General features: G+C 45.0%; 1 long non-coding RNA gene across 1 annotated transcript; it reads left to right on the forward strand.

The window, feature by feature from the left end:
• Positions 1-50,946: 50,946 nt before the first annotated feature.
• Positions 50,947-53,791, forward strand: LOC120993209. Its single transcript, XR_005777165.1, has 2 exons — positions 50,947-51,053; positions 53,360-53,791. It is a non-coding gene; the product is annotated as an uncharacterized LOC120993209 (long non-coding RNA).
• Positions 53,792-72,089: the final 18,298 nt, after the last annotated feature.

Raw genomic sequence — 72,089 nt, forward strand, 5'->3', positions numbered from 1 at the left:
TGCACAGCCCTCTTCAGATCACCCCACAGATTTTCAATCGGATTCAGGTCTGGGCTCTGGCTGGGCCATTCCAAAACTTTAATCTTCTTCTGGTGAAGCCATTCCTTTGTTGATTTGGATGTATGCTTTGGGTCGTTGTCATGCTGAAAGATGAAATTCCTCTTCATGTTCAGCTTTCTAGCAGAAGCCTGAAGGTTTTGTGCCAATATTGACTGGTATTTGGAACTGTTCAAAATTCCCTCTAGTTTAACTAAGGCCCCAGTTCCAGCTGAAGAAAAACATGATTGTCACGATGGGGAGTGGGGGAAACCCCCCACCGTACAATGTCAGGTATAATGGGGAAGCAGCTAGGCCAGGATACCAGAATCAGGGAGCAGGTCACCTCCTAAAAAGTCCCTAATCCTCGCCCTAACTCCTCACCGTATGAGCGGACCTGGATGGTAGGACGGCTCATACCCAGGATACCTAGGACCCTGAGTCGCCCTGATAATCCCTCAAATTGGAGCAGGGGAGAGACGACCTGTTCTTCCATGACTCGGATGAACAGGAGTCTCAACCGGCCTAGTTGCAGAGAAATGACAAGTGGAACAGCAGGTAAGTTTCCAGTGGCAGGGATAACCACTGAACCTAGAACCCAGTAAGGCATGGTAACTTACCCCTGGCAGCTGCTAGACGGCACAACAGAAGACCACACCAAGGTAAATTGGAACCCATAAAAACATACTGCAATCCAAACACCAAACAGATGCAGTATGTACTGACACACAGGAACCAGCACTCTAGCAACAGCTCACAGACTTGACATTTGGATCACCCCTCTGGGAGACCATAAGACCCCCATTCCAGAGGCCACGGCAGACAAACAGGGGAACATCTAGCATCCATGCCGGACAGAATATTACATCAAACACTGACCAGACACAGAACAACAACTAGACGAACAACCACCCCAGAACATATACCCACACCAAACATAACCACAGGTAAGGCAGGGAAAATAGAGGAGACATAAGAAAGACATCGCTGGAGACATCGATGTCCCACTAGGTGGCCCTCACACTGGAAGATGGAACATCCAGACAAGGAGCATAACTCCAGCACACACCAAGGCTGGAGTACAACTGACCCCTGGCCAAAGGCCACAGGTATAAGAAGCACCTAGTGACCACACCCAATCAGGGGGTTAACCCTTAGAGCACCAGACAGGGGAAGGCTACAACTTAAAGGGGAAGTGCACACACCAGCCAACATGTTGCCACCGGCAACAGCATGTGTGTCAACCATGTCACGGCGCACACAGCCAAAGCCAAGACACTGCCACCACATGCCATAACAGCAACACGTTGCCACCGGCAACCGCAAGCATGGCACAAGGCCGTGACAGCAAAGGCCGTGACAATGATGCTGCCACCACCATGCTTCACTGTGGGTATGGTATTCTTTTGGTGATGTGCAGTGTTGTTTTTGCGCCAAATATATATTTTGGAATTATGGCCAAAAAGTTCAACCTTGGTTTCATCAGACCATAACACCTTTTCCCACATGCTTTTGGGAGACTTCAGATGTGTTTTTGCAAAATGTAGCCTGGCTTGGATGTTTTTCTTCGTAAGAAAAGGCTTTCGTCTTGCCACTCTACCCCATAGCCCAGACATATGAAGAATATGGGAGATTGTTGTCACATGTACCACACAGCCAGTACTTGCCAGATATTCCTACAGCTCCTTTAATGTTGCTGTAGGCATCTTGGTAGCCTCCCAGACCAGTTTTCTTCTCGTCTTTTCATCAATTTTGGAGGGATGTCCAGTTCTTGGTAATGTCACTGTTGTGCCATATTTTCTCCACTTGATGATGACTGTCTTCACTGTGTTCCATGGTATATCTAATGCTTTGGAAATTCTTTTGTACCCTTCTCCTGACTGATACCTTTTAACAATGAGATCCCTCTGATGCTTTGGAAGCTCTCTGTGGACCACGGCTTTTGCTGTGGGATGCGACTAAGAAAATTTCAGGAAAGACCAACTAGACGAGCTCAACTTTATTTGGGGTTAATCAGAGGCACTTTAAAGAGGACCTTTCATCAGAATCAAGTATGTAAACTGAATATACATACATGGAGAGCGGCGCCCAGGGATCCCCCTGCACTTACTATTATCCCCGGGCGCCGCTCCGTTCTCCGGTTATAGGCTCCGGTAAAGTCATAGTTAGGCTCCACCCATTTGAGCCTGCCGGCGTCTCTTTCTCCTATGTTGTAGCGCTGGCCAATCGCAGCGCTCAGCTCATAGCATGGCTAAGAGCTGAGCGCTGCGATTGGCCAGCGCTACAGCATAGGAGAAGGAGACCGCGGCAGGCTCAAATGGGTGGAGCCTAACTATGACTTTACCGGAGCCTATAACCGGAGAACGGAGCGGCACCCGGGGATAATAGTAAGTGCAGGGGTATCCCTGGGCGCACGCTCTCCATGTATGTATATTCAGTTTACATACTTGATTCTGATGAAAGGTCCTCTTTAAATGATGGCCGGTGTATGCTGACTTCTATTTAACATGATTTTGATTGTGATTGCTTAATTCTGAACACAGTTACATACCCAGTTATAAGAGGGTGTGCACACTTATGCAACAACATTATTTTAGTTTTTGTTTTGTTTTCTTCCCTCCACCTAAAAGATTTCAGTTTGTTTTTCAATTGAGTGGTACAGTTTATAGGTCACATTAAAGGTGGAAAAAGTTCAGAAATGATTTATCTTTGTCTCTTTTTTTTCTATAGCACAGAAACCTGACATTTTAACAGGGGTGTGTAGACTTTTTATATCCACTGTATTTCTGGAGTGTAATAATATTACAGGCTATAGTTACTAGAGAGGGGTCGCTGATCCAGGGAGTTATTCTGATTGCCTGATTGGAGTCGGGAAGGAATTTTTTCCCCTATAGTGAGGAAAATTGGCTTCTACCTCACAGAGTTTTTTTTGCCATCATCTGGATCAACTTGCAGGATAACAGGCCGAACTGGATGGACAAATGTCTTGTTTCGGCCTTATGTACTATGTTACTATGTTATTATGTAAATCACTTCCTAATGACTATGACATAGCTTTCCCGATCACATGGTTGGGTTTAGCTAATAAGGAAATGCACTCCTCTTTCATTCATAAAAGTCCGCTGACACCGTGATTAAGTTAGCCAATCATAGCCACATCTTCCCTTATTCATTCTTTAAATAACCTGGTTCTATCGGATTAATAAACGAGTACTGGTGCTTGCTATCTTGCACACAGGAAAGCATGGGAACAGGTCTGATTAATGATTCAATGTTTAATCCTTGCGGTTGCAAGGTTCCCAATCTATAAATCCACTCTACATCACACCCACATGTCTTAACCAGTGGGTCTCCTCCTCACCACTTCTGATTAACCCTTTCTATGCCAGTAAATATTAACCCACTGGGATCTTTGCCGTGTGCTATTTTAAAATGTAATAGAACATATGTTTTCTAGACCTTTTTTGATGTTCCGGATATGTTCTTGAACTCACGTTTTAAGCTTTCTCATAGTTCATCCAACATACTGGAGGCCACAAGGGCACTCCAGTAGGTAGATAACCCCTGCATAATCACAAGTAACTTTTCCTTTAATTTTGAAACTAGAACCATTTTTAATGGACTGGATTGTTTGTGTACTCATTCTTCTATTTTCCCTTTTGCGGTTTTTGCACACAAGGGATATGACTATGCACTAGATAATTTCGTAAATTTTGTGCTTTTTTAATATATTATATCAGATTTACCTGGAATCAAAGGTCCCAAAATAGGTTCATTCTTAAGTGAAAAAATTAAAACACTCCAAAACATATTAGGCTACTTTCACACTTGCGTTCGGAGCGGATCCGTCTGATGTTTCATCAGACGGATCCGCTCCGATAATGCAGACGTTCGCATCCGTTCAGAACGGATGCGTCTGCAATAAAACTTAGAAAATTTTCTAAGTATGAAAGTTGTCTGAGCGGATCCGTTCAGACTTTACATTGTAAGTCAATGGGGAACGGATCCGCTTGAAGATTGAGCCACATTGTGTCATCTTCAAGCGGATCCGTCCCCATTGACTTACATTGTAAGTCTGGACGGATCCGCTCGCAAGCAGCGTTCAGGTGTCCGCTCACTGAGCGGAGCGGAGGCTGAACGCTGGCAGGCGGATGCATTCTCAGTGGATCCGCCTCCACTGAGAATGCATTGGGGCCAGACGGATGCGTTCGGGGCCGCTCGTGAGCCCCTTCAAACGGTGCGCACGAGCGGACACCCGAACGCTAGTGTGAAAGTAGCCTTAAGAGGGCATAAAGAAAAAAAAGAATATGGAGATTTATTGGAAAAATGGCAGAAAAATTTATTGAAAATAAAGGCTGATGTGAAAAACAAAAAAACATAAAAAATTCCTTAAAGTTTGGGATGATTATCAGAACAATAGAATGTATATATGGAGGAACAAAGCTACAGAGGCTATTGCCGATTTAAATTAATTTACATATTTAAATCTACGGTAAAATAACAGCGATATAGTCTTACCCGTACAGGGAAATTACATTGACAACAGATGTATCCCGCAAAGATATGAATCACAACAAAGGGCCATTGCTAATTCTGCCAATTCCATAAAACCCAATAATAGCCATCACTACCAACAAATGAGAAATTGTACGTATACCCAGAGACCATATTATGGAAACAATTATTTTTCAGGTTCATCAAGGTATGGAGGAAGGCCCTATTCTGGGGGTCATTACCCCTATAAAAACCATTATCGTAAATATCTGTCGAACTATCAACAGTATCATCAGAACAACTATTATAGATAGAGTGAAATTCTCAAATATCTATACAGAACAATGTCGGGTATCCGACTCAAACAAAACTGAATTTCCCCCATCAGGCCATCAGAGGAATACAAAGGGCAAAAATGACAGAAAGGAAGGGAACGGAAAAACTGACAGAAAGGAAGGGAACAGAAAAACAGGAAGCAAGACTGATGATTCCACAAAAAAGAAGTCTAATAGAGGAAAGAGAGGAAAAAGAGCAGGGAGAAATAAGAGGGATATTTAATCTCAGTTCTCACCAATTATCAGATCAAGAAAAAACAGTATTAGGGAAGGGTTTAAAATTTTCTCCCACAAATTAACCTAATAAATTAGAATTTTTTTGGGATGTACATAAATATGTTAGGAACCTTAATTTGGCCAAATATGGTCTCATTAATCAGAAAATATCTACCAAAGATATGTCCGCTAATAATACAGTGATACATACCAATTTACGGGAAAAGTCTAAATGCTTCCCCCAAAATAAAGAGAATGAATGTATTGAAGCGTTTAAAAGAGTAGTATTAAAAGAATTAGAGCAGATGGAATATAAACCAAAATATTACAATCTACCCTTAGAATTAAAAGTAGCCCTTATAGGTCTTGAGTAGAGATGAGCGAATTTCTTAAAAGTTCGATTCAGCTGATTTCACAAAAAAATTTGCTTTGTGAGGAATTACTTCGTCACGAACAGCATTTTTCTGTAAGTAGCGGGTGCAATGACAGGGAGTTGTGATAGCGCCGCCCCCGACATTGTACCCCTCAGATGCCGCATTCATACATGATCGCAGCATCTGAGTGTAAAATTAACAATAAAAAAAATGTAAATCAAACTTACCGCCTCCATTTGCTCTCGACGGGCCGGCCGCCGCCATCTTGCTTGAAGATCTTGTCCGAAATCCTGTGCGGCGCGAGATTACGTCATTACGCCGGCTGGTGTGGTGACATATGACATCATCACGCCGGCCAGTGTGATGATGTAATCTCGTGCCACACGGGATTTCGGCCGAGATCTTAAAGTAAGATGCAGGCTGACGGCCCGTCGTGAGCAAATGGAGGCGGTAAATTTTTTTTAATTTTTTTTTAATACTATTTCAGGTTAAATCGATTCGCTGTCATGAAGCACGAGGAAATTAGGCAAATCTAATTTATCCTGAAATTCGGATCAAATTCCACTTTGTGGGATTCGATTCGCTCATCTCTAGTCTTGAGTCTAACCCCCATATAGTTATTAGGCCAGCCGATAAGGGGGAAGGGGTGGTTGTTATGGATAAAGAAAAATATGAGGGTGAATTGCAGAGATTACTCTCTGATGAAGGAACATATCTTATTCTGAATAAAGACTCTACAGTGAGATTTAAATCGAAAATGAATAAACTTCTCCAAGAGGGATATAATAATGGTATTATAAATAAAAAAATAATTTGATTATTTGAAAGTAAGGTTTCCAGTAATTCCAGTAATATACCAGTTAACCAAAATTCATAAAAGCTTGACTAATCGACCCGGGAGGCCTATTGTGTCTGGAATAAATTCCTTGACCAGTAGGCTCACGGAATATGTGGATTTTTTTCTTCAAAAGTACCGTATATTTCGCTTTATAAGACGCACTTCCCCCCCTCCAAAAGTGGGGGGGAAATGGCCGTGCTTCTTATAAAGCGAATACTAGTGAGCTCTTCCGTATAGAAGCACTCACTAGTATCCATATAATGACCTCCTGTGGCCCCCACACAGTATAATGACCACTAGTGGCCCTTCACACAGTATAATGACCCCCCAATGCACCCCCACACAGTGTAATGATCTCCATTGGCCCCAAACACAGTATAATGACCCCCAAGTGGCCCTCCATTCAGAATAGTGACCCCCAGTGGCCCCCCATTGAGAATAATGACCCTTAGTTGCCCCAGACAGTATAATGACCTCCTGTGGCCCCCTATACAGTATAATGACCCCCAGTGGCCCCCTCACTGGGGGGGTCATACTGTATAAGGGGGGGCGCTGGGGGTCATTATACTGTATGCCTATATAGTGTACCATTCGAGCCAAGAACTATGCTTATTGCTGCATATAATATATAGTTTGTCATACCCCCCCGGCTGCCTGCTGCAGCATATTATATAATTTGCCATACATCACATCCCCCCTTAAAATTGTGCCTGATATGTATAATCTATAGTGTGCCATTAGCTCTGCAATGATATGGGCCTGCTATTGGGCATTATATAGTGCGTCAACACCCCCCCACAAGATCTGTGCCTGTTTCTCCCTATTATATAGTGTGTCGTACCCCCCTTCCCCATGAATGGTGCCCCCCCTCCTTATTCACTGCCTCAGTCCCAGCCTCCATAAACTTTTATTTTGAACCTGTAGTAAACAGGGCTGACTTTACTTACACAGTAAGCTGCTCGGCTGTCACTTGGACTGGGGTCTGCATTGCCTAGCCTCAGTCATTACTTGCTGGCAGAGGGACTCCCCAGCAGCACTGCTCACTGACATTTCTCTGCCAGTGCAGGCTAGGCCAGCCAATCAGCAGCTGGCTCAGTTAGCACTGCAAATGCTGATTGACCAGCCCAGCAGAGAGACAACACAGAGAGAGAGAGAGAGTGCTGGACTGGACTTGAGAGACAGCAGGCAGACACTGATGTGCTGGGTAAGGAGGAGGGGGAGGGTAGAGAGCTGAAAGGTAAGGACTGAGCCCAAGGCAGGACTTGGAAAGTGGCGGGAGCTTGTGTGTGTAATTAGGGGGCCTCCACGACTGGACCTCTTTCCCCCAGGGGCCCCATAGAAACTCTGTGGTCTGCCTCTATTGGAGGTACGCCACTGGCAGTGGGCCCCGGCCCTGTAGATGGAGGTCTCACTATGTGGGCTGATCTGAGGTCTGATGGGGTTCTGACATGAACGGCTGATGTGATGTCCTGATATTTATGGGGGTCTTATCTGTTGTCCTGATATTTGTGGGGGTCTGATCTGAGGATCTGATATGAGGTCTGATGAAAAATATTATTTTCTTATTTTGCTCCTCTTAAACCTGGTCTGCGTCCTATCATCTGGTGCATCTTATAAAGCGAAAAATATGGTATGTGGTAAAAGCCCCCTCCTACCTAAAATATACAGGTAGCGTTATTGATTTTATAAGAAACCTTGACTTATGTAGTGAAAAAACGTGGCTAGCCACGGTCGATATGGCTTCTCTTTACACTGTTATCCCTAAGGATTTAGGGTTAAGAGCAGTAACAGAAGAGCTGAGAAATGATCCACAAATGTCGGTTGAACAAGGACATTTTATTATCGAATGCCTAGATTTATGCCGAAATTCGCCCCCAGTTTTGCAAATCTATTTATGACCCTATTGGAAAAAGAGGTCATTGAACCCATTTCATGTAAAGATCAGCAGGGGGGTAAACTAACTTTATGGAAACGCTACATTGATGATTGTCTGTTAATATGGGTGGGAGAACTTTATGGTCTGGAGAAGTTCATTGCTGAAATTATTAAGAATAACTCAGGGGTCAAGTCCTGGGAAAAAAAGTGTGGGAACCCACCCCCCGTCAGTGCCTCTCATCAGCCCCCCCGTCAGTGCCTCTCATTAGCCCCCCCCGTCAGTGCCTCTCATTAGCCCCCCCCGTCAGTGCCTCTCATTAGCCCCCCCCCCCGTCAGTGCCTCTCATTAGCCCCCCCCCCGTCAGTGCCTCTCATCAGCCCCCCCCCCGTCAGTGCCTCTCATTAGCCCCCCCGTCAGTGCCTCTCATCAGCCCCCCCCCGTCAGTGCCTCTCATCTGCCCCTCCCCCCCATCAGTGCCTCTCATCAGCCCCCCCCGTCAGTGCCTCTCATCAGCCCCCCCCTGTCAGTGCCTCTCATCAGCCCCCCCCGTCAGTGCCTCTCATCAGCCCCCCCGTCAGTGCCTCTCATCAGCCCCCCCGTCAGTGCCTCTCATCAGCCGCCCCCCCCGTCAGTGCCTCTCATCAGCCCCCCCCGTCAGTGCCTCTCATCAGCCCCCCCCGTCAGTGCCTCTCATCAGCCCCCCCCCCCGTCAGTGCCTCTCATCAGCCCCCCCCCCCCCCCCGTCAGTGCCTCTCATCAGCCCCTATAGTATAAATAAAATATGAAAAAAAAAAAACACTTACACTTACCTCTCCTGCTCCTGGACGCAGACGCTCCTCTTCTACTGCTGTAGGCTGCGCACGGAGTGACATCACAGAGGACCAGGAAGGCGGCGGTGAGTACAAAGCCTTCACTGCTTCCTCCTGGTCCTTTTGCCCTGAAAGGGAACGGCGTTCCTGCCATGAAAAAAGTGCAGGAACGCCGTTCCCACGCGTTCCCCCTCGACTCGACCCCTGGAATAACTAGAATTTGTCATTTACCAGTACTATTAGTTCCGATTCAGTTAATATTCTGGATTTGACTATCTTTATTGAAAATAACCTAGTTAAAACAAGAACTTTTTTTAAGGAAACAGACGTAAATGCATATATTGAAAAAACGAGCTGTCACTATAGTCCATGGCAGGGGTCAGCACGAGCCAAAAGCACCATCTCTGCCAAAGCACCATATTGCCTAAGTGCTTGGCAGTTAATCATGGCAGTTATATAACATGCTTCTCTCCTCTCTTCACACAGGTATGTCTGCATTGCATTTGGACAATACTGCTCCACCCAGCTTTACAAAAGCCTAATAGTGCAGCTTCCATCCTCCCTGGTATAGAACTTTGCATATTCATCAATGTATACTATTTTCTACAAGTGTGATATCCTTGTGATTAGTCCTAGAGATGCTCTTTCATTTGACTTGTGATTTACGTGACTGTTGTAATGCTTGTGATCTGTAGTGATTTTATGGGCCATCCAGATCCTTAGCTTTGTTTGTTTACCTGCATACAGATATAGCATCGCTAGCGCTCCCTTCAGAATCGCGGCAGCGCAAAGCGATTTCCAATTCAATTAGCAAACCCGAATCGCGTAAATAGCCATTGAGAAAATTCAGGGTGCAATGTTGGTTTGTGAACACCAGATGGCGCATGGAACTACAGTCAGTTAGTTAGTTCCCGTGCGCTATACAGTAAATATCAAAGTTTCGCTTGAGCAGCGCCCCACTGGCCTCCTGTCGATTAACCTTTTAATCCCCTTTCTACTAGCATTCAATTATTTGCTCAAGGAATGAAGTGGTGAGATCGGTTATTTACAGTTTATTTCAGAGCCCCAGTAAAGTACATTTTTTAGTAGTAAAATTTAATATATATATGTGTATATACATGTGTGCATATATGTGTATATATGTGTGTGTGTCTGTGTATACATGCATGTATGTATATATATGTTTGTGCGTGTATATAAATATATATATATTTTTTTAGGGCTGGAGGGGTCAAAAATTAAAAAAAAAAAAAATTTAACTCACCTTAATCCACTTGTTCGCGTAGCCCGTCTTCTCCTCTGTCTTCTTCTGTGCTGTGCACAGGAAAAGGACCTGTGGTGACGTCACTATGCTCATCACATGGTCCGTCACATGATCCATCACCATGGTGACATGTCATGTGATGGACCATGTGATGAGCGCAGTGACGTCATCAAAGGTCCTTTTCCTGTGCACAGCACAGAAGAAGACAGAAGAGAAGACGGGCTGCGCGAACAAGTGGATTAAGGTGAGTTAAATTATTTTTTTATAAATTTTTGACCCCTCCAGCCCTATTTGTAACCCCTCCAGCCCTATTTTTAACCCTGCTAGCTGTTCACCAGCGTCAGGCGCAGGCAGTGTAGTCAGCGATACTGAGGTATAATACTGCAATGTACACCATTAATCGATCCTTTTGTATGTACTTGCAACCTTAATGAAGGGCGGCATTAGCATATGAATCGTGATTTGCATCTAAATACCTTCAGTGTTTAGGGGATAAGAAAGGTATTAGGGAATGTCCCAATTTCAAGTAATAAGATAGTTTGCTTCAAGTATGTCAGATACACAATCAATATTATTGCATTCATGCGTTTTTTTATCCTTTAAGTGTATATTGTTTTGTATCTTGATGCAGTTTTCCATATTTATTTCTTATTTCTTATTTGTTTTTCTCTGAAGTAGTGGATACAGGGTGTATTTGATAGCTATGTTCCTATAGTGGCTGAATGTTAAGCGATTAAACTGGTACTCCGATCGGAAATGCTGCTCCGCTGCCACCAATGATGGGGGGGGGGGTTGCTAGCCTGTGGCCAATGCCACCAATGCTTTTAATACTGGGGAGGGAGGGAGGGGGGGCGGCACTGGCCACCAATGCTTTTAATACTAGGGAGGGAGGAAGGGAGGGAGGGAGGGGGGTGCCGCACTGGCCACCAATGCTTTTAATACTGGGGAAGGAGGGGGTCTGGCCCCTGCTGCCTGGCAGCACCTGATCAGGGGGCTGAGATCCGCACAATTAACCCCTCAGGTGCGGCACCTGAGGGGTTAATTGTGCGGATCACAGCCCCCTGTAAGAGATCGGGTGCTGCCAGGCAGCAGGGGGCAGTTATGTATACAGTTCTTAGTATATTCTAACTTGAAGCGTCCCCATCACCATGGGAACGCCTCTGTGTTAGAATATACTGTCGGATCTGAGTTTTCATGATCGTGAAAACTGAGATCTGAAAAAGCTGTTATGCAGATGGATCCGCACTGAACGGATACCATCGTTTGCATTTATAGGTGCGGATCCGTCTGTGCAGATACCAGACGGATCCGCACCTAGCGCTGGTGTGAAAGTAGCCTTATATGTACTGAACATATTTTTTACAGGACAGGGGTACAGGACAGTACAGTCGGGTGCAGTGGGGCACAGGACAGTACAGTCGGGTGCAGTGGGGCACAGGACAGTACAGTCGGGTGCAGTGGGGTACAGCATTATTTTTTTTTTTATGATTTAATGTTGAGGTGCCATCGCCCGGCTCCTGTATAGTGTCGGGATAACTACGGGCTGTGTCATGAGCCGGATAGCGATATTAACGTTAACTCAACACCGCCATCTACTGGCATTGGTGTGTATTGATAGACTGGAGGAGATAAAATCGCGTTTAGTTAGTAACGAATTGCGAAATAAGGGAGCGGTAGCGATGACACATCTGTATAGCATCTCTTCTCATGTGCTTTACTTCAGTGATTAATTGATTAATGAGCTAAATTCGCCCTAGTTATGTGATCACACTTACTATAAATATAGACACAGTCTAAGGGGAAGCACTCGCAGGGGTCATCATGAGCCAAAAGCGCCATATTGCCTAAGTGCTTGACAGTTAATCATGGCAGTTATACAGGGCAGGAGACGGAGATGCTATGTGTACTACTCAAACAAAGTTACACACAGCACAGGCTACGATATTGTTCCGCTCTGGCTGCTCTTCTCATCACTATAGCTGTCTGCCTACTTTCAAATTTAACCACACTGTCCACCCTCTGTCCCTTCTCTCCACATCAGTCCCTCCCTCCTTCCCTCACCCTTGTTCAGTTCCCATACACTTTATACCCTCATACATTACACTGACCCATCTTCCTCCACGGTGCAGCATAAAAAACACCAATATAAATCTTTCAACCACTTGCTGTCTCTTTCTGTTCTCCTGCTACTAGCTGCAGGGGATATTTCACCAAATCCTGGCCCTCCCTTTGTTGCTAACCTCTCCACTGCCACACACAGAAACCTCATAAATCTGATTAATGTTCACTGCACATTCTCTACAGTCTCTTTTAACTGCGCACTCTGGAACGCACGTTCGTTTCGTAACAAACTACCCACAATTTCTTACTTTCATACTCTCTGAACTGGCTAGCCCTTACAGAAACCTGGCTTCAACCCTCTGACACTGCCTCCCCTGCTGCCCTATCCTATGGTCGACTTCACTTCTCCCATACCCCTGTAAGACCGTGAACCGGGGAGGGACCCCCAGTATACAGCGAAGTCATAGACGATCAAAGCGACAACACACAGCTTTGTGCAAAAACAGAAACTTTACTAAAACAGTAATATAAACACAACAATGTGAAGGTGCATCAAAGATCTTATACCCCGGGCCCACAGTCATTGTCCCTGTCCGGTTGGACAGACTTATCATGATGGCGTGCACAGCAGAGCCTGAAAGTCGATGTTGTGCCGCAAAAGAGAGCAAACCAAACCTTTCCTCATTCTTATAGACCATTTAGGGAGGCAATTTTATTAGACATACAGTGGGATGCTAAAGTTTGGGCAACCTTGTTAATTGTCATGATTTTCCTGTATAAATCGTTGGTTGTTACGATAAAAAATGTCAGTTAAATATATCATATAGGAGACACACACAGTGATATTTGAGAAGTGAAATGAAGTTTATTGGATTTGCAGAAAGTGTGCTATAATTGTTTAAACAAAATTAGGCAGGTGCATAAATTTGGGCACTGTTGTAATTTTATTGATTCCAAAACCTTTAGAACTAATTATTGGAACTCAAATTGGCTTGGTAAGCTCAGTGACCCCTGACCTACATACACAGGTGAATCCAATTATGAGAAAGAGTATTTAAGGGGGTCAATTGTAAGTTTCCCTCCTCTTTAAATTTTCTCTGAAGAGTAGAAACATGGGGGTCTCAAAACAACTCTCAAATGACCTGAAGACAAAGATTGTTCACCATCATGGTTTAGGGGAAGGATACAGAAAGCTGTCTCAGAGATTTCAGCTTCTGTTTCCACAGTTAGGAACATATTGAGGAAATGGAAGACCACAGGCTCAGTTCAAGTTAAGGCTCGAAGTGGCAGACCAAGAAAAATCTCGGATAGACAGAAGCGACTAATGGTGAGAACAGTCAGAGTCAACCCACAGAGCAGCACCAAAGACCTACAACATCATCTTGCTGCAGATGGCGTCACTGTGCATCGTTCAACCATTCGGCGCACTTTACACAAGCAGATGCTGTATGCGAGAGTGATGCAGAGGAAGCCTTTTCTCCGCCCACAGCACAAAAAGTGCCGCTTGAGGTGGGCTAAAGCACATTTGGACAAGCCAGCTTCATTTTGGAATAAGGTGCTGTGGACTGATGAAACTAAAATTGAGTTATTTGGCCATAACAAGGGGCGTTATGCATGGAGGAAAAAGAACACAGCATTCCAAGAAAAACACCTGCTACCTACAGTAAAATATGGTGGTGGTTCCATCATGCTGTGGGGCTGTGTGGCCACTGCAGGGACTGGGAATCTTGTCAAAGTTGAGGGACGCATGGATTCCACTCAGTATCAGCAGATTCTGGAGACCAATGTCCAGGAATCAGTGACAAAGCTGAAGCTGCGCCGGGGCTGGATCTTTCAACAAGACAACGACCCGAAACACTGCTCAAAATCCACTAAGGCATTTATGCAGAGGAACAAGTACAACGTTCTGGAATGGCCATCTCAGTCCCCAGACCTGAATATAATTGAAAATCTGTGGTGTGACTTAAAGAGAGCTGTCCATGCTCGGAAGCCATAAACCTGAATGAACTAAAGATGTTTTGTAAAGAGGAATGGTCCAAAATACCTTCAACCAGAAACCAGACTCTCATTGGAACCTACAGGAAGCTTTTAGAGGCTGTAATTTCTGCAAAAGGAGGATCTATTAAATATTGATTTCATTTCTTTTTTGTGGTGCCCAAATTTATGCACCTGCCTAATTTTGTTTAAACAATTATAGCACACTTTCTGTAAATCCAATAAACTTCATTTCACTTCTCAAATATCACTGTGTGTGTCTCCTATATGATATATTTAACTGACATTTTTTATCGTAACAACCAACGATTTATACAGGAAAATCATGACGATTAACAAGGTTGACCAAACTTTCGCATCCCACTGTATTTTTATAGTTATTTTCCATCTAAGTGAGCAAAAACTATAGATTATTATTATTATTATTATTATTATTATTATTAATAATTATTAAAGCGCCATTCATTCCGTAGCGCTGTACATATGAGAAGAGGTATACATACATAATACAGACAATTGCACTAATCATAAACAAGATGAGTTACAAACTGGTACAGAAGGAGAGAGGGCCCTGCCTGTGAGGGCTTACAATCTACATGGTATGGGAGAAGGACACAGTAGGTGTGGGTGAAGTTGGTTATGGCGGTTTGGAGGCAGCAGGGTCACTGGTTGTAGGCTTGTCTGAAGAGGTGGGTTTTCAGGTTTCTTTTGAAGGATTCCACTGTAGGTGAGAGTCTGATATGTTGGGGTAGCGAGTTCCAGAGTATGGGGGATGCACGTAAGAGGAGAGGAGAGAAAGAGGTCTTGTGAGGATCGGAGAGTGTGTGTGGGGGTGCAACGGGAAAGTAGCTCAGAGATGTAGGGAGGGGACAGGTTATGGACGGCCTTGTATGTATTTGTTAGTACTTTGAAGTGAATTCAATGGGGAGCCAGTGAAGGGATTGGCAGAGGGGAGAGGCAGAGGAGTAATAGGGTGAGAGGTGGATTAGTTGGGCAGCAGAGTTGAGGATAGCTTGGAGGGGTGCGAGAGTGCTAGATGGAAGGCCACAGAGGAGAGTTTTGCAGTAGTCTAGGCGGGAGATGATGAGGGCATGTACAAGCATTTTCGCAGATTCAAAGTTAAAGAGGACCTTTCACCGATTCTTACCCTATGAACTAAGTATACATACATGTGGAGCGGCGCCCGGAGATCTCTCTGCACTTACTATTATCCCCGGGCGCCGCTCCGTTCTCCTGCTATGAACTCCGGTATCTCCGTTCCCTAAGTTATGGTAGGCGGAGTCTGCCCTAGCGCTGGCCAATCGCATTGCAGAGCTCACAGCCTGGGAGAAAATAACCTCCCAGGCTGTGAGCTCTGCGCTGCGATTGGCCAGCGCTAGGGCAGACTCCGCCTACCATAACTTAGGGACTGGTATCTCCGCCTACTATAACTTAGTGAGCGGAGATACCGGAGGGCATAGCAGGAGAACGGAGCGGCGCCCGGGGATAATAGTAAGTGCAGTGAGATCCCCGGGCGCCGCTCTACATATCTGTATAGTTAGTTCATAGGGTAAGAATCGGTGAAAGGTCCTCTTTAAGGAATCCACGGATGCGGGAGATGTTTTTGAGTTGGAGGCGGCAGGTGGTGGAAAGTGCTTGGATGTGCGGTCTGAAGGAGAGGGCAGAATCCAAGGTCACTCCAAAGCAGCGGACTTGGTTGACCGGGGAGAGTGTGCAGCCATTGATCGTGATAGATAGGTCTGATGGGGGGGTTGAGCAAGATGGGGGAAAGAGGATGAATTCTATTTTATCCATGTTAATTTTTAGAAAGTGAGAGGAGAAGAAGGATGATATAGAAGATAGACATTGTGGGATTCTGGATAGTAAGGTGGTGATGTCTGGACCAGAGAGGTAGATTTGTGTGTCGTCAGCGTAGGAGTGATACTGAAAGCCATGGGACTCTATGAGCTGTCCCAGGCCAAAAGTGTAGATAGAGAAGAGCAGGGGTCCTAGGACAGAGCCTTGCGGGACACCAACAGAGAGGGAATGAGACGAGGAGGTAGTGCGGGAGTGGGAGACGCTAAACATCCGGTCTGTGAGGTATGATGTGATCCAGGAGAGGGCCAGGTCAGTGATGCCAAGAGTTGAGAGAGTTTGCAACAGAAGGGAGTGGTCAACAGTGTCGAAGGCAGAGGACAGTTCAAGGAGAAGGAGGACAGAGTATTGTTTCTTGGTTTTGGCTGTCAGTAGGTCATTGGTGACTTTGGTGAGGGCAGTCTCAGTCGAATGGTAGGGTCGGAAGCCAGATTGTAGGCGGTCAAAGAGGGATCAGGAGGAAAGGTGAGAGGACAGAATGGACATGTTGTTCAAGTAGCTTTGAGGCATATGGAAAAAGTGATATGGGGCGATAACTGGACAAAGAAGATGGGTCAAGTGAAGGCTTTTTGAGGATGGGTGTAATGGTAGCATGTTTAAAAGCAGAGGGGAAGACACCAGAGGTTAGTGATAGGTTGAAGAGATGAGTTAGGGCTGGGATAAACACTGTGGTGAGGTTAGGGATGAGGTGGGATGTGATTGGGTGAAGTGCACAGGTGGTGAGATGTGATCTGGAGAGTAGAGAGGAGAGTTTTTCTTCTGTAATGGTGGAGAAGAGGACCAAGCAGTTGTGTAGAGGGTCTGTGGGGACTGTGTAGTGAAGCGTTCTCTGATGTTGACTATCTTTTGTTTGAAATATTTGGCAAAGTCCTCAGCTGAGAAGAGAAGAGAGGAGAGGGTGGGGGCGCTGGGGGACGGAGAAGGGAGTTAAAAGTGCTAAAAAGTTGTTTAGGGCTGTGGGCCAGGGAAGATATGAGAGATGAGAAGTAGGCCTGTTTTGCATCAGCGAGTGAGGATTTGAATATGAGGAGGGATTGCTTGTATGTGGTGAAATAATCTTTTGAATGGGATTTCTTCCATCGCCGCTCAGCAGCCCTGGAAGCTTGTCTGAGTTTTTTGGTCAGGTTGGTGTGCCATGGTTGTCTGTTAATTTTTCGGGTTTTGTTGTGTGTGAGGAGGGCAACAGTGTCCAGAGCTATACTTATTGTGGTGTTATATAGGGTGGTAGCCGCATCTGGGTCTTGGAGGGAACAGATGGTAGAGAGTGGGAGAAGAGAGTCAGAAAGCAAGCGAAAGTCTAGATGTTTAAGGTTCCTGTGGGGGTGTGCTAGTGTGTGGACCGGGTGAGCAGCAGAAGAGACCAATGAAGAGAAGGTGAGTAGGTTGTGGTCGGATAGGGGGAGAGGCGAATTAGAAAGGTTAGATAGGGAGCAGAGGCGGGTAAAGATAAGATCCAAAGTGTGACCATCTCTGTGGGTGGGAGCTGAAGACCACTGTGATAGGCCGAAGGAGGAAGAGAGCGATAGGAGTTTAGAGGCGGCTGAGTGACAGGTGTCAATAGGGATGTTGAAGTCAACCATGATGATAGTGGGGATGTCGGCAGAAAGAAAGTGTAGTAGCCAGGTGTTAAAGTGGTCAAGAAAGATGGTGGATGGGCCTGGGGGGCGGTAAATGACGGCTACTTGGAGGTTGGAGGGAGAGTAGATGCGAACAGAGTGTACTTCAAATGAGGTGAGCGTAATGGAGGGTGGCAGTGGAGTTGGGCTGTAGGAGCAGGTGTCTGATAGGAGAAGACTAACTCCTCCACCATGTTTGCAGCCGGGGCGAGTGAGTGGATTGAAATCCACTATATGAGAGTGCAGCAGGGGAGGAGGTGTCAGAGGTTGTCAGCCATGTTTCTGTGAGACCCAGAAAGGAAAGGTTTTGAGAGATGAAAAGTTAATGAATGTATGACAGTTTGTTACAGACGGAGCGTGCGTTCCATAATGCTCCTGCAAGAGGAACCAAAGGAGCAGGGGTCAGAAGAATGGTTATTGGGTTTAAGGGGTTGCAAAAATTTGTAGAAGGAGATTTTTATTGGGACGTACAGGTGATAGTGGGGATTTGCTGAGGAGGGCCTGAATTTGTAGAGATATCACCAGCAGTAAGGAGAAGCATAGAAAGTGTTAATAGGTGAGAATAGCAGAGGGCAGGAGGTATCTGTGTGTGTTTGGGAAGGAAGTGTTTTATGTTGCCAAACAGGTTTGTGCAAGCTGTCAGATGAGAAGGTAAGCTGGAGGGAGAGATGAATAGTTCCTTGCTGGGTGAATGGACGTGGGGGTATTTCAGGAGGTTGTGGAGAAGTGGGAAGAGTAAGAGGAAAAATTGAAACATTTTTTGCATTAACTATGTCTGTAATTACCTGTGGTCCCCTTCTGGTATAATTCAGTCTGTGCACTTAAGAGTTGCACTTGAGAGATGTTGCATTTGGAAAGACCAAGGTCTGAAAAGACCTAGAACCTTAGATTTATACCACTCAGTGTTCAATCAGGTGTGACCAAGAGGGGAGGGGGTACATTTGGTCTAATCAAGGAGGACCAGATGCAGGGGTGAAATAGTCAATGTAAACAAATACTTAATAAATCCAGCAGGGAAAGAGACATTAATAGTTCAGACAAGACATACCAGGATTTAGAAGGAGAGATGAGAGGGATGGACAATATCAGACTGTGGAAAAGCTGGGTGTAGCAGTAAGCTTCAGACAAGACATACCAGGATTTAGAAGGAGAAATGAGAGGGATGGACAATATCAGTCTGTGGAAAAGCTGGGTGTAGCAGTAAGCTTCAGACAAGACATACCAGGATTTAGAAGGAGAGATGAGAGGGATGGACAATATCAGACTGTGGAAAAGCTGGGTGTAGCAGTAAGCTTCAGACAAGACATACCTGGAGATGAGAGAATTTGGTAATGGTCAGTAGGCAGTGATGACAAAGTGGATTCAATATCCGTAATATTACATTCTGGTATAATTCAGTCTGTGCACTTAAGAGTTGCACTTGAGAGATGTTGCATTTGGAAAGACTAAGGTGACAGCTAGATGACAGCTAGTGGTTCTTATGGTGAGGTAGCCATATTTATGTACTTTAAACCTTGGCGCTATTGGTATTACTGGCCCTTTGGAGCGATAGTAGTCAATATTTGAGCACATTGATATGCTGCGTATCACACATGTGGTATCTTGGAATGAGAGACATTAATTCCATCTGGAATATGGTGTTTCCCTCAGTGGTGTTTAGAAGGCATATGGTTCTGTTACGTTACTCCAACTATTTTTAAGTGAGGGTGCGGAGTGGTTTGGTGTAGACACGTCACCAGCTATTTCTGTATCTGAGTTGACACATATACATTCTGGTTGGTGTGCAGAATAAATATAACAATCAATTTTGGCAGCAAATTATTTGAGGATGGAATGCACTTTGCTGCTGTACATTAGTTCATGCAGGTCCAACTGTCATTTGTGCACTAAGTTTTGAGCACACCAGCAGAGTGCATAAGTCAGGTGCACTAGATATTCATCGTCCTTCTTCACCTCTAGGCTACTGCGCCGTGTTGCCCATCTATTGTATTGTATTATATCATACTTATCCCTCACCGGAGATAAGGTTCCTGCACACCTGCTGGCTGCGCAGGCCATGCGCATTGTTAATTCCTTGAAGTCACTTCCTTCTAAGTTGGCATGCATGGGCAGCAGCGTGCTTCATTCTCCATCCACCATAGACTGTGCTGATGCACTTGCTGCCTGCGCAGGACATGTGTATTGGCCATTTCTTGAGTTTACTTACTTCTAAGTCAACGCGCATGGGCAATGGCGCACCTTATGTTCCATTTACCAGAGACTAAGTGCTCCCGTACCTACTGCCTGCGCAGGATATGTGTACTGGTGAGTATCTTCCCGAGAATCTTCTAAGTCGTGCCTGTTAGCGCACGATGTTAGAAGAATACCTCCTCTGCCCCGCATTCATTCGCTAACATTGAGGTAGGGAAGATGGTTTCTCTAATAGTCTACTTTGTGTAGCTCTGTCAATGGCTATTGGCTACCATACAGATCATTCAGATAATTGAGGCATATATACCTCTGCTTTGGTTGTTGTCTTCAACTCTGCCCAAACCCCTGAAGAAGCCAGTGTTCTGGTAAAACTTGTTGGGGGAAAGTTGCATGTTTTAAACAATTGTTGTCCACCCTAATGCAGCTTACTAGTCTAGCAGTCCTTACTGTATGTAGGACACTTTATCCCATCATAGCAGCGGAGTTTAGCTAGTTGTTATTTTCAGGTCAGTCAGTCTTTTCAGCTATTAGTCATAGGAGTGTTTGCAGTGTGTGTGCAATGTGTGAATGCGTCTTGACAGCTATTGACATAGTGTCAGACAAGCGTGCTGTGCTGTGAGCATTTGTGTACTCTAGCACAGTAACCAACTTCATTTAATTAGTTTTCATATCTAACCATTGGTAGTTTTCTCACACTAGGCAACTCACACATTGCCCCCCTATGTTAAAGAGGCGTTGGCAAAATTTTGCTTACGCCTGTTTCTAAGCGAGGCACACCTGTTGGCTGCATTGAATCCTGTCCTTTTCACTGGTTTTCAACTAGCGCTGCAGATATAGTTGTGGGGATTAGGAGATAGTGCACATCCCTTTTACCCAGTTAGCAACTAAGTTCAGTGCATTTGGGGTGGAAACAAAGTGCTTTAACTGTTTGTTATGTCTCACAGCCGTTTTATTATTATGAACAATTAAAAGTGACGTTTTAGCAAATACGTTATACCTGGGTCAAGATAGCTTTAGGCCACTATGGGCATTGTCATTTTTGTATATAGATACCTACACCCAGGTTAGGTCCCTTTTGGTAAACAAATCTAGCCGATGGCGCACACAGCAGAGCCTGCAAGTCAATACTGTGCCGCAGAACAATTCTGTAAAGCCTGCCAAACATGCCAGTCCTAACTGACTAAATAACTAATTGCAGGCCTAGACTTAGTCTCTGATGCTTCAGGCGCCACTGATATAATGCGATGAGTAAACAGATTTACTGACCTGCGTCCGTTCTGTGTCAGAGAATGCCTCCTAACCGAGATGGCCACCAGTCCCTTATGGCACACATGACCTTGCTTGGTAGATAGACTTCTGTCCAAACACTTTAGCAGTCCTCCTGAAATGATCCCTCTTCCTAAGGGCCGGATCTATGTGAGGGACAACGACTAGTCCCCCTCCACTGTGTCACCAATCACTCCAAGACACTCGGCAACCAAGATGGAACTGGATTCAGTCTCACACAAAAACTCCTTCCAGCATATCAACTCTCTCTTTTACACTTCCTGGTTATTCTTCTAGCAGCAGCAGCAGCATGAGTCATCTTCTACTTTGCATATTTAAATCCAGCAATTACTTAGCTGTAACAGAGAATCAGTGGCCTCCTGTGGCCTAAATGCAAAATGACAATCCAAATGTTTAATTATGCACCAACATTATACAGGAAAAGCTGTTCCACAATCTCACGCCCCTAGACTTGATGACAGGCACGGTGGAGGAGTAGGCATACTACTTTCTCCACAGTGCACATTTCAGGTTATTCACCTTGTACCCTCTCTCACATTCCCCTCTTTTGTGGTTCACACCATTAGATTCTTTCATCCGTTCCCCCTGAGAGTTGCAGTTGTCTATCATCCCCCAGGCTCCCCCCACCAATTTCTGGATCAGTTTGCAGCTTGGCTTCCTCACTTCCTATCTTCTGAATCACCAACTCTTATTATGGGTGATTTTAACCACCTCAGCCCCCAGTGCTTAAACACCCTGAAAGACCAGGCCACTTTTTACACTTCTGACCTACACTACTTTCACCGTTTATTGCTCGGTCATGCAACTTACCACCCAAATGAATTTTACCTCCTTTTCTTCTCACTAATAGAGCTTTCATTTGGTGGTATTTCATTGCTGCTGACATTTTTACTTTTTTTGTTATTAATCGAAATTTAACGATTTTTTTGCAAAAAAATGACATTTTTCACTTTCAGTTGTAAAATTTTGCAAAAAAAACGACATCCATATAGAAATTTTGCTCTAAATTTATAGTTCTACATGTCTTTGATAAAAAAAAAAATGTTTGGGTAAAAAAAAAAATGGTTTGGGTAAAAGTTATAGCGTTTACAAACTATGGTACAAAAATGTGAATTTCCGCTTTTTGAAGCAGCTCTGACTTTCTGAGCACCTGTCATGTTTCCTGAGGTTCTACAATGCCCAGACAGTACAAACACCCCACAAATGACCCCATTTCTGAAAGTACACACCCTAAGGTATTCGCTGATGGGCATAGTGAGTTCATAGAACTTTTTATTTTTTGTCACAAGTTAGCGGAAAATGATGATTTTTTTTTTTTTTTTTTTTTTCTTACAAAGTCTCATATTCCACTAACTTGTGACAAAAAATAAAAAGTTCTATGAACTCACTATGCCCATCAGCGAATACCTTGGGGTCTCTTCTTTCCAAAATGGGGTCACTTGTGGGGTAGTTATACTGCCCTGGCATTCTAGGGGCCCAAATGTGTGGTAAAGAGTTTGAAATCAAATTCAGTAAAAAATGACCTGTGAAATCCGAAAGGTGCTCTTTGGAATATGGGCCCCTTTGCCCACCTAGGCTGCAAAAAAGTGTCACACATCTGGTATCCCCGTACTCAGGAGAAGTTGAGGAATGTGTTTTGGGGTGTCTTTTTACATATACCCATGCTGGGTGAGATAAATATCTTGGTCAAATGACAACTTTGTATAAAAAAATGGGAAAAGTTGTCTTTTGCCAAGATATTTCTCTCACCCAGCATGGGTATATATAAAATGACACCCCAAAACACATTCCCCACCTTCTCCTGAGTACGGAGATACCAGATGTGTGACACTTTTTTGCAGCCTAGGTGGGCAAAGGGGCCCATATTCCAAAGAGCACCTTTCGGATTTCACTCATCATTTTTTACAGAATTTGATTTCTAACTCCTTACCACACATTTGGGCCCCTAGAATGCCAGGGCAGTATAACTACCCCACAAGTGACCCCATTTTGGAAAGAAGAGACCCCAGGGTATTCCGTGAGGGGCATGGCGAGTTCCTAGAATTTTTTATTTTTTGTCACAAGTTAGTGGAAAATGATGATTTTTTTTATTTTTTATTTTTTTCATACAAAGTCTCATATTCCACTAACTTGTGACAAAAAATAAAAACTTCCATGAACTCACTATGCCCATCAGCGAATACCTTGGGGTCTCTTCTTTCCAAAATGGGGTCACTTGTGGGGTAGTTATACTGCCCTGGCATTCTAGGGGCCCAAATGTGTGGTAAGGAGTTTAAAAATCAAATTCTGTAAAAAATGACGAGTGAAATCCGAAAGGTGCTCTTTGGAATATGGGCCCCTTTGCCCACCTAGGCTGCAAAAAAGTGTCACACATGTGGTATTGCCGTACTCAGGAGAAGTTGAGGAATGTGTTTTTTGGGGTGTCTTTTTACATATACCCATGCTGGGTGAGATAAATATCTTGGTCAAATGACAACTTTGTATAAAAAAATGGGAAAAGTTGTCTTTTGCCAAGATATTTCTCTCACCCAGCATGGGTATATATAAAATGACACCCCAAAACACATTCCCCACCTTCTCCTGAGTACGGAGATACCAGATGTGTGACACTTTTTTGCAGCCTAGGTGGGCAAAGGGGCCCAAATTCCAAAGAGCACCTTTCGGATTTCACAGGTCATTTTTTGCTGAATTTGATTTCAAACTCCTTACCACACATTTGGGCCCCTAGAATGCCAGGGCAGTATAACTACCCCACAAGTGACCCCATTTTGGAAAGAAGAGACCCCAAGGTATTCGCTGATGGGCATAGTGAGTTCATGGAAATTTTTTTTTTTTGTCACAAGTTAGTGGAATAGGAGACTTTGTATGAAAAAAAAAAAAAAAAAATCATCATTTTCCACTAACTTGTGACAAAAAATAAAAAATTCTAGGAACTTGCCATGCCCCTCACGGAATACCTTGGGGTGTCTTCTTTCCAAAATGGGGTCACTTGTGGGGCAGTTATACTGCCCTGGCATTTTCCAGGGGCCCTAATGTCTGGTAAGTAGGTAAATGACCTGTGAAATCCGAAAGGTGCTCTTTGGAATGTGGGCCCCTTTGCCCAGCTAGGCTGCAAAAAAGTGTCACACATCTGGTATCTCCGTACTCAGGAGAAGGTAAGGAATGTGTTTTGGGGTGTCATTTTACATATACCCATGCTGGGTGAGAGAAATATCTTGGCAAAAGACAACTTTTCCCATTTTTTTTATACAAAGTTGGCATTTGACCAAGATATTTATCTCACCCAGCATGGGTATATGTAAAATGACACCCCAAAACATATTCCCCAACTTCTGCTGAATACGGAGATACCACATGTGTGACACTTTTTTGCAGCCTAGGTGGGCAAAGGGGCCCAAATTCCTTTTAGGAGGGCATTTTTAGACATTTGGATACCAGACTTCTTCTCACGCTTTGGGGCCCCTAAAATGCCAGGGCAGTATAAATACCCCACATGTGACCCCATTTTGGAAAGAAGACACCCCAAGGTATTCAATGAGGGGCATGGCGAGTTCATTGAAAAAAAAAAATTTTGGCACAAGTTAGCGGAAATTGATTTTTTGGATTTTGTTCTCACAAAGTCTTCCTTTCCGCTAACTTGGGACAAAAATTTCAATCTTTCATGGACTCAATATGCCCCTCAGCGAATACCTTGGGGTGTCTTCTTTCCAAAATGGTGTTATTTGTGGGGTGTTTGTACTGCCCTGGCATTTGAGGGTCTCCGCAATCATTACATGTATGCCCAGCATTAGGAGTTTCTGCTATTCTCCTTATATTGAGCATACGGGTAATGAGATTTTTTTTTTCCGTTCAGCCTCTGGGCTGAAAGAAAAAAATGAACGGCACAGATTTCTTCATTCGCATCGATCAATGTGGATGAAAAAATCTCTGCCAAAAAAAGAAAAAGGAGTGGAAAGGCGTCTGCCAGGACATAGGAGCTCCGCCCAACATCCATACCCACTTCAGCTCGTATGCCCTGGCAAACCAGATTTCTCCATTCACATCAATCGATGTGGATGAATAAATCATTGCCGGGATTTTTTTTTTTATATATACAAAGTGTTTGCCAAAGTATATGAACACCGCCACCTCCTCAGCTCATATGCCTCGGCAAACATATCTTTTACTGCAGAGGAGAAATCTCGTCTTGCAGCGCCGCATACACCGACTTGCGTGTAATCTGACAGCAGCACAATGCTTCTGTCCGAATGCACATCAGTGCTGCAGCTAGTCGATCGGTTGGTCCACCTGGAAGGTAAAAAAAACAAAACAAAAAAGAAAAAACCAGGCCGCAAAGCAATAACTTTATTAACTTTAGAACAGAACATATTAACTTTTTTAAACTTTTTTAACTTTTTTACTTACCGGTAATTTTTTTTTTGTTTAGTTTTTTTTACCTTTATAGAACAAACCTCTCCTTCCCCATGGGACAATGTGCAAAGCGCAAATCGCCCAAAGATGTGGCGAAGTACGTTATGCACTTTATCCCAGGTGAAAGGAGAGGTTTGCAGCAGCTGAGAGTAAAAGGGCCCTAATAGCCCTGTGTGCCTGTCCTGTGAGATGCAATCCCTATGCTAGGTGTACCTGTGTGTGGTACTTCCGGAAACACTCTCCATAGCATAGGGCTGGATGGTCAGCACAGTCAGGACAGAAATAGCGGGTGTCACGCCTTATTCCACTCCTGCTACAGACACGACATCTTTTTCGGGGTGACGGTTGGGTTGAGGTACCAGGAACGACACTGGGGAAATGTCGCTCGTGTAGACGGCTAACTACACTGGGGGATGGGGCCACGGAACCTCCTGGGTAAAGGAGGTTCTCGATGATCTCTTCCTGGAATTTGAGGAAAGATCGTGTTCTCCCAGCCTTACTGTAGAGAACAAAACTATTGTACAGCGCCAATTGAATTAAATATACAGACACCTTCTTATACCAGCGTCTGGTTCTGCGGGAAACTAAATACGGAGACAACATCTGGTCATTGAAGTCCACCCCTCCCATGAGCGCATTATAGTCGTGGACACAGAGGGGCTTTTCAATGACACGGGTTGCTCGCTCAATTTGGATTGTCGTGTCTGCGTGAATGGAGGAGAGCATGTAAACGTCACGCTTGTCTCTCCATTTCACCGCGAGCAGTTCTTCGTTACACAAGGCAGCCCTCTCCCCCCTTGCAAGACGGGTGGTTACAAGCCGTTGGGGGAAGCCCACGCGACTAGTTCGCGCGGTGCCACAGGCGCAAATCCGTTCTAGAAACAAATGCCTAAAGAGGGCCACACTTGTGTAAAAATTGTCCACATAAAGATGGTACCCCTTGCCGAATAAGGGTGACACCAAGTCCCAGACTGTCTTCCCACTGCTCCCCAGGTAGTCAGGGCAACCGACCGGCTCCAGGGTCTGATCTTTTCCCTCATAGACACGAAATTTGTGGGTATAGCCTGTGGCCCTTTCACAGAGCTTATACAATTTGACCCCATACCGGGCACGCTTGCTTGGGATGTACTGTTTGAAGCCAAGGCGCCCGGTAAAATGTATTAGGGACTCGTCTACGCAGATGTTTTGCTCGGGGGTATACAAATCTGCAAATTTCTGGTTGAAATGGTCTATGAGGGGCCGAATTTTGTGGAGCCGGTCAAAAGCTGGGTGGCCTCTGGGACGGGAGGTGGTGTTGTCGCTAAAATGCAGGAAACGGAGGATGGCCTCAAATCGTGCCCTGGACATAGCAGCAGAGAACATGGGCATGTGATGAATCGGGTGCGTTGACCAATATGACCGCAATTCATGCTTTTTTGTCAGGCCCATGTTGAGGAGAAGGCCCAAAAAAATTTTAATTTCGGAAACTTGGACTGGTTTCCACCGGAAAGGCTGGGCATAAAAGCTTCCCGGGTTGGCGGATATAAATTGTGTGGCATACTGGTTGGTCTCTGCCACGACTAAGTCCAAGAGCTCCGCAGTCAAGAACAGCTCAAAAAATCCCAGGGCCGAACCGATTTGAGCCGTCTCAACCCGAACTCCAGACTGGGCGGTGAAAGGGGGAACTACAGGTGCGGCTGAAGTTGGTGACTGCCAATCAGGGTTTGCCAGCACCTCAGGGATTCTAGGGGCTCTACGGGCCTGTCTTTGCGGTGGCTGCGACGGGGTAACTAGTGCACGTGCCACCGTACCAGCTTCAACTGCCCTTCTGGTGCTCGCCACGTCACCATGTTGTACGGCAGTGCTGGTACTAGGTCCAGGGAGGGCTGCGCTGCTGGTGTATGCCTCACCACGTGATCCGGCAGCGACAGCCCCACTCTGCTGCTCTTGAAGCGGATCCTGCATAACCTGTGGTCTAGCGACATGGGGCCGGGTACGCCTGGTGCTGCCAGGGACCTCCACCTCCTCGTCCGAACTTTGGGTCAGAGAGCCACTGCTTTCCACAGGTTCATATTCTGACCCGCTAGATTCATCAGATGAGGGTTCCCACTCCTCATCCGACTGGGTCAGAATCCTGTAGGCCTCTTCAGAAGAATACCCCCTGTTTGACATTTTGGACTACTAAATTTAGGGGTATTCCCTGAGACTACCCAAGAAAAAAAGCAAACCTGTCTTACAAAGGGGAGGCTAGCGAAGTACCGGAGGCCGCTGCGGTTGATAAAAAATATCAAAACTGATTTTTTTATCGCCGCAGTGCGTGTAAAATGAATGTGCAGTGATCAAAAAATATATTTTTTTTGTCACTGCGGTGGGGCGGGCGTGGGTGAACGCACGTGTGGGCGACCGATCAGGCCTGATCGGGCAAACACTGCGTTTTGGGTGGAGGGCGAACTAAAGTGACACTAATACTATTATAGATCTGACCGTGATCAGTTTTGATCACTTACAGATACTATAAAAGTACAAATGCTGATTAGCGATACGCTATTCAGCGAATAAAAGTGACTGCGGTGCGGTGGGGTGGGCGCTAACTGACGCTAACTACCTAACCAAGGGGCCTAAACTATCCCTAAAACCTAACAGCCAATACTAGTGAAAAAAAAAAAGTGACAGTTTACACTGATCACTTTTTTTCCTTTCACTGGTGATTGACAGGGGCGATCAAAGGGGTGATCAAAGGGTTAATTGGGGTGCAGGGGGGTGATCTGGGGCTAAGGTGTAGTGTTGGTGCTACTCACAGTTCAGTCTGCTCCTGTGCTGGATCCAACCGACGAAAAGGACCAGCACAGGAGCAGAGAAGCCATATAACAGATCATATTTACTAATATGATCTGTTATATGGCTTGTGATTGGATTTTTTAAAAATCGCCAGCCTGCCAGCCAATGATCGTTGCTGGCAGGCTGGTGACGAACTTGTTCTTTAACTTTTGCCGGCCCGCGATGCGCATGCGCGGGCCGGCTTGGAGCGAAATCTCGCGTCTCGCGAGATGACGCGTATATGCGTGACTGTGCGCAGCGCTGCCACCTCCGGAACGCGAATCTGCGTTAGGCGGTCCGGAGGTGGTTAATATCCCCATTGATAATCCTACCTCCCCATCAGCCGCTCACTTTCTTTCTTTAACCTCCTCTCTTGGCCTATCACAACTTACTTCCATTGCCACGCATGAACAGGGCAATATACTTGATTTAGTCTTCTTCCGTCACTGCTCAGTCTCAAACTTTAGTAACTTATCCTTCCCACTTTCTGACCACAATCTTCTTTCATTTACCATAAAGACCTCTCACTTTTCTCATGGCAATCCTACTTTTCACACTTACAGAAACCTACACACCATTAACTGCCAGCAATTTATTAACACCCTACAACTAGCTCTTACCCCAATCACTTTCCTCCCCTCTCCAGACTTGGCTGCCAATCATTAAACCAGACCTTAAAAATCACCCTAGATGAAGTTGTTCCAATATCAATTCAACCCTCTTGACACAGAACACGGCAACCTTGGCACACACCTGAAACATGTTTTCTCCAGCGCTGCTCCAGATGTGCAGAACGCTTATGGAAAAAATCACAAATATCAGCAGACTTCTTCCATTATAAATGTATGCTCAAAACATACAATTCAGCTCTCAAAACTGCAAAACAAAAGTACTTCACCTCTTTCATCTCCTCAGTCTCAAATAACCCAAAACGACTTTTTGACACCTTTCACTTCCTTCTAAGCCCTGAAGGTCCAGAACCTGTCACTGACCTCTGCGCTGATGGCATGGCCACTTACAGATGTAGTAGGGTTAAGACTCATGCTTTATGAGATGTGTTAACTAAACTAAAGTTAACTAAACGCGTTAAGCAATTGCTTTTGAATGGCTTTTGTTTCAAGATAACGCGATGAGATAATGAAATTTGAGTTAAGGGTTTGAGTGTTACCCCTGCTACAGCTGTACTTCAGAGACAAGATTGGCAGTATCCAGCAGGAAATAATCTCCCAGTCCCCAAATAATTTAAATCCTCCTCCCTCCAATTCCTCCATATGCTCTCTCTCCTCTTTTGACCCTATAACAGAGGAAGAGGTTTCCAGGCTTCTCTCTTCTTCTCGACCCACAACCTGTAGTAGTGATCCTATTCCATCACACCTCCTCCAGTCCCTCTCCCCGGCTGTCATCACTCACCTAACTACAATTTTTAACCTCTCTCTCTTCTGGTATCTTTCCCTCCTCTTTCAAACACTCTATTATAACCCCACTACTAAAGAAACCATCTCTTGACCCGACCTGTGCTGCTAACTACCGACCTGTTTCTAACCTCCCCTTCATCTATAAACTCCTTGAACGTCTTGTCTACTCTCGCTTAATAAGCTATCTCTCTGCAAACTTTCTGCTTGACCCCTTACAATCTGCCTTTCGCCCTTTTCACTCTACAGAAACTGCCCTTACTAAAGTGTCTAACGATCTCCTAACAGCAAAAAGAAATGGTGACTATTCTCTACTGGTTCTGCTGGATCTCTCTGCAGCATTCGATACCGTAGACCATAAACTCCTCATCACCATGTTTTACTCAATTGGCCTAAAGGACACTGCTCTCTCTTGGTTCTCTTCCTATCTCTCTGGCCGCTCCTTTAGTATATCATTCGCTGGCTCTTCTTCTTCTCCTTTTCCTCTTGATGTTGGCTGTCCTCAGGGCTCAGTACTAGGTCCTCTACTCTTCTCCCTCTATACAGCCCCCATCAGACAGACTATTAGTAGATTTGGCTTTCGATACCATCTCTATGCTGACAACACCCAACTATACACTCCCTCCCCTGACATCACCCCTGCTTTACTCCAAAACACCAGTAATTGTCCGGCAGCTGTCTCTAACATCATGTCCTCTCTGTATCTAAAACTGAACCTCTCAAAAACTGAACTTCTTGTCTTTCCCCCATCTACTAACTCACCTAAACTTGATATTTCAATTGCGGTCTGCAGCACTATCATAACTCCTGTGCAACATGCCCGCTGTCTTGGGACCACATTTGACTCTGATCTTTCCTTTGTCCCCCAAATTCAATCACTTACACGCTCTTGTCGTCTGCACCTCAAGAATATTACTAGAATCCGCCCTTTTTTTTACGGTGGAAGAGGCAAAAACTCTTGTTGTTGCTTGATTCATTCTCGTCTTGACTACTGCAACGCATTACTAATCGGTCTCCCTCTCACTAAACTCTCCCTCCTTCAGACTGTTCTAAATGCTGCAGCCAGGCTCATCTATCCATCCAACCGCTACACTGATGCTACTAGTCTGTGCCAGTCACTTCACTGGTTGCCCATCCACCGAATTATGGAGATTATTAATCTTAGGTCGGTAACAGAACAGAGAGCACGAGTAGGGTGGTAGATGGAGATGAGGGAGGAGATATATGGAGGTGCAGCACTGTGAAGAGCTTTGTGGGTGAGGCTGAGAAGCTTGAACTGTATTCTGTATACAGTTCAAACTTCTCAGCCTCACCCACAAAGCTCTCCACAGTGCTGCACATCCATATATCTCCTCCCTCATCTCCATCTACCACCCTACTCGTGCTCTCAGTTCTGTTAGTGACCTAAGATTAATAACCTCCATAATTCGTACCTCTCACTCCCGTCTTCAAGGATTTTCTCGAGCTGCACCTACTCTCTGGAATATTCTGCCCCGGAATACTAGGTCAATTCACAACTTCTCCACCTTCAAACGTGCCTTAAAAACACATATTTTCAGGCAGGCTTATCAAGCTACCTAAAATGACTTTTCCCAGACTAAACATTTCCCCTACCAACTCCTCTGGCCTAAACTCGATCCTCTAGTAGTCCCAAACCCGAAGCAGATCGGCTGGCACCACTCCTGTCAGTTCAATAATGGCTCAAATCCTACTTATCACAATCAACTATCTTATGCGTCACCCCCAATTCCTCATAGATTGTTCTTGTGAGCAGAACCCTGACTCTTAGTGTTTCAGTTCCATATTGGCCAGTTATTTTTGTTTTGTACATTAACCCTATGTATTTGTAAAGCGCTGCTGAATATGGTGGCGCTATATAAATACATTTTATTATTATATTATTATTATTATGGCTGGAGAATATTCCCAAAGGACAGTTGAAAAGAATCTATCAAAACTGTACAGATGTAGAAGACTATAGAAAATAGAGTCAGATAATTTAAGTGCGTTTTACAAAAAAGGGCTACTCAAAAGAAAAATTAGCTATTTGTAGTAAAAATGTAGAAGAAAGTGCAAAAACACAAGTTAAAAAAATCCAAGGAGAAGTGAAAAGAGGAAAATATTTTAGGCTTACTTTTCTTACCTAGTTTAATGTCAATGCAGGTCCTATAAAAATGCTATTAAGAAAAATTAGGCTGTACTTAAGAATGATCCTATTTTGGGATCTGTGATTCCAGTTAAACTTGATGTAATACTGTATATAAAAAAGCACTAAATTTACAAAATCAGTAGTGCATAGTCATATCCCTATGAAGGTTGGAGGTAGCAATAGGAGTAAGTTTACATGTTGCGGCTTTTGCCTTCAGTGCAAAAAACACAAAAGGAAAAATAAAAGAATGAGTACACAAACAATCCAGTCCACTAAAAATGGTTTTAGTTTCAAAATAAAAGGGGAAGTTACTTGTGATTATGCAGGAGTTATCTACCTACTGGAGTGCCCTTGTGGCCTCCAGTATGTTGTATGAACTATGAGAAAGCTTAAAACGAGAGTTCAAGAATATATCAGGAACATCAAAAAAGGTCTAGAAACTAAAATAGCACACAGCTATGATTGGCTGACTTAATCACGGGGTCAGGAGACTTTTATGAATGAAAGAGGAGTGCACTTCCTTATTAGCTAAACCCAACCATGTGATCGGGAAAACTATCGGAAAGTGAATGGAATAGTAATAATAAGGGCAGATAAGTGGAAGAAACATGTTGGTTTTAAAGTGAAATAATTATATTAATGTTTTATTTGGGGATAGGAATGATTTTTGTGTTGTTTATGGCCTGATGCAATTGGGAGCAGTTTTCCCCACCCTAGATCTGTATAAATTAGACACCCAGATGAGGGTGGAGTATGTGCCCCTGTCGAAGCAAAAAGCAAAACCTAGGTCGGGCAAAGACACGAGGGCTGATGCAGCTTTATAATATGCCTATCACTTTGTTACTTCTGTGAGTATAATAAATTATTTATTTTACTTTTGTTGGTGGTTCTTCACTGTTTGAGCAACCTTTGGTTCCTACAGAAGGATCGAATTGGAAGCGAAAGTATGGAATTTCAAAAGTCAGCTATATACAATCACACACCTGTGTAGAGCAACCTCTATGCGCATGGAAGTGACTTGTTGAATTTGACTTTCTCCACTTACAGCTTACACATCAGACACCCAGGTGTTAATCAAGTAGCCTTTTAATCCGGAGATTGTATTACAAGATGTTACAGGGTAATCCAGATGGTAAAATAATTATGCCAACAAAACTCCTAGCTCAGAAAATGGATGCTGCTACTCAGAAGCTGAGCACACTATGAGCAAAGCATCACTGGGGGGGGGGGAGGAGCATACCAATACACAATGCAAGATACTGGAACAGAAAACACCCCGTCTGGTATCGGCAGATACCACCATTTATATATGCATACAATGGAATTGTATAAAACAACAATAGCTTGCAGATGCAAATAATGTCCATCTACCTGAAAGGAATTATGCAATGAATATTATTCAAATCAAAAAGGATAAGTCTTCAGTTCGAGCCATAGAGCTGGTACTGGAAACAGTCTTAGAAGATGTTGAGCATCTTTGGTAGAAGGGATCTCAACATGGAAGATCTGCAGGCATGAGTAACACAACTTCTGTAGCAGGGCAGAAAAAGGGTCTTGATTAGGGATGAGCGAACCCGAACTGTATAGTTCGGGTTCGTACCGAATTTTGGGGTGTCCGTGATACGGACCCGAACCCGAACATTTTCGTAAAAGTCCGGGTTCGGGTTCGGTGTTCGGCGCTTTCTTGGCGCTTTTTGAAAGGCTGCAAAGCAGCCAATCAACAAGCGTCATACTACTTGCCCCAAGAGGCCATCACAGCCTTGCCTACTATTGGCATGGCTGTGATTGGCCAGTGCAGCATGTGACCCAGCCTCTATATAAGCTTGGGTCACATAGCGCTGCACGTCACTCTGCTGATTCAAGCACAGGGAGAGGTTGCTGCTGCAACGTTAGGGCGAGATTAGGCAGATTAACTCCTCCAAAAGACTTAATTCAGTTATCGATCTCCAGCTGTGGATCATTGAAGTGCTGATATTGAATTGCTCACTTTTTTTAGGCTGCCCAGAGCGTTTTTATATCACTTTTTTCTTGGGTGATCTGCGGCCATTTTGTGGCTTGTGGTGCGCCAGCACAAGCTACCACCAAGTGCATTTAACCATCAATAGTGTGGTTATTTTTTGCTATATACTACATCAGCTGCAGGCTGAGCCTGTGTCACCCATGTGCATTTAACCATCAACAGTGTGGTTATTTTTTGGCCATATACTACATCAGGTGCAGGCTGAGCCTGTGTCACCCAAGTGCATTTAACCATCAATAGTGTGGTTATTTTTTGGCCAAATACTACATCAGGGGCAAGTTGAGCCTGTCACCCAGCGCCTAAAAAATAGACCTGACATTTATATTCCTCCAAATCAGTACTGTTTTAGCTGGTCAAGTTATTTGTAGTGACCGTAAAAGCACAGTTTTTGTTCTGGGTTGAAAAACTATTCCCAAATTTGCCATTCTCAAAATTAGTAGTTTCTGCTATATCAGGCCTACTTTAAATCTATCCCAAAAAGGGTATATTAGATTCAAGGTGCTGATAGTGTCATTCTAAAAAACTTAACACACACGCTACAGTGCAGATACAAGTCTAATTCTGTGATTAAAGGTATACCTGTCACCCAGCGCCTAAAAAATAGCCCTGACATTTATATTCCTCCAAATCAGTACTGTTTTAGCTGGTCAAGTTTTTTGTAGTGACCGTAAAAGCACAGTTTTTGTTCTGGGTTGAAAAAGTATTCCCAAATTTGCCATTTTCAAAATTTGTAGTTTCTGCTATATCAGGCCTACTTTAAATCTATCCCAAAAAGGGTATATTAGATTCAAGGTGCTGATAGTGTCATTCTGAAAAACTTAACACACACGCTACAGTGCAGATACAAGTCTAATTCTGTGATTAAAGGTATATCTGTCACACAGCGCATAAAAAATAGGCCTGACATTTCTATTCAACCAAATCTGTACTGTTTTAGCTGGTCAAATTATTTGTAGTGACCGTAAAAGCACAGTTTTTGTTCTGGGTTGAAAAACTATTCCCAAATTTGCCATTCTCAAAATTAGTAGTTTCTGCTATTTCAGGCCTACTTTAAATCTATCCCAAAAAGGATATCTTAGATTCAAGGTGCTGATAGTGTCATTCTGAAAAACTTAACACACACGCTACAGTGCAGATACAAGTCTAATTCTGTGATTAAAGGTATATCTGTCACACAGCGCATAAAAAATAGGCCTGACATTTCTATTCAACCAAATCTGTACTGTTTTAGCTGGTCAAATTATTTGTAGTGACCGTAAAAGCACAGTTTTTGTTCTGGGTTGAAAAAATATTCCCAAATTTGCCATTCTCAAAATTAGTAGTTTCTGCTATTTCAGGCCTACTTTAAATCTATCCCAAAAAGGATATCTTAGATTCAAGGTGCTGATAGTGTCATTCTGAAAAACTTAACACACACGCTACAGTGCAGATACAAGTCTAATTCTGTGATTAAAGGTATATCTGTCACACAGCGCGTAAAAAATAGGCCTCACATTTATATTCAACCAAATCTGTACTGTTTTAGCTGTTTAAATTATTTGTAGTGACCGTAAAAGCACAGTTTTTGTTCTGGGTTGAAAAACTATTCCCAAATTTGCCATTCTCAAAATTAGTAGTTTCTGCTATATCAGGCCTACTTTAAATCTATCCCAAAAAGGATATCTTAGATTGAAGGTGCTGATAGTGTCATTCTGAAAAACTTAACACACACTCTACAGTGCAGATACAAGTCTAATTCTGTGATTAAAGGTATATCTGTCACACAGCGCGTAAAAAATAGGCCTCACATTTATATTCAACCAAATCTGTACTGTTTTAGCTGGTCAAATTATTTGTAGTGACCGTAAAAGCACAGTTTTTGTTCTGGGTTGAAAAACTATTTCCAAATTTGCCATTCTCAAAATTAGTAGTTTCTGCTATATCAGGCCTACTTTAAATCTATCCCAAAAAGGATATCTTAGATTGAAGGTGCTGATAGTGTCATTCTGAAAAACTTAACACACACGCTACAGTGCAGATACAAGTCTAATTCTGTGATTAAAGGTATATCTGTCACACAGCGCGTAAAAAATAGGCCTCACATTTATATTCAACCAAATCTGTCATTACTTGTGTGCCTGTATTAGTGTAATAAGGTACCTAAATAGATAGCCAGACAGTGTTAGGTGTCTGTAAAAAAAGGCCTGAATTTTAATTCAATACATTGGCCCGAATAATATTTTTCTTATTGTGGTGAACGGTAACAATGAGGAAAACAACTAGTAAGGGACGCGGACGTGGACATGGTCGTGGTGGTGTTAGTGGACCCTCTGGTGCTGGGAGAGGACGTGGCCGTTCTGCCACAGCCACACGTCCTAGTGTACCAACTACCTCAGGTCCCAGTAGCCGCCAGAATTTACAGGGATATTTGGTGGGGCCCAATGCCGTTCTAAGGATGGTAAGGCCTGAGCAGGTACAGGCATTAGTCAATTGGGTGGCCGACAGTGCATCCAGCACGTTCACATTATCTCCCACCCAGTCTTCTGCAGAAAGCGCACAGATGGCGCATGAAAACCAAGCCCATCAGTCTGTCACAACACCCCCATGCATATCAGGGAAACTGTCTGAGCCTCAAGTTATGCAGCAGTCTCTTATGCTGTTTGAAGACTCTGCTGCCAGGGTTTCCCAAGGGCATCCACCTAGCCCTTCCCCAGGGGTGGAAGAGATAGAATGCACTAACGCACAACCACTTATGTTTCCTGATGATGAGGACATGGGAATACCACCTCAGCACGTCTCTGATGATGACGAAACACAGGTGCCAACTGCTGCGTCTTTTTGCAGTGTGCAGACTGAACAGGAGGTCAGGGATCAAGACTGGGTGGAAGACGATGCAGGGGACGATGAGGTCCTAGACCCCACATGGAATGAAGGTCGTGCCACTGACTTTCACAGTTCGGAGGAAGAGGCAGTGGTGAGACCGAGCCAACAGCGTAGCAAAAGACAAAGAGGGAGCAGTGGGCAAAATCAGAACACCCGCCGCCAAGAGACTCTGCCTGCTACTGACCGCCGCCATCTGGGACCGAGCACCCCAAAGGCAGCTTCAAGGAGTTCTCTGGCATGGCACTTCTTTAAACAATGTGCTGACGACAAGACCCGAGTGGTTTGCACGCTGTGCCATCAGAGCCTGAAGCGAGGCATTAACGTTCTGAACCTTAGCACAACCTGCATGACCAGGCACCTGCATGCAAAGCATGAACTGCAGTGGAGTAAACACCTTAAAAACAAAGAAGTCACTCAGGCTCCCCCTGCTACCTCTTCTGCTGCTGCCGCCTCGGCCTCTTCTGCTGCTGCCGCCGCCTCGGCCTCTTCCTCCGCCTCTGGAGGAACGTTGGCACCTGCCGCCCAGCAAACATGGGATGTACCACCAACACCACCACCTGCGTCACCAAGCATCTCAACCATGTCACACGGCAGCGTTCAGCTCTCCATCTCACAAACATTTGAGAGAAAGCGTAAATTCCCACCTAGCCACCCTCGATCCCTGGCCCTGAATGCCAGCATTTCTAAACTACTGGCCTATGAAATGCTGTCATTTAGGCTGGTGGACACACACAGCTTCAAACAGCTCATGTCACTTGCTGTCCCACAGTATGTTGTTTCCAGCCGGCACTACTTCTCCAAGAGAGCCGTGCCTTCCCTGCACAACCAAGTGTCCGATAAAATCAAGTGTGCACTGCGCAACGCCATCTGTGGCAAGGTCCACCTAACCACAGATACGTGGACCAGTAAGCACGGCCAGGGACGCTATATCTCCCTAACTGCACACTGGGTAAATGTAGTGGCGGCTGGGCCCCAGGCGGAGAGCTGTTTGGGTCACGTCCTTCCGCCGCCAAGGATCGCAGGGCAACATTCTTTGCCTCCTGTCTCCTCCTCCTCCTACTCAGCTTCCTCCTCCTCTTCTTCCACCTGCTCATCCAGTCAGCCACACACCTTCACTACCAACTTCAGCACAGCCCGGGGTAAACGTCAGCAGGCCGTTCTGAAACTCATATGTTTGGGGGACAGGCCCCACACCGCACAGGAGTTGTGGCGGGGTATAGAACAACAGACCGACGAGTGGTTGCTGCCGGTGAGCCTCAAGCCCGGCCTGGTGGTGTGCGATAATGGGCGAAATCTCGTTGCAGCTCTGGGACTAGCCGGTTTGACGCACATCCCTTGCCTGGCGCATGTGCTGAATTTGGTGGTGCAGATGTTCATTCGCAACTACCCCAACATGTCAGAGCTGCTGCATAAAGTGCGGGCCGTCTGTTCGCGCTTCCGGCGTTCACACCCTGCTGCTGCACGCCTGTCTGCGCTACAGCGTAACTTCAGCCTTCCCGCTCACCGCCTCATATGCGATGTGCCCACCAGGTGGAACTCCACCTTGCACATGCTGGACAGACTGTGCGAGCAGCAGCAGGCCATAGTGGAGTTTCTGCTGCAGCACGCACGGGTCAGTCGCACTGCGGAACAGCACCACTTCACCACCAATGACTGGGCCTCCATGCGAGACCTGTGTGCCCTGTTGCGCTGTTTCCAGTACTCCACCAAGATGGCCAGTGGCGATGACGCCGTTATCAGCGTTACAATACCACTTCTATGTCTCCTTGAGAAAACACAAGGCCAGATTCTCTGTTACAGGACCTCTCTCCTCTGCCTGGGTGCCTGGGCCTAAATATGTGACAGTGGCCTGTTCCAGTGGTGAGTGACGTGAAGCCTGATTCTCTGCTATGACATGAAGACAGATTCTGTGCTGACATAAGGCCAGATTCTCTGTTACGGGACCTCTCTCCTCTGTCTGGGTGCCGGGGCCTAAATATGTGACAGTGGCCTGTTCCAGTCGTGGGTGACGTGAAGCCTGATTCTCTGCTATGACATGAAGACAGATTATGTGCTGACATAAGGCCAGATTCTCTATTACGGGACCTCTCTCCTCTGTCTGGGTGCCGGGGCAAAAATATGTGACAGTGGCCTGTTCCAGTGGTGGGTGACGTGAATCCTGATTCTCTGCTATGACATGAAGACAGATTCTGTGCTGACATAAGGCCAGATTCTCTGTTACGGGACCTCTCTCCTCTGCCTGGGCCTAAATATGTGACAGTGGCCTGTTCCAGTGGTGGGTGACGTGAAGCCTGATTCTCTGCTATGACATGAAGACAGATTCTGTGCTGACATAAGGCCAGATTCTCTGTTACGGGACCTCTCTCCACTGCCTGGGTGCCTGGGCCTAAATATGTGACAGTGGCCTGTTCCAGTGGTGGGTGACGTGAAGCCTGATTCTCTGCTATGACATGAAGACTGATTCTGCGCTGACATAAAGCCAGATTCTCTGTTACGGGACCTCTCTCCTCTGCCTGGGTGCCTGGGCCTAAATATGTGACAGTGGCCTGTTCCAGTGGTGGGTGACGTGATGCCTGATTCTCTGCTATGACATGAAGACTGATTCTGCGCTGACATAAGGCCAGATTCTCTGTTACGGGACCTCTCTCCTCTGCCTGGGTGCCTGGGCCTAAATATGTGACAGTGGCCTGTTCCAGTGGTGGGTGACGTGAAGCCTGATTCTCTGCTATGACATGAAGACAGATTCTGTGCTGACATAAGGCCAGATTCTCTGTTACGGGACCTCTCTCCTCTGCCTGGGTGCCTGGGCCTAAATGTGTGACAGTGGCCTGTTCCAGTGGTGGGTGACGTGAAGCCTGATTCTCTGCTATGACATGAAGACAGATTCTGTGCTGACATAAGGCCAGATTCTCTGTTACGGGACCTCTCTCCTCTGCCTGGGTGCCTGGGCCTAAATGTGTGACAGTGGCCTGTTCCAGTGGTGGGTGACGTGAAGCCTGATCCTCTGCTATGACATGAAGACAGATTCTGTGCTGACATAAGGCCAGATTCTCTGTTACGGGACCTCTCTCCTCTGCCTGGGTGCCTGGGCCTAAATATCTGACAATGGACTGTTCCAGTGTTGGGTGACGTAAAGCATGATTCTCTGCTATGACATGCAGACTGATTCTCTGCTGACATGAAGCCAGATTCTCTGTTACGGGACCTCTCTCCTCTGCCTGGGTGCCGGGGCCTAAATATATGACAATAGACTGTTACAGTGGTGGGTGACGTGAAGCCAGATTCTCTGCTATGGCATGAAGAGACTGATTCTCTGCTGACGTGGAGCCATATTCTCTGCTATGGGACCTCTCTCCAATTGATATTGGTTAATTTTTATTTATTTTATTTTTATTTTAATTCATTTCCCTATCCACATTTGTTTGCAGGGGATTTACCTACATGTTGCTGCCTTTTGCAGCCCTCTAGCTCTTTCCTGGGCTGTTTTACAGCCTTTTTAGTGCCGAAAAGTTCGGGTCCCCATTGACTTCAATGGGGTTCGGTTTCGGGACGAAGTTCGGGTCGGGTTCGGATCCCGAACCCGAACATTTCCGGGAAGTTCGGCCGAACTTCTCGAACCCGAACATCCAGGTGTTCGCTCAACTCTACTCCTGATCCTCCGCCACAAAACATCGCAGATATGTCTCCAGATTCTGATTGACGCGTTCGGTCTGACCATTCGACTGCAGATGAAAAGCAGAAGAAAATGACAACTGAATACCCAAGCGAGAACAGAAGGCCTTCCAGAATCTGGAAACAAATTGCGTGCCCCTATCAGAAACAATGTCTGAATTAATGCCATGCAATTTAAAGGGTTTCTATCGCTTTGTTTCACATAATTAGCTGTCAGACACTAGCGATCCGCTAGTGTCTGCTCTACCAAACCATCCTAATATAATAGGTTTTGGGGCAGCCGTTTTGCTAAAAAAAAGAACTTATATCGATATGCTAATGAGCCTTTAGGTGCTATGGGGGCGTCATTAGCACCTAGAGGCTCGGTCTACCTTCACAAACTGCCGCCGCCCAGAGCGTCCCTCCAGCCCGCCCATCTCCTCCAGAATGCGATCCTCCCTGTGAACGTATGTATTCGGCGCATGCGCAGTGAATGTCTGACCGCTTCCCTGCTCAGACATCTCCACTGCGCCTGCGCCGATGACGTCATAGTGCTCCGAGGAACAGGCGCAGTGGAGATGTCTGAGCAGGGAAGCGATCAGACATTCACTGCGCATGCGCCGAATACATACGTTCACAGGGAGGATCGCATTCTGGAGGAGATGGGCGGGCTGGAGGGACGCGCTGGGCGGCGGCAGTTTGTGAAGGTAGACCGAGCCTCTAGGTGCTAATGACGCCCCCATAGCACCTAGAGGCTCATTAGCATATCGATATAAGTTCTTTTTTAGCAAAACGGCTGCCCCAAAACCTATTATATTAGGATGGTTTGGTAGAGCAGACACTAGCGGATCGCTAGTGTCTGACAGCTAATTATGTGAAACGAAGTGATAGAAACCCTTTAACAATGTGATCAACAAACGCTTGCGCCAACTTCTTAGCATTGGGTAACCCATGAAAGGGAATGAAATGCACCATTTTGCTAAAACGATCCACTACCACCAGAATCACAGTCTTCCCCGAGGTAGGTCCGTAATGAAGTCCATGGACAGATGTGTTCAAGGATGGGAATGAATGGGTAACGGGAGGAGAGAACCCGATGGCCGTGAATGAGGGACCTTGGCACGAGCGCAGGTCTCGCAGGCTGCCACAAAACCCTCAACCATCTTACGAAGAGCCGGCCACCAAAAACTCTGAGCAGTGAGATCTACTGTGGCTCTACTGCCCGGGTGCCCAGCAAGGACAGTATCATGGTGCTTCTTAAAAACCTTGTGTCGTAAAGCGAGAGGAACAAACAACCTCCCAGGAGGACAAAGATCAGGAGCCTCTGCCTGGGCTGCCTGAACCTCTGCCTCCAAATCAGGAAAAAGAGCAGAGACGATCACCCCTTCAGCCTGGGTCTTCAAAGTTCCCCCCTCCCGGAAAACAACGTGACAGGGCATCCGCCTTCACATTTTTAACCCCAGGGCGGAACGTGACAACAAAATTAAACCTAGAAAAGAATCAAGACCATCTGGCCTGTCTCGGGTTCAGACGCTTGGCTGATTCCAAGTAGGCCAGATTCTTATGGTCAGTAAACACGGTAATAGGGTGTCTGGCTCCCTCTAACTAATGGCGCCATTACTCAAAAGCTAATTTGATGGCCAACAACTCCCTATCTCCCATATCGTAATTTCTCTCTGCAGAGGAGAGTTTCCTTGAGAAAAAGGCACACGGTCGCCATTTAGCAGGAGAGGGACCCTGAGATAAGACCGCACCCAAACACACCTCAGAAGCGTCCACCTCAACAATAAAAGGTAGAGAGACATCAGGTTGTACCAAAATGGGAGCGGAAGCAAAACTCTCTTTGATACTAGAAAAAGCCTTAAGCGCATCTACCGACCAGGAGGAAAAATCTACCCCCTTTTTAGTCATATCAGTGAGTGGCTTAACAACAGAGGAATAATTCAAAATGAACTTTCTGTAATAATTGGCAAAACCCAAAAACCGCATCAGCGCCTTCTGATTCTCAGGAAGCTCCCAATCAAGCACAGCGCGGACCTTCTTAGGGTCCATGCGAAAACCAGAAGCGGAGAGAAGAAAACCAAGAAATTGAATCTCCGGAACCGCAAACACACATTTTTCCAGTTAAGCGTACAATTTATTCTCCCGCAGAATGAGAAAAACCTGACATAGGTGATCCCTATGAGTTTTGAAATCAGGAGAAAAAATTTAAATGTCATCTAGATACACCAGTACAAATTTTCCCATTAAATGATAAAAAATGCTGTTCACAAAATGTTGGAAGACGGCCGGAGCATTCATCAAACCAAAGGTCATAACCAAATTCTCGAAATGACCCTCAGGGGTATTGAAGGCCATCTTCCATTCGTCCCCTTCCCTGACCCTGACTAGGTTGTATGCCCCTCTTAAATCCAACTTAGAAAAAACTTTAGCCCCAACAATCTGGTTAAGCTCCAGACTATAGGCGATTGCAATTGCCTGTGATTTTGTTTCTCATGGCTCCTGTGCTTGTTCTACTCAGTACTACTGCATTGGAACTCATGGTAATTTGACTGTGGCTTGCTTTCTGTATTAACCATTCACTTACTGTTGCTTGTTTCTGGATTAACCCCGCATCACATGTGTTTTCACTATCTGTCTCTCCAGGTTTTGACCCTGCTTGCTGAACAGTCTCTTTGCACCACAGTTATTTTGGTAGTTGTGCATCTACGCGCTTCACTGAATCTTAAAAAAAAATTTGGTTTGTGATGAATTACTTTGTCATAAAGCGCATTTCTGTGTAAGTAGTGGGTGCAATGACAGGAAGCAGCGATTGCACCGTCCACTGTCATTGAACCCCTCAGATGCCAAATTCATAGCTGATTGCTGCATCTGACATTAATATTAAAGAGTAAAATAAGAAAATATATAAATAAAATAACTCATCCATTTGATCGTGAAGATATCGCCACCACCATCTTGATTGCAGTTCCAGTGCAAAATCTCGAGCGGCCCATGATGATGTCACCAAGTCGGCCGGCGTGGTGCCGTCATACGTCACCAGGCATGGGATTTGGAGCGGGATCCTTAATCAAGATGGCAGGCTCTTCACGCTCAAATAGTTTAGGTAAGTATGATTTTTTGTTATTTTTTTTACCGCCATTCAAGGAAAATCAATTCGCTACCACAAAGCACGAGGAAATTCGGCTTTGCAACAAAACAAATTTTCCCTGAACTTTGGATCAAATTCCCTTTCGTGGAGTTTGATTCGCTCAACACTAATGTATATCCAATGCAGTTCAAGATTTCACTTCCACCAAGTCCAAAGGTAAAAGACCAGCACCAGCATGTCAAGAGAATACACTTCTTACTCACCCTTGGCACTGCCCTAATGAAAAGCAGTAACCCATATTTTCTATGTGTTATAATATGAGTCATTTGTCGATCTTCTCGAGCTATGTATTCAGTATTAATTTACGACAAGATCTTCTACAAGCTAATCTTGTAAGGTAACACATAATTACAATATATTACTCTATGACTAATATTGATATTGTACTTTCCGACTTAATGACTACTGCGGAAAATTTGACTTTTAAATCTTTTAATATTAATTACAATCAAATAAATATATGTATACAGTTGAAGTGTGTGAATGTCTATAACTGCTACTAAACAGATGCACATAAAAAAAAAACCTGCATGTCTGCAAATTATGTCATTGGTGAAATATAAAACTGAGACTATCCTTCTTTATTTGAATTGAATGATGAGTGTTAAAGGGGAAGGCTATCATTTTGCCTACTACTCTTCACTAGTGTTGGTGGTTCAAACCATCCAATGCCTCACTGTATAAGTATCTGCTCCAGTGAAGTACTTGGTCCCATCTCTTCCTTCTTGTGGCTGTCTTCAGGATGATAGATAAGTACACTGCTCAAAAAAATAAAGGGAACACTTAAACAACACAATGTAACTCCAAGTCAATCACACTTCTGTGAAATCAAACTGTCCACTTAGGAAGCAACACTGAGTGACAATCAATTTCACATGCTGTTGTGCAAATGGGATAGACAACAGGTGGAAATTATAGGCAATTAGCAAGACACCCCCAATAAAGGAGTGGTTCTGCAGGTGGTAACCACAGACCACTTCTCAGTTCCTATGCTTCCTGGCTGATGTTTTGGTCACTTTTGAATGCTGGCGGTGCTTTCACTCTAGTGGTAGCATGAGACGGAGTCTACAACCCACACAAGTGGCTCAGGTAGTGCAGCTTATCCAGGATGGCCCATCAATGCGAGCTGTGGCAGGAAGGTTTGCTGTGTCTGTCAGCGTAGTGTCCAGAGCATGGAGGTGCTACCAGGAGACAGGCCAGTACATCAGGAGACGTAGAGGAGGCCGTAGGAGTGCAACAACCCAGCAGCAGAACCGCTTCCTCCACCTTTGTGCAAGGAGGAACAGGAGGAGCACTGCCAGAGCCCTGCAAAATGACCTCCAGCAGGCCACAAATGTGCATGTGTCTGCTCAAACGGTCAGAAACAGACTCCATGAGGGTGATATGAGGGCCCGACGTCCACAGGTGGGGGTTGTGCTTACAGCCCAACACCGTGCAGGACGTTTGGCCTTTGCCAGAGAACACCAAGATTGGCAAATTCGCCACTGGCGCCCTGTGCTCTTCACAGATGAAAGCATGTTCACACTGAGCACATGTGACAGACGTGACAGAGTCTGGAGACGCCGTGGAGAACGTTCTGCTGCCTGCAACATCCTCCAGCATGACCGGTTTGGCATTGGGTCAGTAATGGTGTGGGGTGGCATTTCTTTGGAGGGCCGCACAGCCCTCCATGTGCTCGCCAGAGGTAGCCTGACTGCCATTAGGTACCGAGATGAGATCCTCAGACCCCTTGTGAGACCATATGCTGGTGTGGTTGGCCCTGGGTTCCTCCTAATGCAAGACAATGCTAGACCTCATGTGGCTGGAGTGTGTCAGCAGTTCCTGCAATACGAAGGCATTGATGCTATGGACTGACCCGCCTATTCCCCAGACCTGAATCCAATTGAGCACATCTGGGACATCATGTCTCACTCTATCCACCACAGACACCACAGACTGTCCAGGAGTTGGCAGATGCTTTAGTCCAGGTCTGGGAGGAGATCCCTCAGGAGACCGTCTGCCACCTCATCAGGAGCATGCACAGGCGTTGTAGGGAGGTCATACAGGCACGTGGAGGCCACACACACTACTGAACCTCATTTTGACTTGTTTTAAGGACATTACATCAAAGTTGGATCAGCCTGTAGTGTGTTTTTCCACTTTAATTTTGAGTGTGACTCCAAATCCAGACCTCCATGGGTTAAAAAATTTGATTTCTATTTTTTAATTTTTGTGTGATTTTGTTGTCAGCACATTCAACTATGTAAAGAACAAAGTATTTCAGAAGAATATTTAATTAACTCAGATCTAGGATGTGTTATTTTTGTGTTCCCTTTATTTTTGTGAGCAGTGTATATATATATATATATATATATATATATATATATATATACTTAAGAGCTGCAGTCATTATTCTGCTGGAGTCACTATGCTCATACATTACTTATCCTGTACTGATCCTGAGTTACATCCTGTATTATACTCCAGAGCTGCACTCACTATTCTGCTGGTGTAGTCACTATGTACATACATTACATTACTTATCCTATACTGATCCTCTGTTACATCCTGTATTATACTCCAGAGCTGTACTCACTATTCTGCTGGTGGAATCACTTTGTACATACATTACATTACTTTCCCTGTACGGATCCTGAGTTACTTCCTATATCATACTCCAGAGCTGTGCTCAATGTTCTCCTAGTGGAGTAACTGTGTATGTACATCACATTATTTATCCTGAACTAAACCTTAGTTACATGCTGTATTATACTTAAGAGCTGCACTTACTACTCTGCTGGTGGAGTCACTGTGTATATACATTTCTGATCTTGTACTGTTCCTTGTGACAGGGGCGGCTTGGGAGTGAGGTGCTGTGAAACTCACTGTTAAAGGGGTGGGCTGCTGTGATTCTCAAAGTTAAGGGGACGGGCTGCTGTAGACATCCCATTGTAAGGAGGCAGGGCACTGTGGGGGGTCAGTGTTAAGGAGTGAGGGGCAGTGGAGTTCACTGTTAAGGGTGCGTGGTGCTGTAGAGGTCACAGTTATGGGGGATACTGTCGTTTTCTTTTAACGACACACACAAACATTGAATGAAATAGATGAAATACACCCGTGTGAAGCCGGATCCTTCTGCTAGTACACCTATAATTTTAGCTTAGAGTAAAGGTACAGTGTTTGCATAAAGTCGTATTACACATTATACACAAAAATAGATCTGAGGTCACATTCTGAACACACCTTAACCCTTGATGTATATATAATAGAGCACCGGTAGTATCTCTGCATCACCAGAAGACCATACTCATTATCACACGTGCATCATCCAGGTAGGTACCAAAGCTTCTTCTCTTATCCATAAAAGATATACAGTAATTAGCCCAATATGAAGGGAATGTTCTATCACAGGGGTGCCCAACCTGCGGCCCTCCAGCGGTTGCAAAACTACAACTCCCAGCAATGCCTGGATAGCCTACAGTTATTAGGGCATGCTGGGAGTTGAAGTTTTGCAAAAACTGGAGGGCCGCAGGTTGAGCATCCCTGTTCTATAATCTCAGTGGGGCATCACTTTGGGGCTGCACATGGAGCTCATGATTATGAAGGATCTAGTGCTTGTTTTTACCACCCCCTTCTAGGAGAAATGAGGGAAAGGAGGATACTTTTGCTGAGAAAGCATTGTCTAGGACTCTAGGTGAACCTAAATGTGGTCAACCTGCAACAGAGTCCCCCTCATAGCTGACTTGTCTTTTATGTTCTTGCTTTCTTAAAAGATTCATCCGTTAATTTTGGGGCATATGGATCTCATGGAACATGTGCCAGAGCAAAACTGTTCTTCCCACCATAAACTCTTTCTGACCATGTGTTACATGGTTGCCTATACATTTGAAAGTCTGGCATGTAGAACCACATTTCCCCTGAGGTGGCCACTGCAGAGAAACACATGGAGCTTCCCCTAGAGATAAATGTTGATCACCAGCGATTAAAGTAGCTGCACCCACATCGATCAGTTGATTGTGGAGGTGACTTCATTCTGAGAAGGGATTGTCACATTTTGAACATGTCAATAGATTTACTCAATGTGCCATCATGGTGTGTATGTTGGGGCTGAGGACGCAACTGGGTTCAAGAACAGACAGTGTATGAATCCTGTGAATATATCTGCAGACCTCTGATAATGTTTATCACTCTAATCAATTTAAGTCATCATTTACAGGAAAAAGTTTCAGCTAAACATGACTCGAGCCATCACATTGCTGTTGATATGCCTGGGTGAGTTGCACATATGATATACAGTACAGACCAAAAGTTTGGACACACCTTCTCATTCAAAGAGTTTTCTTTATTTTCATGACTATGAAGGCATCAAAACTATGAATTAACACATGTGGAATTATATACATAACAAACAAGTGTGAAACAACTGAAAATATGTCATATTCTAGGTTCTTCAAAGTAGCCACCTTTTGCTTTGATTACTGCTTTGCACACTCTTGCATTCTCTTGATGAGCTTCAAGAGGTAGTCCCCTGAAATGGTCTTCCAACAGACTTGAAGGAGTTCCCAGAGATGCTTAGCACTTGTTGGCCATTTTGCCTTCACTCTGCGGTCCAGCTCACCCCAAACCATCTTGATTGGGTTCAGGTCCGGTGACTGTGGAGGCCAGGTCATCTGGTGAAGCACCCCATCACTCTCCTTCATGGTCAAATAGCCCTTACTTTCAAAGTTTTCCCAATTTTTCGACTGACTGACTGACCTTCATTTCTTAAAGTAATGATGGCCACTCGTTTTTCTTTACTTAGCTGCTTTTTTCTTGCCATAATACAAATTCTAACAGGCTATTCAGTAGGACTATCAGCTGTGTATCCACCTGACTTCTCCTCAACGCAACTGATGGTCCCAACCCCATTTATAAGGCAAGAAATCCCACTTATTAAACCTGACAGGGCACACCTGTGAAGTGAAAACCATTTCAGGGGACTACCTCTTGAAGCTCATCAAGAGAATGCCAAGAGTGTGCAAAGCAGTAATCAAAGCAAAAGGTGGCTACTTTGAAGAACCTAGAATATGACATATTTTCAGATGTTTCACATGTGTTTGTTATGTATATAATTCCACATGTGTTAATTCATAGTTTTGATGCCTTCAGTGTGAATCTACAATTTTCATAGTCATGAAAATAAAGAAAACTCTTTGAATGAGAAGGTGTGTCCAAACTTTTGGTCTGTACTGTATATCTGAAAACGATGGTGTCTTACTGCAATACCCATCCATGTGAAAGCGCATCCATTATTACTTTTTATATCACTAGTATTTCATTGTCAGTGAGGTCTCTGTAGATAACCAATGAACAGTTTAGATTTCAGACTGTAGCAGCTCTTTCTCTCCCTTTCAGAGCAGGAAGTCTCAGCACAATCTCAAGCACAATTTATCTGATAAACTAAATAACACCAATCAGCTACATACAAAGCTACCCTTGCCTCTGTATGTTTCTGAAGCTGATGTATGTTCCTCAGTGCTGGCTAGGACCAGCAAGTAATACAGCAGTGGCACCAAGTAGATTGTCCTCAAAAGGTGCAACCCACAGAATCATCTCTGTTTGGTGAACCTCACTACATTGTAGCGACATATAATGATGTCCCTTAGGTCAATACCATCTGCTAAAGTGTAAACATAGACCTTTCCATTACAGACTATGGTCGATGTCTGCATCATGATGGGCAATGGTATTGTGGATACCTAGCTATCGTTCAATGTGGGATCCTACGGTTTCCAGACACCATTGTAGTCGCTACCTCACTAGTCCCACTAATTTCTTTCATCTTGTTGCAATGCAGACATCACAATATGCAGTACTAGTTTCTTTATAAACCCTGCAATTGTATATTCTTTGGATTCTTCTGTAGAATGTACAGACCAAGAATTTTTCATTTTTATTTTGTAGGTGTTCTTCTCCCACTAATTGCTGCACAATCAGTCAAACGTAAGGGTTTAACCCGATAAAGACTTGTTCATTGTATTCCGTTTTGTTCCATGTGATATTATACATTATATTATAACTGTTACTATATAAGTCTTAGATTTCACCATACATATTCTCCATATATAGTCCTCGGGTCCTCCTACAGAAACCCAAGGGGAGTGCAGGAGACACTACATTCTCATCTCTGACTTAGCATAAGGGGAAGGTAGAATGGCTGGGTACTCCAAGTATAGGATGTGCCACCAGACACTAATCCGCGGATGGGGTTTCACAATGGAGAGGCCCCAGCTAGTAGCATTACTAAGTTACAAAATCCAAGTGGTCCCCTCACCATGTGAGTGATGTCTAGTGTTGAGTGAATCGGAGTTAACAAACTGGAATTTGATTAAAATTTCAGGAAAAATTTGATTCCCCACAAATCCGAATTTCCTTGCGCTTCGTGGTAACATCTGATTTTGTTTCTAAAATCACTTCTGCACATATTCTAAAGTGAAAATAAGAAGCCAGAGAACAAGGGATCACCCATAATGCCATTCAGCCAGCCAATCAGCAAATAGCCAGCCCATGTGATGTCACAGCCCTATAAAAAGCCTCATCCTGCCTGGTCTCCGCTATTTTACAGTGAACTGAGCATAGGGAGAGACATGACAAGTGCTAGAGAAAGTGTTTTACAAAGCTTTTAATAGTATAATCTAGGATATGGACAGTGTAGGGAGATTGTAGGGAGAGTTTCCAGACACTGTAGATAGAGCATCGGGAGACTACTGGGACAGTGAAGGGACAGTGTAGGGAGATTGCAGCGAGAGTTTTCAGACACTGTAGGGAGAGCATAGGGAGACTACAGCACACTACATGCTCTGTAATCTAAAGGGATCCATAGGATGCAGTTTGCATCAATCCCCTGTGTAGGGCACAGAGATATCTAATTGAACGGTGCCATTTGTTTAATAGATAAGCAATTCTATTACGCATTAAGTCTCCAATTGAGGTGAATAACCTGTGTAATATAGCTGGGGTGTCCACATTGATAGTTGTGTTTTGACAACCGATCCTACTGTTTTGGAATGGTTGACTCAGTCTTCAAAATCATCTAAACTGACATCAGACAACCACCGCCAGGCGTCTGTGGGTTCCTCTGACACCACACTTAGTAGGCATGGCCCAGGAACAAGCTCTGTGCCCTCACCTGTCCTGAACCCGCCTTAGTCTGTTTCTGCTCCTTCTGCTTGGGAAGTGTTGTATGCTGCCGGCTCTGCTCCACTTTTCAGCAAGGAAGAGCTGAATGAGGACAGTCAGCATCTACTGCCCAGCCCAGATTTGGAGGAGAGCTCCGCTGCTTCCTCCTGTAGGCATCCAAGAAGCGACGATGAGAGTTGCGTGGGAGTAGGTGTTGAGAGTGGTAAGGGACGTGGCCATGAGACTGGTGAGGGTGACATAAGTGACGAGCAGACAGTAATGGATGATGATGTAGCCAATCACACGTGGGAGCCAGGTGAAGAGGGGGCTTCATCACCATCAGGGAGTGAGGGTGGCAGCTTGCCCGTGAGACAGTCCCTGACATCTGCCTCCTCTAACAGTGCCTCGTGGCAATAATGGGACAAAAAATTGTTAGTAGCTGCCCTGTCCCACGGTGTCCAGTATATGTACAGGATATGGTGGCTTTATCTGTGTACATTGTATAAACAGGATTATTTATCTGTATAGCATATTATGATATTATTTGTGCATAGTGTATGGGAGAAGCACTATATGGTGGAGTTACTGGTGTGTGCAAGGTTTAACAACATTTTTGGTGTGTAACGTGTAATAGATCATAGTTTTTGGGCATAACATATGATGCTCACGCCTTTATTTCTTGCACGTTATGACAGCAATATCAACTTATACTCTAAAGTCATTATTCCTGAGAAATGGCAATTTTTTCTCATGGAAAACTAAGCATCAGCAGCAAGGAGTTAAAGGTGTTATCCAATCCCTATAATGCCCCCAAAATGTCAGGGCACCACATACAGATAATACTTAGCCCATTCCCGACACCCGCGTCACTGATGCCCACTCGGCCGCCACTGCATCCCCCCCATAGTATAAATGAAAACATCCGGAGACGTGGGGGGCAGTCAATAGCAGGCCACAATGGGAACGAGCCTCCTTAGCATCACGGGTGACGCTAGGGAGGCTCATTTCCTTTGCGGCTGCTATTGGTTGCACCCCCCGAGCATAAGTATTACCTGTATGCGGTGGCCAGGCATTTTTGGGGGCATAATATGGTTTGGATACCCCTTTAACCGTTATGATACCAGAGGTTTTTTCATTTTTTCATTTTCATTTTTCTTCCCTATCTTCCTTGAGCCATAATTTGTTTTATTTTTGAGGTCACATGTCTATATGATGGCTTATTTTTTGCGGGACAAGTTGTACTTTCTAATGCCACCATTTAATATGGCATATAATGTAGTGGGAAGCGGGCAAAAAATTCCAAATGAGGTGAAATTGAAAAAAAAAAAACGCAATTTCTCCACCATTTTACGGGTTTTGTTACTGCAAAGTTCCCTTTGCGGCGAAACTGACCTGTGTCTTTCATTCTCTGGGTTAGTAAGAATACAATGGGGGTGTGGCAGGGGAGGAACCAGGGTAGGTGTTGGAATGGGCCATGAGTGGGCGGAATAAGGGGGCCCAATGATTGCTATGGGGCCCAATGATTTCTATGTATGCACTTTCTGCACCTGGCGACATCACACACCTGGTATCTCAGAGTAGCGCTACCGACGTAGTCCTCTCAATTGTGAAGACCTGGCCGTTGATTACTGTCTGGCGGCACCTGGAGTATCCTCGGATTATACTGTACTTCCAGATTATCAAACCATCCTTGCTCTTTGGTCACTTTCAACTCATTCTATATTCATACTGTACATTGGATGCCTTTAATATATACAGTACAGACCAAAAGTTTGGACACACCATCTCAATCAAAGAGTTTTCTTTATTTTCATGACTATGAAAATTGTAGATTCACACTGAAGGCATCAAAACTATGAATTAACACATCAAGAGAATGCCAAGAGTGTGCAAAGCAGTAATAAAAGCAAAAGGTGGCTACTTTGAAGAACCTAGAATATGACATATTTTCAGTTGTTTCACACTTGTTTGTTACGTATATAATTCCACATGTGTTAATTCATAGTTTTGATGCCTTCATAGTCATGAAAATAAAGAAAACTCTTTGAATGAGAAGGTGTGTCCAAACTTTTGGTCTGTACTGTACATTATTTTGTAAGTTCATAGTTTTTTTTAGGTAAAAAATGTAAACCAGGGCTGAGAAAGTGTCTAAATGAAAGTAAAGAAAAACCCATTAAGTTAGTCAATGCTGTTCTATTCCAGAAATGGGGCTCCGGTATATGCTCCTTCTGTTCCTCTGTGAACCATCCATGGTGATATGCACTGGTGTAGCCATTGACTGACCTCAGCAGTAATATGTGCCCAACCATTATGTGACCGCTAAGCCTCTGTGGTGGCTAAGGGTCTGGACTAGATGACATAACCATGGCTGCTTTCTTTCAAAACCATCCCCTCTCCTGCCATGAGTTGCATCTGGTATTTATCTTCATTGAGCTGAATGGGACTGATACTACAAATATCCCCCGGGAAGGTATAACACTGTTTTTACTTGTTCTTAATTCTTCTTCTTCTTTTTCTTTTCTTTTGTAGTCTTATGTAGAGGAGGCGAAGTATTTGAGTCCTGTACACCAACCTGTGATAACTTGAAGCCTGACTGCCCTAAAGAGAGTTCTCCAGGATGTGTCTGTAGAAGCGGCACTGTAGATAGTGGCTTAGGTGAATGTGTGGAAATAGTAAAGTGTGATTTCTGCAGCGGGAACACAACATATATCCCATGCGGCAGACCCTGCGCCCCTCAACAAATTTGCGCAGCAGTCTGTGTTGAGAAGTGCGTCTGTAAACGCGGCTATGTGTCCCTACCTAACAGCGACAGATGTGTCCTTCGTCGGGATCTCCCTTAAAGTAGATACAACATTTAAACCGTCTCATGTGTGTCTTATTAACAATTGTCAAAATGTTATGTGACCTCATCCAATTATAAGGAGAGGTGTCTGATATAAATAAAGTGATTGCAGACATTGATTTTATCTCTTCACACTGATTCACAAAACGCTCAGCATCTCTGACCAGATCACGGCCACCCAGATTGAAAAGGGCATCTGGTGGACCCCAATGGCGAGTGCATGAGGAGGTAAAGAGAGGTCAAGTGGCCTATAGTGCTGAGGAGAGACAGTGAATGTGCACAGTGGTTCCAGTCCAATCCAGTTCCTTTCAGCAACATCCAAAGTACATATAGTGACTATTACTTTTGAAAGGAGCTATCCAACAAATACAAATGTGGCCCGTTATGTTAAGTATATCAATACAAAAAAAAATAAAAAAAATGCTGCTCTCCAGTGTCATTTTCACTCTTTTTAACTTCTATACTCACATCTCTGCAGCTCTGGTCTGATCCCCTTGTATTTGTGGGCAGCAACTCATCACATGTGATCATCATGCATCTCCCAGGAGTGTATCACAGTTAGCTTCTGTTTACTAGAGATAAGCTAATTCTGTTTACTAGAGATAAGCAAATTATGAACTCGTTGAGATTGAAAACGAGTTCATAAAATTCTACACTTCTCTATATCAAATACATAATCCTGACCGAATACCAGACTCACCAAAACATCTATCGACAATCTCAGAGTTTTTAACTCGAGCAAATCTCCCAAAACTACATCCTGAATCATACCCTTCCTTATTGAAGCCATTTTCACTAGAAGAGGTCCGATCTGCCCTGCGAAGAAGCCCTAAGAGTAAAACCCCAGGCCCAGACGGCTTCCCAACCTCATATTATAATACTTTCTCATGGGTTCTCCTTCCCCATCTGACAGACACATATAATGCTTACCTGTCAGGTACTGAATTACCACAACAATCTTTAGAAGCGTATATCACCCTCATTCACAAAGAGGGAAAAGACCCTACTCAATGTGGCAGCTATAGACCTATTTCGTTATTAAACGTAGACCTGAAGATATATGCTAGCCTCCTCGCTAACAGACTTAAACCTCTAATTCCAAAATTAATCTCTCCGGAACAGGTGGGATTTGTGTCTGGCAGAGAGGGAAAAGATAACACTATGAGAGTCCTGTCTCTGACACAAATAGCATCACGTAGCAAACTTCCATTCATGGACGTCCGCAGGGGGGGGGCAAGGTGGGGCAAGTGCCCCCCCCTGGCGCCGCAACTAACCCAGTACTATTAAGAAAGTTACTACTAATTAGTTGCGGGGCGCGGGCGGCCGCTGGCCGGCTAACAACAGCTGACAGCACACTGACTGAGCGCACGCCCGGCCTGAAAGAGTGAGCCGCTCTGAGCTCCGCTGCCTGGCCTGCCTGTCTAGACTCTAGACTCAGACAGTGGCTGCTGGAGCAGCTGCCGCACAGCACAGGCACTGAACATGATGTTGCCAGTGAGCTCCGCCCCCAGAAGAGCGCTGCCTGCCTGTCACTGACCCTGAGCCAAGTTTGGTATCGGCTCCAACAAGTTCCAAGTGAAGAGAAGAAGTTTCCTATTCCAACTGTCCAACAGTCACAGAAGTAGTAAGTGAACATTATTACAGCCTTTATATTGTACAAAGAAAAAGAAAGATAAATCAGATTCACAACATAAGTACATCATATCAACAAGTGGATGGATGATGGATCATGATGACATGGTGGATGATGGCAGTGTCAGCAGCACATATCCCCCCCCCCCCCAGGCACATTTCTCCCACTCCATCTCATGGGCCAGACCAGTGGCAGACATGGGATCCATGATGGATCCCATGTCTGCCACTGGTCTGGCCCATGTGATGGAGTGTGGGAGAAATGTGCCTGGGGGGGGGGGGAGAGATGTGCTGCTGACACTGGCCCATGGAGGGGCCCGAGCCTGAGGGGGAGAAATGTGCCATGGAGGGGGTGGGGGGGTGGGAGGGGTTTGTGGAGGGTCACGGGTGGGAAGTGTGCTGTCATGATGGAGAGGGGGAGAAATAATGTGACGTGACATGGAGGGGGAGAAATGTGACATTAAGGCCAGGGCCCGGGGGGGCATCATTGGGGGCACTTTTTACTGGCACATTATTAGGTTGCACTATGGGGTCACTTCTTACTGGCACATTATTGGGGGGAACTATGGGGGCACTTCTTGCCAACACATTATTGGTGGGCACTATAGGGGCATCTACTGAGGGCGAAGCTACAAAGAAGTGGTATGTTATATGGAGGGCTCTGTACAGTAGTATTTTATACTGGGACACATTATAGTGGGTACTATGGGGAAGGGGGAGAGAAATACTATGGGGTAATCTACGGGGGGGCACTAAGAAGGGGTATTTTATGCTTGCAAATTATGGGGGACACTGAGGGGCATCTACTGGGGCACTATATATGGGGCATTTTATACTGGTACATTATGGGGGCACTAGGAGGAAGGGGGAGAGGAGCACTATGCAGCATTTACTGGGGGCACTATATAGGGGTATTTTATACTGGTACATTATGGGGGCACTATGGGGACATTAGCTCAACTGGGGGTATTTTTGCACTGTCTAATATAAGGAGAATTATTACTACTGGGGGGGGCATTATGGTGGGCTTTATTACTCCCCCATGGTATGACCCCCTAGTAGCAGCACCAGCCTCTCCCTGCTCTGCTATCCCTCTGCCCCTTCTCCAAATCCTTATTATGAAATCTTTCTCATTAGGATAAAACCCATCAGCTCCGCCGAGCCCCCGGCCAAAGTGTGGAAGTGGTGTCCGAGATCCCCAAGGGCCGAGCCAAGTAACTGTAAGTTTTCACGTAAAATATATTTATGTTATACACATACAGCATCCACTGTGCCCCACAATATACAGTTTCTTCTGTATAAACGTCCACAAATTAAATCTCCAGACTGATTGATGAACCAGATGTGTGGGCCAGCCACGATTAAACCTATTATTGTTTTTATTGATGACAGTACTCCCTGAGTGTTAGGTGTGGGGTGACCAGGCGGTATATGAAGGGGCAATACTGGTATTATATGGACAGCAGATATGGCATCCTCTGGGCAGTACTGTCTATGGTCAATTCATCCTTCAGAAGCTCCCTGACTGCCACCTGCTTGGCTATCAGTGAGTGACAACCCTGAGTGTTAGGTGTGGGGTGAGTCACGGATAGCCAAGCAGCAGGCAGTGAAGTGCCATGAGAGCCAGGCCAAGCAGGTGGCAGTCAGGGTGCTGGTGAAGGATGACCATAGACAGTACTGCCCAGAGGATGCCATCTCTGCTGTCCATATACCAGGCAGTATTGCCCCTTCAATCATATACCGCCTGCCCGCCTGCCCGCCTGGTCAGGGTGACCTGGCAGGCGGTAATACTGGTGGTAGGCCTGGTATTCTGCAGACCATCTGCTTGTAAGTTACATATGACAAAAGCCTGGAAGCGTTCAGGTACAGAACACAACATTTCATTTGTTGGCGACAAAATGCAAATTAACATATTGCTGAGACTATAGCAAAGGGTGCAAAAATAATATAGAATTAATAGACATTCAAGTGAAATAAGAAGAATTGGTCTTTCCTTTTGTGGTGGCTTCCTATTTTAAAGTTTAGTCCCTGTACACAAACGGGGTTCCGTTCCACCCTCTTATATCTGCAGTTAGGCTTCATACACGTGCCCGTTTCAATGTCAATAAAATTATGCCCCCCCCTGGAAAAATTTCTGCGGACGCCCATGCTTCCATTAGTGTTGCTAGGAACAGATGCAGAAAAGGCCTTCGACAGGGTAGATTGGAGCTATATGAAACAGGTGTTACTAAACTTTGGCTTCCCACAACCTTTTATAGATGCCATTTTTATCATGTACTCACGACCCACGGCCATACTACGTATAAACCAATCTCTAACTGCCCCTTTTCAGATAAAGAATGGTACCCGTCAGGGATGCCCCCTTTCACCGATCTTATTTGTGCTCTCATTAGAACCCCTCTTAGCCTCGATGACACGGCTGAGGATGGGGAAAACCCTCAGCCGTGCGATGCCAGAAGATGGATGGTCGATGCAAGGCCAGGACAGGAATCAGGGAGCAGGTCACCTCCTATCAATCCCTAATTCTGACCCTGTCTCCTAGCCGTATGAGCCGACCCTGATGGTGGGAGGGCTCATACTCCGGAACCTAATATTCTTACTCGCCCTCAGGGTGGCCCTGGACTAGGAGAAGGGTAAGACTACCTGTTCCTCCAGGATACGGACGAACAGGAGTCTCACTGGCCAAGCTATAAAGAAAGGGGAAACATAAACAGACATATGGCAATGACAGGTAAGTGAAACAAGAACCACACCTACCTGCCACAGACACACAGCCTGGAACCCATGTGCAAGTGCTACTGTCCACAACAACACAAGGGACACAGCACACACCACACATCACACGGGAACCCAGGAAACCATAAGCTGCAATAAATAAAGAGACCAAACACACACCTTCATAACACCATGTAACATAGGCTATGACCACAAGGGTGGCCCCCACTGGCAGATGGTATATCACAGGAGGATGACTCCAGCTAGCCATGGCTGAAGTACCCCCCAGACTACTGATCTAAACTGAGGCTTTATAGCCCCTGTAGCCACACCCACACACAGACACACCCAGTGCACACATACTAGGAAGGAAGTTAACCCTTCCAACACAAAGCAAGGGAAGACGGCCACTTAAAGGGGAAGTACACACATAAACACAGACTTCACCTGTTGCTGCGGGCAACGGCATGCGTGGCAACCATGTCCTGGGGATCAGCCAGAAGGCCGAGACACTGCCACCACATGCATACAACACCAAACGTAGTCACGGGCAACCAAGTGAAGGAAAACGTCACTAAGCACACCATAGGCCGTGACACTCGATCAGAGTTCACCCAGACATCAACGGGTTTGATGACGGAAAATATATACACAGCTCAGCTGCCTTCGCAGATGACATTCTACTAATAATATCTGATCCAGCCTCAGCATTTCCTGCGTTACAATCTTTCCTTCAAGAATACGGTGCTATCTCTAATTTCAAAATAAACGCCTCTAAATCAGAAGCCCTAGACTTCTATATAGACACAAAAGAACTAAACCTCTTACCACAATACCATTGGCCAAAATCGCACATTACGTATTTAGGACTTAAACTTAGCTCTACATGGAGTGAACTATTCTCTCTTAACTATGCTCCTATCCCACAGAAGTTCAAACGAACACTAGAATCCTGGTCTCTCTCTTTTTTATCATGGATGGGACGGAAAAATCTCATTAAAGCAATACTACTCCCCAAACTATTATATCTATTTCAAACTCTCCCAATCCCACTCCCAGCTCAATTCTTTACAAATATTAGGAGAATAATAAGCAACTATCTCTGGCGAGACGGCAGACCTAGACAAAGTCACAACCTCCTGGTTCAGCACAAACGGAGGGGTGGTATATCTTTACCAGACTGGAAACAATATTATGAGGCAGTACACTTGTCCAGAGTAATATACTGGCTACGTAAAGACACCAACAAACTATGGATTCCACTTGAGGAACACTTAGCGAAATACCCATTGAATTCCCTCATATGGGAAAAAGACCAAATACATCGTAAATCTCCTGCCTACCTTACACAAAACGCTATCACTCAAACCTCACTGAAGATTTGGCGCACATATGCAGAAAATATTAGCCCAAACCTCTCTCCTCTAATGTCGATAGCTGATATCCCAGAACTATACCAGAAGAAAACACCAGAAACCACCATCAATATACAAGATACGAAATCCATTTTACTATACTCATTTCTAAACACTGACACATTGGATGACCCCATGACAGATTCCACCTTCCATTTTTTACAAAAGGCACACATACGTTCGTTAATAATGCCTTACTTATCTCAAAGTATTACACCTAGAGATCTCACAGATTTCGAAAAATTGATAGCTTCAAAGAACATCCCTAAACATATACTCTCAAATCTCTACGGAATTTTACAAATGATTAAATCACCAGTAGTCAGGGGATATATTTCAGAATGGGGTAAGGATTTTGGGACCACTTGGACCCCACTAGAGGTTAAACAAATATACAGTAAATCTCACGGTATATCCCGATGCACCTGTCTCCAAGAAAATTCATTTAAACTAATTTCCAGATGGTACCACACTCCAATGAGGCTTAAACAGATGAACTGTCTCAGCTCTGATTTATGTTGGAAGTGTCATCAGTCGCAAGGCTCCTATTTTCACATGTAGTGGTCCTGTCCCGTGCTAACACCCTATTGGTCGGAAGTGATAAAATTAACCAAGAGAATTTGCTCTTTAGACAAAGATCCCTCCCCTATCGCTATTTTACTAAATATTAGATTAGGAGACATACCGCACACAAAACGGATATTATTCCAACATCTCACGGCAGCTGCGAAATCTGTAATCCCGTTGCATTGGAATCAGCAATGTCCTCCCAGTATATCTCAATGGCTACAAAAGGTCAACTACATATTCCTCATGGAGGAATTCTCGTCTTGGGAGTTACAATCACACACAAAGTTCCAATCTATATGGAAAGATTGGGTTACTTTCCGCTCTACTTCATATGCCCTACAACAATTAACTGAGGAACCTCAAGAAACAACAGACTAACTAGCTTTAGATATCTGTTCACTTTGAGCCCCCTACCCTCCTTTCCTTCCCCCTTCCCTCTCCCCCCCTCCATAACTATCCTTACCCCACCTTTCCATCCATAATATCTTATAACATTTTGGTACAACATGACGAATATATATATATGTGCATTGTCAATACATCTGGAAATATGGTTTCTTTATTATTCATGCCAAATGTATTTTCTAATCAAAAATGTACCACTTGTCCAATTTTCTGCATTCTTTAAAAGAAAAAAATCAATAAAAAGAGAATTGAAAAGAAAAAGAAAAGCAAGCCTTATAAAAAGGAGATCAGGTCTCTGCCCCATTAGCAATTTTGCTCCCAGGATGTCAGGCTCGGCACCAGGTTCCCCCTACCAGCGGCGGCCATACAGGCGATCTATCACCTCCTCACCCAGAGATAAGTAAGAGGTCCTTTGGACCGTTGTGCTACCTATGCTTTAACTATCTAACACATTGAGATATATTTCCTTGGGTTGCTAATAGGAGCAGTGTTCATCTGAGGCATATTCTGTAACAGAATTAATGGTGATAATCAGATCTGCTTTTTTAGTCCTATGGATGGGGAGTGGTGATATCTGCATATAAGAACGGTTCACGGTATATGACATCGTTATCTGCATATAAGTATGGTTCACGTTATATTACATCGTTATCCTTATATATATGTGTTTTCTAGACACGGTTCACATTATATGACATCGTTAATCTTATACACTGCGTGCAGAATTATTAGGCAAATGAGTATTTTGACCACATCATCCTCTTTATGCATGTTGTCTTACTCCAAGCTGTATAGGCTCGAAAGCCTACTACCAATTAAGCATATTAGGTGATGTGCATCTCTGTAATGAGAAGGGGTGTGGTCTAATGACATCAACACCCTATATTAGGTGTGCATAATTATTAGGCAACTTCCTTTCCTTTGGCAAAATGGGTCAAAAGAAGGACTTGACAGGCTCAGAAAAGTCAAAAATAGTAGGATATCTTGCAGAGGGATGCAGCACTCTTAAAATTGCAAAGCTTCTGAAGCGTGATCATCGAACAATCAAGCGTTTCATTCAAAATAGTCAACAGGGTCGCAAGAAGCGTGTGGAAAAACCAAGGCGCAAAATAACTGCCCATGAACTGAGAAAAGTCAAGCGTGCAGCTGCCAAGATGCCACTTGCCACCAGTTTGGCCATATTTTAGAGCTGCAACATCACTGGAGTGCCCAAAAGCACAAGGTGTGCAATACTCAGAGACATGGCCAAGGTAAGAAAGGCTGAAAGACGACCACCACTGAACAAGACACACAAGCTGAAACGTCAAGACTGGGCCAAGAAATATCTCAAGACTGATTTTTCTAAGGTTTTATGGACTGATGAAATGAGAGTGAGTCTTGATGGGCCAGATGGATGGGCCCGTGGCTGGATTGGTAAAGGGTAGTGTTGAGCGAACAGTTCGAGCATAGTTCGGGTCCGTACCGAATTTTGGGGTGTTCGTGACACGGACCCGAACCCGAACTTTTTCGTAAAAGTTCGGGTTCGGGTTCGTCGTTCGGCATGTATTTTGGCGCATTTTGAAAGGCTGCAAAGCAGCCAATCAACATGCATCATACTACTTGCCCTAAGATGCCATCGCAGCCATGCCTACTATTGGCAAGGCTGTGATTGGCCAAGTGCAGCATGTGACTCAGCCTCTTTATAAGCTTGTGCGCACGTCGGGACGTGCTCACTCCCGATGTGAATAGAACAGGGATAGACGCAGCTGATGCTAGGGCGAGAATAGGCAGGGATAATTGAATAACTGGAAGCAAATTTCTCTCCTCCACCTGTGATTCATCTGAACAACTGCAGCTGAGCTGCTTTTTTGATAGGGATTGGCTATTTTTAGAGTGGCCAGAGTGATTTTTCCATCCACATGTACCTGGGCTGACCGCCGGCCGCCATTTTGCGACTTGTAGTGCTGCAGCAGAAGCTGCCACAGTGTGCATTCCAAAGCTCCAAACAAGTCAGACATCTACACCTGGGATTCAGACCAATAGCGATTTAGCAGCACAGTCCAAGGCTATTTTTTTTAAAGGTTGTGCAGACCATTTTGTGGCACATGTTACTGGGCTGATAGGCGGCGGCCATCTTGGGACTAGTGCTGCAGCACAATCTCTCCCAACGTCCATTAATTACTTGTAATAGTGGTCTGTGCCATAGAAATCCTACTTCAGGGACTTGGGTGTGCTTGTGTCACCCCTACTAATACCAGTCCACCTGTAATCCATACAGTGAAAAGCCATAAAGTATTCCAGTGAGGGAATTTTTTTTTTATTTAAAAAAGGCCAAGTTAGTTTATCTGGCGTTCAATATACTAGATACAGTTAGGCCTGCGTTTCATACATCTGGAATTAGCAAACTAATGTGCTGGGGTTGGGAAAACATATATGTACCCATACTAGAATCTGTCAAAGAAAGCGGTACTCACATATAACAGTCATTCCATCTGTAATCCATACAGTCAAAAGACTGAAAGTATTCCAGTGAGGGAATTTTTATTTTATTTAAAAAAGGCCAAGTTAGTTTATCTGGCGTTCAATATACTAGATACAGTTAGGCCTGCGTTTCATACATCTGGAATTAGCAAACTAATGTGCTGGGGTTGGGAAAACATATATGTACCCATACTAGAATCTGTCAAAGAAAGCGGTACTCACATATAACAGTCATTCCATCTGTAATCCATACAGTCAAAAGACTGAAAGTATTCCAGTGAGGGAATTTTTTTTTTATTTAAAAAAGGCCAAGTTAGTTTATCTGGCGTTCAATATACTAGATACAGTTAGGCCTGCGTTTCATACATCTGGAATTAGCAAACTAATGTGCTGGGGTTGGGAAAACATATATGTACCCATACTAGAATCTGTCAAAGAAAGCGGTACTCACATATAACAGTCATTCCATCTGTAATCCATACAGTCAAAAGACTGAAAGTATTCCAGTGAGGGAATTTTTTTTATTTAAAAAAGGCCAAGTTAGTTTATCTGGCGTTCAATATACTAGATACAGTTAGGCCTGCGTTTCATACATCTGGAATTAGCAAACTAATGTGCTGGGGTTGGGAAAACATATATGTACCCATACTAGAATCTGTCAAAGAAAGCGGTACTCACATATAACAGTCATTCCATCTGTAATCCATACAGTCAAAAGACTGAAAGTATTCCAGTGAGGGAATTTTTTTTATTTAAAAAAGACCAAGTTAGTTTATCTGGCGTTCAATATACTAGATACAGTTAGGCCTGCGTTTCATACATCTGGAATTAGCAAACTAATGTGCTGGGGTTGGGAAAACATATATGTACCCATACTAGAATCTGTCAAAGAAAGCGGTACTCACATATAACAGTCATTCCATCTGTAATCCATACAGTCAAAAGACTGAAAGTATTCCAGTGAGGGAATTTTTATTTTATTTAAAAAAGGCCAAGTTAGTTTATCTGGCGTTCAATATACTAGATACAGTTAGGCCTGCGTTTCATACATCTGGAATTAGCAAACTAATGTGCTGGGGTTGGGAAAACATATATGTACCCATACTAGAATCTGTCAAAGAAAGCGGTACTCACATATAACAGTCATTCCATCTGTAATCCATACAGTCAAAAGACTGAAAGTATTCCAGTGAGGGAATTTTTTTTATTTAAAAAAGGCCAAGTTAGTTTATCTGGCGTTCAATATACTAGATACAGTTAGGCCTGCGTTTCATACATCTGGAATTAGCAAACTAATGTGCTGGGGTTGGGAAAACATATATGTACCCATACTAGAATCTGTCAAAGAAAGATGTACTCACATATAACAGTCATTCCATCTGTAATCCATACAGTCAAAAGACTGAAAGTATTCCAGTGAGGGAATTTTTTTTTTATTTAAAAAAGGCCAAGTTAGTTTATCTGGCGTTCAATATACTAGATACAGTTAGGCCTGCGTTTCATACATCTGGAATTAGCAAACTAATGTGCTGGGGTTGGGAAAACATATATGTACCCATACTAGAATCTGTCAAAGAAAGCGGTACTCACATATAACAGTCATTCCATCTGTAATCCATACAGTCAAAAGACTGAAAGTATTCCAGTGAGGGAATTTTTTTTATTTAAAAAAGGCCAAGTTAGTTTATCTGGCGTTCAATATACTAGATACAGTTAGGCCTGCGTTTCATACATCTGGAATTAGCAAACTAATGTGCTGGGGTTGGGAAAACATATATGTACCCATACTAGAATCTGTCAAAGAAAGCGGTACTCACATATAACAGTCATTCCATCTGTAATCCATACAGTCAAAAGACTGAAAGTATTCCAGTGAGGGGATTTTGCTTATAAAAAATAATATATTTCATTGTGGTGCGAGTTGAATCGCAACAATGAAGAAAAATACTATTAAGGGACGAGGACGCGGTCGTGGTGGTGTCCGTGGAGCCTCTGTTGCTGGTAGAGGACGTGGCCGTTCGGCCCCAGGCGCACACAGTAGGGAACGAACTCCCTCAACTAGCCGGCAGAATGTACCGCAATATCTCGTGGGGCCCAATGACGCTCTTAGGATGGTAAGGCCTGAGCAGGTACAGGCATTAATCGATTGGGTGGCCGACAGTGCTTCCAGCACGTTCACCACATGGTCTTCCACCCAGTCTTCTGCGGAAAGCGCACAGGTGGCACCTGAAAACCAAGCCCATCAGTCTGTCACATCACCCCCAAGCATATCAGGGAAACGGTCTGAGCCACAAGTTATGCAGCAGTCTCTTCTTCTGTTTGAAGACTCTGCTTCCAGGGTTTCCCAGGGGCGTCCACCTAGCCCTTCCCCAGTGGAGGAAGACATACCATGCACTGACGCACAACCACTTATGTCTCCAGATGAAGAGGACATGGGAATACCACCACAGCAGAGTCACCGACTCTCTGATGATGACGAAACACAGGTGCCCACTGCCGCGTCTTTTTGCAGTGTGCAGACTGAACAGGAGGAGGTCAGGGAGGGAGACTGGGTGGAAGACGATGCAGAGGACGATGAGGTCTTAGACCCCACATGGACTGAAGGTCGTGGCGATGACTTTCACAGTTCAGAGGAAGAGGTAGTGGTTAGACCGAGACAACAGCGAAGCCAAAGAGGGAGCAGGGGGCCAAAGCAGACGAGCCGCCGCCCCCAGAGTTCGCCTGCTACTGGACATCGCCAACAGGGACCCAGCCCCACAAAGGCAGCTTCAAAGAGTTCCCTGGCATGGCACTTCTTTAAACAATGTCCTACCGACAAGACCCGAGTGACTTGCACGCTCTGCCATCAGAGCCTGAGGCGAGGCATTAACGTTCTGAACCTCAGCACAACCTGCATGACCAGGCATCTACATGCAAAGCATGAACTGCAGTGGGGTACACACCTTAAAAACCAGGCACTCGCTGAGGCTCCCCCTGCTCCCTCTACCGCTGCTGCCTCGGCTTCCGCCTCGAGAGGAATGTTGCCACCTGCCGAGCAGCAAACAGAGGATGTGCCACCGACACCACCACCACCGCCACCGTCAACTAGCGTCTCCACTATATCACACAGCAGCGTTCAGCTCTCAATATCTCAAACCTTAGAGAGGAAGCGCAAATTCCCCCCGAGTCACCCTCGAGCCCTTGGCCTGAACGCCAGCATTTCTAAACTGCTGGCCTTTGAAATGCTGTCATTCCGGCTGGTGGACACAGACAGCTTCAAACAGCTGATGGCCATGGCTGTCCCGCAGTATGTGGTTCCCAGCTGCCACTACTTCTCCAAGACAGCCGTGCCTTCCCTGCACATGCAAGTGTCCGATAAAATCAAGTGTGCACTGCGCAACGCCATTTGTGGCAAGGTCCACCTAACCACAGATACGTGGACCAGTAAGCACGGCCAGGGACGCTATATCTCACTAACTGCACACTGGATGAATGTAGTGGCGGCTGGGCCCCCGGCGGACAGTTCCTTGGCGCACGTCCTTCCGCCCCCTAGGATCGCAGGGCATCATTCTCTGCCTCCTGTAGCCTCCTCCTCCTACTCGGCTTCCTCCTCCACTGCTTCCACCAGCTCATCCGGTCAGCCACACACCTTCACCACCAACTTCAGCACAGCCCGGGGTAAACGTCAGCAGGCCATTCTGAAACTCATATGTTTGGGGGACAGGCCCCACACCGCACAGGAGTTGTGGCGGGGTATTGAACAACAGACCGACGAGTGGTTTCTGCCGGTGGGCCTCAAGCCAGGCCTGGTGGTATGCGATAATGGGCGAAATCTCGTGGCAGCTCTGGGACTAGCCGGTTTGACGCACATCCCTTGCCTGGCGCATGTGCTGAACTTGGTGGTGCAGAGGTTCATTCACCACTACCCCAACATTTCAGAGCTGCTGCATAAAGTGCGGGCCGTCTGTGCGCGCTTCCGCCGTTCACATCCTGCCGCTGCTCGCCTGTCTGCGCTACAGCGGAACTTCGGCCTTCCCGCTCACCGCCTCATATGCGACGTGCCCACCCGGTGGAACTCCACCTTGCACATGCTGGAGAGACTGTGCGAGCAGCAGCAGGCCATAGTGGAGTTTCAGCTGCAGCACGCTCGCGTCAGTCGTACTGCCGAACAGCACCACTTCACCACCAATGATTGGGCCTCCATGCGAGACCTGTGTGCCCTGCTGCGCTGTTTCGAGTACTCCACCAACATGGCCAGTGGCGATGACACTGTTATCAGCGTTACAATACCACTTCTATGTCTCCTTGAGAAAACACTTAGGGCAATGATGTTAGAGGAGGTGGCCCAGGTGGAGGAGGAGGAGGAGGATGAGGGCTCGTTTCTAACACTTTCAGGCCAGTCTGTTCGAAGTGGCTCAGAGGGAGGTTTGTTTAAGCAGCAGAGGACAGGTTCACAAGTCGCCAGCCAAGGCACTGTACTGGAGGACGAGGAGGAGGAGGAGGTGGAGGGGGACGAGGATGACGCAAGTTCACAGCGGGGTGGCAGCCCAGGCCCATCACTGGTGCGTGGCTGGGGGGATACGGTGGACGATGACGATACGCCTCCCACAGAGGACAGCTTGTCCTTACCCATGGGTAGCCTGGCCCACATGAGCGAATATATGCTCCAATGCCTGCGCAACGACAGCAGAGTTGCCCACGTTTTAACGTGTGCAGACTACTGGGTGGCCACCCTGCTGGATCCCCGGTATAAAGACAATGTGCCCACTTTAATTCCTGAACTGGAGCGCGACCGTAAGATGCGCGAGTACAAGCGCACGCTGATAGAGGCGCTCTTGAGAGCATTCCCACATGTCACAGGGGAACAGGTGGAAGGTGAAGGCAGAGGAGTGGCAAGAGGTCGCCAACGCAGCTGTGTCACGGCCAGCTCATCTGAGGGCAGGGTTAGCATGGCAGAAATTTGGAAAAGTTTTGTCTCCACGCCACAGCTATCTGCACCGACACCTGATACGGAACGTGTTAGCAGGAGGCAGCATTTCACTAACATGGTTGAACAGTATGTCTGCACACCCCTCCACATCCTGACGGATGGTTCGGCCCCATTCAACTACTGGGTTTCGAAATTGTCCACGTGGCCAGAGTTAGCATGTTATGCCTTGGAGGTGCTTTCCTGCCCGGCGGCCAGCGTTTTATCTGAACGCGTATTCAGCACGGCAGGGGGCGTCATTACTGACAAGCGCAGCCGCCTGTCCACAGCCAACGTGGACAAGCTGACCTTCATAAAGATGAACCAGGCATGGATCCCACAGGACCTGTCCCTCCCTTGTGCAGAGTAGTCCTTATTAACTGCCTAAAACATGTCTTGTTGTGCTACGGGCCACTTCTTTATTTGATCCAAATTTTATGAAACCCACAGTTGAATGAAACTCTTCTCTGTCTGGGCGCCGGGGCCTAACCAGATGAAAGTGGCCGGTTAAACTAACGGGTGACATGAAGCCATAACCTCTGCCATGCTACCTCTGTCTTCTGTCTGGGTGCTGAGGCCTAAGTCAAATAAAGCGGTCTTCTGCTGTGCTGGGGGATATGAAGCTAATCTCTGACCTCTCTCCTCTGTCTGGGTCCAAAGGCCTAAATCACTGAAAGAGGCCTTCTCCTGTGGTGTGTGATATGATGCCAGAATATGTGCTGTGGGGCCTCTCTCCTCTTCCTGGGTGCAGGGGTCAAATAAACTAAATTGTGGCCTACTCCTGTGGTGGTTGATATGATGCCTGATTCTCTGATGTGGAACCTCTCTCCTCTGTTTGGGTGAAGGGGTCAAAGTAACTAAATGGTGGCTTCTCCTGTGGTGGCTGATATGATGCCAGAATATGTGCTGTGGTGCCTCTCTCCTCTTCCTGGGTGCGGGGGTCAAAGTAACTCAATGGTGGCTTCTCCTGTGGTGGCTGATATGATGCCAGAATATGTGCTGTGGTGCCTCTCTCCTCTTCCTGGGTGCGGGGGTCAAAGTAACTCAATGGTGGCTTCTCCTGTGGTGGCTGATATGATGCCAGAATATGTGCTGTGGTGCCTCTCTCCTCTTCCTGGGTGCAGGGGTCAAAGTAACTAAATGGTGGCTTCTCCTGTGGTGGTTGATATGATGCCTGATTCTCTGCTGTGAAACCTCTCTCCTCCATCTGGGTGTAGGGGTCAAAGTCTTTCAAAGTCGCCTTCTCCTGTGCTGATTGATATAAAGCTGATGGTTGTGCCATCTGACATGGTTGCCAGGGTCTGATTCAATGGGGGCCTACTCCTGTGGTGGGTGATCTAAATGCCTGATTCTCTGCTGTGAAACCTCTCTCCTCCGTCTGGGTGTAGGGGTCAAAGTCTTTCAAAGTCGCCTTCTCCTGTGCTGATTGATATGAAGCTGATGGTTGTGCCATCTGACATGGTTGCCGGGGTCCCATTAAATTGGGGCCTACTCCTGTGGTGGGTGATCTAAATGCCTGATTCTCTGCTTTGAAACCTCTCTCCTCCGTCCGGGTGTAGGGGTCAAAGTCTGTCAAAGTCGCCTTCTCCTGTGCTGATTGATATAAAGCTTATGCTTGTGCCATCTGACATGGTTGCCGGGGTCTGATTCAATGGTGGCCTACTCCTGTGGTGGGTGATCTAAATGCCTGATTCTCTGCTGTGTAACCTCTCTCCTCCGTCTGGGTGTAGGGGTCAAAGTAACTAAATGGTGGCCTACTCCTGTGGTGGGTGATATGATGCCTGGTTCTCTGCTGTGGGACCTCTCTCCTTTGTCTGGGTGCTGTGGTCAAAATAATAGTAAGTGACCTTCTCCATTGGTGGGTGACTTGAAGCCTGATTCTATGCTATGGGACCTCACTCCAATTAATATTGTTTAATTTTTATTTATTTTATGTTAACTCATCATTTCCCTATCTACATTTGTTTGCAGTGGATTTAACTACATTTTGCTGCCTTTTGCAGCCCTCTAGCCCTTTCCGGGTGTGTTTTACAGCCTTTTTAGTGCCCAAAAGTTCGGGTCCCCATTGACTTCTATGGGGTTCGGGTTCGGGATGAAGTTCGGGTCGAGTTCGGATCCCGAACCCGAACATTTTTCGAAAGTTCGGCCGAACTCGTCGAACCCGAACATCCAGGTGTTCGCTCAACTCTAGTAAAGGGCAGAGAGCTCCAGTCCGACTCAGACGCCAGCAAGGTGGAGGTGGAGTACTGGTTTGGGCTGGTATCATCAAAGATGAGCTTGTGGGGCCTTTTCGGGTTGAGGATGGAGTCAAGCTCAACTCCCAGTCCTACTGCCAGTTTCTGGAAGACACCTTCTTCAAGCAGTGGTACAGGAAGAAGTCTGCATCCTTCAAGAAAAACATGATTTTCATGCAGGACAATGCTCCATCACACGCGTCCAAGTACTCCACAGCGTGGCTGGCAAGAAAGGGTATAAAAGAAGAAAATCTAATGACATGACCTCCTTGTTCACCTGATCTGAACCCCATTGAGAACCTGTGGTCCATCATCAAATGTGAGATTTACAAGGAGGGAAAACAGTACACCTCTCTGAACAGTGTCTGGGATGCTGTGGTTGCTGCTGCACGCAATGTTGATGGTGAACAGATCAAAACACTGACAGAATCCATGCATGGCAGGCTTTTGAGTGTCATTGCAAAGAAAGGTGGCTATATTGGTCACTGATTTGTTTTTGTTTTGTTTTTGAATGTCAGAAATGTATATTTGTGAATGTTGAGATGTTATATTGGTTTCACTGGTAAAAATAAATAATTGAAATGGGTATATATTTGTTTTTTGTTAAGTTGCCTAATAATTATGCACAGTAATAGTCACCTGCACACACAGATATCCCCCTAAAATAGCTAAAACTAAAAACAAACTAAAAACTACTTCCAAAAATATTCAGCTTTGATATTAATGAGTTTTTTGGGTTCATTGAGAACATGGTTGTTGTTCAATAATAAAATTAATCCTCAAAAATACAACTTGCCTAATAATTCTGCATTCCCTGTACCTGTGACTTTGGGGAACCTGGCATTTGAGTGATTATCAATTGACGTCTTTGTATCTAGTCCCTTCGGGTAAGGGGACCCTTGGAGTTATTGTATCAGTGTACATTTGCTATAACTATATAGGCTGGTGCCATAGGCGATCAATTATCTAATTTAATAGCCTGTGATCAAGAAAAATTAGTGTACCCGGCATTGGGTGGTTTATCGTATTTTTATCTATGACGTATATGTTCATTGTGTGTGTTTATATGTTTCTTCACCCACTATCTCTCCCCTGATGAACCTTTTCTAGGGGAACCGCGTTGGGAGGTCTTAGGGTCTTTCTAGGGAGAGTCAGGGTAGGTACGGGACCACAGGCCATCCACCATCAGGGTGTTCCTGTGGGTTGAGGTGATAGTGAGGGTTCTCATAGGGTTAGTGGGGTCCCTCGCGTTTGTCCTCTCCTTCACTCTGCGCTTCTCCCACCATTCTTTTTATATGTTTGTTCGTATCGTAGTTTGTCCTAAACGGGTGGATCATTGATTAATTATTTAAAAATTAAGAATAAAAGTTACGTTTTATTCATGCCTACTGTGATCCGGTTTTTCTACATTGCATGAATTCACAACTATAAATATGTATATCTTCAGCGAGGTTAAAAGTGTTCAATCAGAAGATCACTTGTAAGTTAAATAAAAATGGCACTCAATGGTAGTCCTGATGTTTTTCCTATCCTCCCCCAAGAAACAGTTAAAGGGGTTATCCCCAAAAATGCTGCTTCCACCAAATGCCCCCCACATAGATTGTACTTACTCACTTCCGGGCACCCGCGTCGCTTCTGCTGCTCGCACGGCTGCCGCAGCTAATGAATTTGAGTCTATTAGAGAAGCAATCTAATGATTGCTTGGCATACATCCCTAGGGGAACTATTAAAAAGTATAAACAAAAGAAGAAAAAAGTTTGTAAAAAAAATAATAATATATATATATATATATATATATATATAAAAAAAAAAATTCAAGTCACCCCCACCCCCTTTTCCCAAAACTGAAATAAAAATACATGAATAATTTAAATAATTAACATCATGGGCATCTCTGTGGGCGAAAAAGCCTGTACTATTAAAATGTAAAAATATTTATCCCATAGGTCAAACGGCAAAATGGAAAAAAAAGTCAAAATGGCCAATTTGCTTCACCCCCCCCACAATTTTTTTTATAAAAAGTGATCATGTCATACACTTC

The sequence above is a fragment of the Bufo bufo genome, chromosome 1 (genome assembly GCF_905171765.1).
Source record: "Bufo bufo chromosome 1, aBufBuf1.1, whole genome shotgun sequence".
NCBI classification, from domain to species: domain Eukaryota; kingdom Metazoa; phylum Chordata; class Amphibia; order Anura; family Bufonidae; genus Bufo; species Bufo bufo.